Genomic DNA, 71,813 nt, shown 5'->3' with positions numbered 1-71,813 from the left:
CTTGAGCCACAGCATCACTTCCAGCCTTTTCTGAGTAGTTTATTAGAGATAAGAGTTTCATGGATTTTTCTGCCTATGCTGGCTTCAAACCAGATCCTCAGATCTCAGCCTCCTGAGTAGCTAGGTTTACAGGCGTGAGCCACTAGCACCTGGATGATCTAAGGATCACTGGTCATATTGGATTAGATCTATCCTGAGAAGGACTTCAACTCCATTATAACTACAAAGACTACAGATGTTAGAGCTGGAATCATGGCTCAGCCATAAAGCAACTGTCTAACAATCACAAAGCCCTGTGTTCAAACTTGAGTACCGGTTTAAAAAAAAGCTATATGTATATATATATAATTTCATGGACTTTATTCTGGGCTGGCTTTGCACTGTGATCCTCAGATCTCAGCCTCCTGAGTAGCTAGGATTACAGGCGTGAGCCACTGGTGCCTGGCTTCCTCCTGAAAATTCTGACACAGTACCACTGCACAGGAAGTGCGGTTTCTTCAGTGACCATGGGGCTGGACTGATTGGTTGCTGAGCTCATTGCCATTGCTGGCATTAGAGATGTGCTGGCACCAGGCTTCACTAGCTGGAGCGAAGATCAACACTGAACTCCTGAAATGCATCTCCTGCCTGAACGTGGATCATTTTCATATCATCATAAAGCTAAAACAGCAAGCCAAATAATCATATGCTGAACACAGTCTTACTCATAGGGTCCAGGAGCCAGGATTTCATCTGTTTTTGGTTGGCAGGTAGAATTCAACTCAAACAAAAGGATTTCTGGGAACCTTTAATGTGTACCAGCCCTGGTTCCACCTTCCATCCTGGCTCTGCCTTCGCCTTTGCATCTTGCCATTCCCAGGAGTGAAAAAGCCAATCAGAGCTAGTGTTTCTTTGTACTGTCAAGAGAGTTCTAATTAATATGCTAGGCATAATCTAACACGATTATTGTTTATTCTTATCACATGTGAGTCATGATGCAGCTTTTACAGTTTTTCACCAAATGAAAGCAAGGACAGAGAAAAAATAAACTATGAAAACAATGTAACAAGATGCAGGCTTCTGGCTGTTCTGCTTGGGTCGGTTTAATGGTACCTGTTCTACTGGCTCTGGTTTTTGTTGTTGTTGGTGGTGGTTGTGGGGCTTGAACTTTGAGCCTTGGTACTGTCTCGGAGCTCTTCAGCTCAAGGCTAGTACTCTAACACTTGAGCCACAGCACCACTTCTGGTTTTCTGGTGGTTAATTGGAGATAAGAGTCTCATGGACTTTGCTGCCCAGGCTAGCTTTGAACCGTGATCCTCAGATCTCAGCCTCCTGGGTAGCTAGGGTTACAGGTGTTAGCCGTGGGCACCAGGCTGCTGTGGTCTTTTAACACAGCATTTCCTAACCTGTATGGTGTAAAATAGCATGTCATAAAGAAAAAAAATTGTTCCAGAGAGATTAATAAATTTTAAATCTATTTTTCATAAAATATATTATGGATAAGGAAATTGAGAACTGGAGAGGCTCAATTTGTCCAATGGGCTCAAGAACAGCCAGCTTGAACCAGCTACCAGAGCTTCACGTCTATAATAATAGCTACTCAGGAGGCAGAAATCAGAGGCTTAAAGTGTGAAGCCAGCCTAAGCAGACAAACCCAAGAGACTGTCATCTCTGATTAACCAGCAAAAAATCAGGAAGTGGTAGAGCACTAGCCTTCAGCAAAAAAGCCAAGTGAGAGGGGCTAGGAAGGTGGCTCAGTGGTAGAGCGCTTGTCTTGCATGCATGAGGCCCTGGGTTCAATTCCTCAGCACCACGTAAGCAAAAAGAAAAAGCTGGAAGTGGTGCTGTAGCTCAAGTGGTAGAGCGCTAGCCTTGAGCTGAAGAGCTGAGGGACAGCACCCAGGCCCAGAGTTCAGGCCCCACAACCGGACCCAAAAAAAAAAAAAAGCCAAGTGAGACCAGGAGTATCTAAGACCAAGCTCCAGTACTGCCCCCCCCCATGCATGTGTGTGCACACACACATACACATAGGCACACACACACATGTGTGAGCTTGCGCATGCTCAGATACACATTAAACCTGAGATTGGAAAGAAATGCTCTTCATCTCAATTTACCATTAACCACACACCATGACTAAATTCTGACAATCATAGTCACTGAGATAAAATATTGATATACTACTTTAGAATATCTACTGATGAAATTATCTGGAGTTTTTTTTTGGGGGGGCGGGTGAAAGGGTCAGTCATGGGGCTTGAACTCAGGGCCTGGGCACTGTCCTTAAGCTTTTTTTTCTTCTTTTTCTTTTTCTTTTTCTCAAGGCTAGTGCTCTACCACTTTGAGCCACAGCTCCACTTCTAGTTTTCTGGTGGTTAATTGGAGATAAGAGTCTTATGGACTTTCTTACCCAGGCTGGCTTTGAACTGTGATCCTCAGATCTCAGCCTCCTGAGTTGCTAGGATTACAGGCATGAGCCACCCACTGTGGCTTTATGCTAGGCTCTGTTTCATAAGAGTTTGACTATTTTTTCCATTTGTATTTGAAAGTGTTTATTGCAAATTTTAAAAAAAGTGTCAGTAAAAGGCCAGTAGTAATTGCCATGTGATAACACGTTTTAATCTTGTGATAATGTAAACTGAAACATTCTCTTCCCATTACACCATTCCAAGTGAGCACTCCCATTGCTCTTAGGACATAGTCTTTTTTTTTTTTTTTTTTTTTCTGTCGGTCATGGGGCTTGAATTCTGGGCCTGAGTGCTGTCCCTCAGCATTTCAGCCTAAGGCTAGTATGCTACCACATGAACTACAGCGCCACTTCCGGTCTTCACAGACTTTCCTGCCTGGGCTGGCTTTGAACCATGATCCTTAGATCTCAGCCTCCTGAGTAGCTAGGATTACAGGCGTGAGCCACCGGTGCCTGGCAGAACATAGTCTTATTTGTTAGTCTAGAAAGTGAATCCCAGACATGATGTCATTTTGCATCTTCATCTTTCAAAATGGTTTATTCCCAGTATTTGGGGATTAGGAGTTGCTGGACTGACATGAGGTGATCAGTACAAGAAGTATAAAGGCTATAGAGAAAAGCCACCATGTTGCAGCTTGTTTTGTTTCTCTGTGATAGTAGTAGGGATTGAACCTAGATCTTGAAGCTTGCTGGGCTTGCTTCTCACTCACTTGGTGCTCTATCTCTGGAGCCACACCTCCATCTCTGCTTTTTCCTGGTTGTTTTGGAGATGAAGTCTTGCTGTCTTTTCTGTCTAGGCTGGCTTTGAACCTTGATCCTCTAGGTCTTAGGCTTCTGAGTAGCTAAGATTACAGATATTAGCCATCAATGTCTGCTCTATTTTGACTCTTTACCTCCACTTTCTTCATGGGGAGCAGACAATGTTTCTCTCTTTTCTCCATTTTTTCCTACCTTTTCCTGTTGTACTAAAATAAATGCTCATTAAAACTTTACCACGATTGTTTGCCCAAATCAATAACAAAACGAAAAGTACTCGCTTTATAGAGCTATCATCCAGAGACTGGAGGGTAATAAGATAACAAAGGAATAGACACAAACTTATCAGGCAGCAAGAAGTGCTAATAAGATAGATAAAGTTTGGTAAAGGGACTGTGAATGATAGAACAGGGTGCTAATTTACAGTCTTGTGTGTGATGGTAAAATTTTATGTAGAAACTTGAATGGGCCAAGGGTGCCCAGATGTTTAGTCAGACATTTTTCTGGGGATTTCTGTGAGAGCATTTTTTTTTGCCAGTCGTGGGGCCTGAACTCTGGGCCTGGGTGCTGTCCCTCAGCTCTTCAGCTCAAGGCTAGCACTCTACCACAGAGCCACAGCGCTACTTCTGGCTTTTTCTGCTTATGTGGTGCTGAGGAATTGAACCCAGGGCCTCATGCATGCAAGGCAAGCACTCTACCACTGAGCCACCTTCCAAGCCCCGAGCATTTTTTTTGTTTGTTTGACTTTAATACTGAAATTCATAGTCTGAGTCAAGCAGGGTGATGGCCAAATAGAAGAGACTGGCTCTCCCTCAATGAGAGAGAGAGCCTTCTCCTGCCAGCCTGCACGCTGGGACCTTGGCTTTTTTCTACCTTCAGATTCAAAGGGAAACATCAGCTCTCCTGAGACTCTAGCCTCCTAGCCTTTATCCTACAGGATGCCATTAATCCTCCTGGGTCGCTAGCTTACCACTCACCCTGCAGATACTGAGCCTGGAAATAGCCATAATAGTGTGAACCAGTTTCTAACTATTGTCCTTTTTCTCTCTCCACCTCCTGTTGGCTGTTTCTCTGGAGAAGACTGACTACCACAAAGGCGAAGAAACCCTTCTGTGATACAGCGTTGTCAGGGCAGAGATCTGAACATGAAGGAACAAAGCAAGTGGCTGCCTGAAATATCTCACACTGAGAAAATGCCACGTGTTCCCAAGACTGGAGAGGGGAGTACCCCTCATGGGGCACTCTTGTTTCTAGGCGACTCAGGATGCAATAAAAATGTCTGCACTTAGGCAGGAATTTGGCTCAGTGGTAGAGTGCTTACCTAGCATGCATGAAGCCCTGGGTTTGATTCCTCAGTACCACATAAACAGAAAAAGTCTGAAGTGGTGCTGTGGGTCAAGTGGTAGAGTGCTAGCTTTGAGCAAAAGAAGCTCAGAGACAGTGGCCAGGCCCTGTTCAAGCTCCATGACAGGATAAATAAATAAGTAAATAAAATGTCTGCATTTTACTGGGTGCTAGTGGCTTATACCTAAAATCCAACTACTCAGGAGACTGAGACTTGAGGACTGTAGTTTCAAACCTGACCTTGCAGGAAATCCTGTGGGACTCTTATCTCTAATAAGCTAGGCCCCCCCCCCAAAAGCCAGAAGTCGTGCTGTGGCTCAAGTAGTAGAACACTAACCTTGAGCAAAAGGAGCTCAGGGACAGCACCTAGGCCCAGAGTTCAAGCTCCAGGACCTGGGGAAAACAAAATCTGCCTTCATGACACTAACTTCCACAGCTGTGTGCCTTACCATACCTAATTAAAACAAATCAAACAAATCCAAGGTACCTTTTCATGTTTTAGTTTGTTTTTGTCAGTCCCAGGCTTGAACTCAGGTCTGGACACTGTCCCTGAACTCCTTTTGCTCAAGGCTAGCACCCTACCACTTCCAGGTTTTTCTGTGTATGTGGTACTGAGGAATTGAACCCAGGGCTTCATGCATGCGAAGCAAATACTCTACCACTGAGCCACATTCCCAGCTCCCAAGGTACATTTTTAAACACTGTTTCCTCCCAGCGCCCGGGCTCACACCTGTAATCCTAGCTGAGATCTGAGAATCTCAGTTCAAAGCCAGCCCAAGCAGGAAAGTCCATGAGACTCTTATCTCCAATAAACCACTAGAAAACCGGAAGTGGCACTGTGGCTCAAGCGGTAGACTGTTAGCCTTGAGCTGAAGAGCTGAGGGACAGCGCCCAAGCGCAGAGTTCAAGCCCCACGACCAAAAACCAAAAAAAAAATTTCTTCTTCTTGTTTTGGGCCAGTGTTCTAAACTGTCACCATCATTTGCAACTCTTACATCATACTCCATTCTTTCTATTCTGTTCTCTTCTGCTTTATTTATTCTTCTGCTCGATTGTGTTCCATTCCTTGCCATTCTGTTACTCTATTCTATTCTTCGGTTCCACTTATTACCATTCTATTCCATTTCATTCCATTCCATTCTTTTATTTCTTTCTGCCATTTTATTCTATTCCATTCCATTGTCTGTTCTTCTATTCGATTCTATTCTTCTGTTCCATTTTATTCTGTGCTAGTTTATTTCATTCCACTCTCTTCCATTTTATTCTTTTTTTTTTTTTTGGTCAGTCATGGGACTTGAACTCTGGGCCTGGGCGCTGTCCCTCAGCTTTTCAGCTCAAGGCGAGCGCTCTACCACTTGAGCTACAGCGCCACTTCCGGTTTTCTGGTGGTTTATTGGAGATAGGAGTCTCACGGTCTCTCCTGCCCGGGCTGGCTTTGAACCACGATCCTCAGATCTCAGCCTCCTGAGTAGCTAGGATTACAGGCGTGAGCCACCAGCGTCCAGCTGCTATTTTTCTGTTTTATTTTATTCCACTCTATTCTGTCTGTTCTTCTAATCTGTTCTGTTCCATTCCACCCCATTTTGTTCCCATCCATTCATTCCATTCCATTCTACCCAATTCTATCCATATCCACAGAACTTCTCCCTCTCTCCTCTGTGTGACCTGCACAGTTGACCGTGTTCCAGTCCGTCTCCCTTCACCCACTATGGAGGAGTCATGGGAGTCCTGTGACTCCCCCAGAGGTCTCCACAATTAATGTACCATTGTATAACCCAGTGGGCCAATTTACTTCAACTTCTCTATAATCTCCTCATTACAATCTTCACAATCTCCTCTTTATCTCTCTCTCTCTTTCTGTCTCTGTCTCTGTCTCTCTCTGTCTCTGTTTCTGTCTCTGTCTGTCTCTCTGTCTCTCTGTCTCTCTCTGTCTCTGTCTCTCTGTCTCTGTCTCTCTCTCTCTCTGTCTCTGTCTCTCTCTGCCTCTCTGTCTCTGTCTCTCTCTCTCTCTCTGTCTCTCTCACGCACTAGGGTTTGAATTCAGGGCTCCTCGCTCTCACTGGGCTTGCTTGGCTGCTGCTGTCCCACTTGAGCCATGCCTCCAGTCTAGCATTTTGCTGGTTAATTGGAGGTGGAGTCTATTGGAATTTTCTACCTGGTCTGGCTTTGAACCATAGTCCTCCTTTGTCAGCCTTTGGGGTAGTTGGGATTACAGGAATGAATCACCAGTGTGTGACACAGTCTTTTGTCTTTTCTAAAAAAAATGATGATGATGATGATGATTATAAAGGAGAGGTACAGAGGGTTGTAGTACCTAAATCAGGTAAAGAGTGCATTTCTTTTTGGACAGTGTCACGCCTTCCCTTGCTCTTTCAATCCTTTGTCTTATAACATGAAAAATAATGTCATTTGCCTGGTGTAGTCGGGAACAATGGACCTCATCTCACCTACCATCACCAGAAGTCACGTTAATGGGATCAGTTTGGTATGACATGAGGGGACAATCCAAATGGCCTGTGGTTAGTGTTTTCTAAATGCTGTAAGGAGCATTGGCTGGTGAATGCATCTATAGGTTTTAGAATGTCACCTTATTCCTTGTTAAAGAAATGCGATTTGGGGGGCTGGGAAGGTGGCTCAGTGGTAGAGTGCTTTCCTAGCACACATGAAACCCCGGGTTTGATTCCTCAGTACCACGTGAACAGAAAAGGCAGGAAGTGATGCTGTGGCTCAAGTGGTAGAGTGCTAGCCTTGAGCAAAAGAAGCTCAGGACCAGTGCCCAGGCCCTGACTTCAAGCCCCAGGACTGGCACAAAAAAAAGAAATGCAGGGGCTGGGAAGGTGGCTCAGTGGTAGAGCGCTTGCCTTGCATGACTGAGGCCCTGGGTTCGATTCCTCAGCACCACATAAGCAAAAAGAAAAAAGCCAGAAGTGGCGTTGTGGCTCAAGTGGTAGAGCACTAGCCTTGAGCTGAAGAGCTGAGGGACAGCGCCCAGGCCCAGAGTTCAGGCCCCACAACCAGACCCCCCCCCCAAAAAAAAGAAATGCAATTTACTGATTTACTGTGTATAGATTCTTCACTAGTTTGCTCCTTGAGTCTCAAATGTTACCCATTAATGTGGGAGAAGAGAGGGTTGATGAAGAAACCTAGAGGCTGGGGCTGGGAAGGTGGCTCAGTGGTAGAGCGCTTGCCTTGCATGCATGAGGCCCTGGGTTCGATTCCTCAGCACCACATAAGCAAAAAAGAAAAAAGCCGGAAGTGGAGCTGTGGCTCAAGTGGTAGAGTGCTAGCCTTGAGCTGAAGAGGTGAAGGACAGTGCCCAGGCTGAGTTGAGGCCCCACAACCGGACCCCCCCCCCAAAAAAAAGAAACCTAGAGGTGTAATTATTGATAAATCATGATGTAACATTGTCGGTGTCAAACATTGGGGTCTGTGTACTTACTAGCTCAAATCATGAGGACTGCCTATATTTTAGAGAACTTGAAAGGGGAAAAAAGCCTCTTAGAATTGAATCTTTATCTTGTTAAATGAAAATATAAAAATAGTATCAAAACTATTTTGAAAAGGTTTTGTTTTTTCAGCTTCTACTCCCACTTTAATTGAAGTGGAATATTTTAACATTTTCCATGTTTCTTAAATTAGAATATGAAAGTGTTAAAGCATGCTTTTATGAAATCAATGAATGTTACATTTAAAAATAAAATTAGTCTCTAAAATAATTTGAGAAGTTGGGCTTGGTGGGGCACTACTATAATCCTAGTACTTGGGAAAGAGGCTGAGGTAGGAAGATTGCAAATTCTAGGCTAGCTGGAGCTACATGGTAACACTTTGTTTCAAAAATCAATAAATGAGCCCTGGTAGCTCATGCCTGTAATCCTAGCTACTCAGGAGGCTGAGATCTGAGGATCGTGGTTCAAAGCCAGCCCAGGCAGGAAAATCTGTGAGACTCTTATCTCCAATTAACCACCAGAAAACTGGAAGTGGCACTGTGGCTCAAGTGGTAGCATGTTGGCCTTGAGCTGAAGAGCTTAGGCATAGCACCCAGACCCAGAGTTCAAGCCCCTCAACTGACAAAACGAGTAGGAGGAGCAGGAGGAGGAGGAGGAAGAGGAAGAGGAGGAGGAGGAAGAAGAGGAGGAGGAGGAGGAGGAGCAGGAGGAGGAGCTTTATACATCAGGCACTGGTGGCTCATGATAGTAATCCTAGCTACTAAAGAAGCTAAGGTCTGAGGATCACAGTTTGAAGCCAGTCCTGGCAAAAAAAGTGCATGAGACTCATATCTCCTATTAGACATCTGAAAGCAGAAAGTGGGGATGTGGTTCAAGTGGTAGAGTGCCAGCCTTGAGTGGAAAAGACAATCAATAGTGAGTTCTTCAGTTCAAGTCCCAGTATACACATACATACAAGCAGACACACACAGATACATATAGACACACACACAGATTTATGTTATGGCTATTCCAGCTTTTATGTATCCTAGGATGATCTTTTTATGTTTTCTCAGCACAAAAAAGAAACATCAAAATGTATCACTGAAGCTGGGCAGTGCTGACTCACGTCTGTAATCCTAGCTATTCAGGAGGCTGAGATCTGAGAATTGCAGTTCAAAGCCAGCCCAGGCAGGAAAGACTGTGAAACTCTTATCTCCAATAAGCTACTTGAAAAACAAAAACAAAAAACAACACACACACACACACACACACACACACACACACACACACACACAAAGCCCAGAAGCACACCTTGGCTCAAGTAGTAGAGTGCTAGCCTCAGCCAAAAAATAAATAAAAAATAAAAAAAATAGTCTTTAAAGATTTGCTATTCCGGTGCCCTGCATCTTATATATACATTTTTCTAATTTGGGGAGGAGAAGGGTCTCTGTGGCTGAAGTGGTAGAGCACTAGCCTTGAGCTGAAGAGCTGAGGGACAGTTCCCAGGCCCAGAATTCAAGCCTCACGACCAACAACAACAAAAAAGATTTGTTAACAGCCATGTGTCGGTGGCTCACACCTGTCATCCTAACTACTCAGGAGGTTGAGATCTGAGGATCGCAGTTCAAAGCCAGCCTAGGCAGGAAAGGCCATGAGACTTATCTCCAATTAGCCATCAGAAGTGGTATGTGGCTCAAGTGGTAGAGCACAAGCTTTGAGCTGAAGAGCTCAGGGATAGCGCCCAGGCCCAGAGTTCAAGCCCCACTGACCAAAAAGATAGATAGATACATACATACATACATAGATACATAGCTACATAGAGTTGTTAGCTCAGGAAGAAAAATGAAATTAGCAATTTCTTTTTCTATTTGGATCTTGTGTTCCTTACCTCGCTGTTCTAAAACAAGGAAACTGCAGACTCAGTGAGGACAGAAGCCAGAGGGACTTCAAGTGCCATTTCAATAGCAGTCACTTAGAGGAGGGCTGCCACTGGCCCAGAGAGAAAGACAGCTCACAAACACTAACTAGGGCAACGGCATCCGCGCAAGAACACCAAGAACAAAAATCAGCCCCCAAAACACAAATACTGACCTAATTCCAGGGCAAGTTGATCATAAAAACCAGAGAAAACCAGATTGATATTCAGATGAGTCACAATGAAAACAATGGCTATTTTTTAAGGAGAAAAGGACATTAAATATTTAAAAACCACATGATTTAGGAACAGATGGATTCTGTTGTGGGAAATGCATATTTACTTGTTTGTGGAGGCTGGTGGGATTCTCACCAAGCTAGATTTTTTTTGTTTTGTTTGTTCTAAGTGACTTATTTATTTATTTTGTTGGTCATGGGGTTTGAACTCAGGGCCTGGGCACTGTTCCTGAGCTCTTTTTCACTCAAGGTTAGTGTTCTACCACTTTGAGCCACACAGCCACTTCTGGTTTTCTGGTGGTTAATTGGAGATTAACAGGGACTTTTCTGCCTTGGCTGGATCCTCAGATTTCAGCCCCCTGAGTAGCTAGGATTACAGGTGTGAGCCACCAGTGTCTAGCTCTAATCTAACATGTACTACTTTGAGCTACAGCTCCACTGACAGTTTTCTGATAGTTGGAGTTAAGAGTCACAAAGACCACCCTGCCCAGGTTGGCTTTGAATTGGGATCCTCAGATCCCAGTCTACTGAGTAGCTAGGATTACAGGTATAAGCCACTGGCACCTGGCCATTTCATTTTCAAAGACAGCAAATTTCCAACATACACAGACATTAACAGGATAATATAATTACACTCTCTCGGCCAACTTCAGTACTTACCAACTCTTTTGATGGTTCTGCTTCTATCGCACACATCTCTTTCCACGTACACACAATTGGTATTATTTTGAATAAGGTCCTAGCTATTGCATAGTTACATCACATGACTCAGTTTGGGGATTTAGTCACAGTGTCATTGTTTTTTTCTCCTTTTTTTTTTTTTTTTGCCGGTCATGGAGCCCGAACTCTGGGCTTGGGCGCTGTCCCTCAGCTCTTCAGCTCAAGGCTAGCGCTCTACCACTTGAGCCACAGCACCACTTCCGGCTTTTTCTGTTTATGTGGTGCTGAGGAATCGAACCCAGGGCCTCATGCTTACAAGGCATGCACTCTACCACTGAGCTACCTTCCCAGCCCCCACAGTGTCATTGTTTTAACTAGAAAACATACTCAGTTCTCTTCCAAGGTGTCATATTGTGGACAGCTGGTTTGTTTAAAGCAGGATCCAAACCAAGGCCGGACATTGCCCTTCATTGATGTATCTCTTGTGTCTTTTTCTTTTTTTCTTGGTGCCAGTTCTGGAGCTTGAACTCAGGGCACTGTCCCTGAGCTTTTTTTTCTTTTCTTTTCTTTTTATTGGTCATAGAGCTTGAACTCTGGGCCTGGGCGCTGTCCCTCAGCTCTTCAGCTCAAGGTGAGCACTCTACCACTTGAGCCATAGCACCACTTCCAGTTTTCTGGTGGTTAATTGGAGATAAGAGTCTCAAGGATTTTCCTGCCTGGGCTGGCTTTGAACCGTGATCCTCAGATCTCAGCCTCCTGAGTAGCTAGGATTATAGGCGTAAGCCCTTGGTGCCTGACTGTCCCTGAGCTTTTTTGCTCAAGACTAGTACTTTACCCCTTAAACCATTCCACCACTCCTGGATATTTTGGGCAGTTGATTGGAGATTAACTAGGATTATAGGCCTGAGCCACCAGCTCTGGACTTGTTCTTTCTGTCATTCAGATGACACCTCTGTCCCTTCGGTGGGGTGCTGGCTCTGCATTTGGATGTAGAACTGGGCCTGCCCCAGACCTTAGTGTGTGCATGCACGTACACATACACACACACAGACACATATACACAGACACACAGACACACAGAGCATGCTTCTCGCCATCCAGCTTCCCTCCCTGGGGACTCAGAAGGATACAGGTGACAGCCTCTGCCCCCAGCACACTGACATCTTGTTGCCCTTGCCCAGAAAGGGAAGGTCTATCTTCTAAAAGGGAAGGTCTACCTTCTAAGCAGACTGTGGTTCCCCCCTGTACGCTTGCCCCCTCCACTCCCCCCCATACCTCATAGTCTCAAGGAGACACAGGACAAGCTGGAAAAGAAACCAGAAAGCATCTGAAATTGAAGCCAGAGTAGTGAATTAAGATTAAATCACTAGCCAGGTGTCAGTGGCTCATGCCTGTAAGCCTAGCTACTCAGGAGGCTGAGATCTGAGGATCACGGTTCAAAGCCAGCCCAGGCAGGAAAATCCGTGAGATGCTTATCTCCAATTAACCACCAGAAAACCGGAAGTGGTGCTGTGGCTCAAGTGGTAGAGCACTAGCCTTGAGCTGAAGAGCTGAGGGACAGTGCCCAGGCCCAGAGTTCAAGCCCCACGACCAACAACAACAAAAAAGATGAAAATCACTAAAAGAAACAAATATTTAAGAAGGGGGCAGAGGGGAGAATGCAGGCAAGAATTCATTGTCTATCCCTCGAAATCAAGACATTTGAGGGAAGGGGTGGATGGGAAGGGATGGGATTGTGGCAGGGGTAACACAGATCCACAGGAATTGTCTTCCTATACCACTTTGTGAAATGGCAACTCCTCTGGACAACTACTTAAAGAGAATTTTTGTTTAATTACAAAAAAGAACCTAAAAAAAGGAAATAAGTAGTGTGTGTGTGTGTGTGTGTGTGTGTGTGTGTGTGTGTGTGTGTGTGTAAGAATATCCCAGATTAACAGCGGTGCTCCCTTGGGAGTTGTCCTTGGCAGTGGGACTCTTTCTTCCCCTTCCCTTGAAGAGAAACCACACCTAGTGACTAAAATAATCTTTTAGAATGGCAAAAGTTAACATTAATCCTTTCCAGCAAGTCCAGGCATCCAGCACTCCCTGTTCTTTAGATGTGAGGCCGGTTTCCCGTCCTTGATTGGAGTCTGGCTCAGTAATCCTTTGACCTGGAGAGGAATGCTGGGGGTCACAGGGGTCACCAGATTCCTAGATTGGCAAGTCAGGCCTGGCCAGGTCTCTTGGGAAGGGTGATGATATCAGAATAGGAATGTACCCAGTGACCCCTTCTCTGGGGAAAGTTCCAGCTGAACCCTTCCCCCAGGGTAGATGGCCCTCCATTTGAACCTTCAGTTCCACCTTCAGTACCTCAGGGCAGGCTTTCATCTTTTCTTTTTTCTGTAGGTCATAGGGCTTGAACTCCGGCCTGGGTGCCATTCCTGAGCCTCTTTTGCTCAAGGCTGGCATTCTACCACTTGAGCCACAGCACCATTCGCGTTTTTTTTTCTGTGTATGTGGTACTGAGGAATCGAACCCAGAGACTCATGCATGCTAGGCAAGCATTCTACCATTAAACCACCTTCCCAGCCCTTATTTTTTATTTTTTTTTAAGACAGGGTCTTGCTATGTAACTCAGACTGACCTCAAATTTATGACCCTCCTGCCCTCTATTCTATTTCAAAATATTTCATTTTTTTTTATGATGAAGTTTTTCTTTTTGCAGTGACATGGGGTAATACTGCTAGGGTGAGCAGAACTCCTCCCCAAAATTCCAGGGCTCACTCACTTTCAGAGAAATCCTTAGGAGCTGAGAGTTTATTTTATTACTTATTAACATACATTAGTTGTATAGGGGGTTCACCATAATATTTCCACACATGCTACCAATATATATATATATATATATATATATAGGTATATATATATCAATCTTTCCATCTCACCTTCCCCTCCAAGGTTTTTTTTTTTTTTATGCCAGTCCTAGGGCTTGAACTCAGGACCTAGATGATGCCCCTGAGCTTTTTTGCTCAAGGCTCATACTCTTCCACTTTGAACCACAACTCCACTTCCTGTCCCTGAGCTTTTGTAATCATAGCTAGTGCTCTACCACTTGAATCTTAACTCCAGTTCTGGCTTTTTTGGATGACTAACGGTTCTCATCGACTTCCCTCAGATCTCTGAACCATGATCCTCAGATCTCAGCCTCTTGAGTAGCTAGGATTACAGGTGTAAGGCAACCATGAAGTCACCTAACAGGCCTTTCTTTCTTTGCTTTTTCTTTCTTTCTTTTCCTTTCTTTCTTAATTTCTTCCTTTCTTCTCTCTGTCTCCCTTCCTTCCTTTTTTTTTTTTTTTTTTTGCGGTTATGGGCCTTGAACTAAGGGCTTAGACACTGTCCCTGAGCAATTTTGCTCAAGGTTAGTGCTCTACCATTTTGAACCACAGCACCCCTTCCAGTTAATTGGAGCTAGTCTCAGGGCCTTTCCTGCCCCAGCTGGCTTTAATGATCCTCAGATCTCAGCCTCCTGAATAGCTAGGATTACAGGCGTGAGCGACTGGCGCCCGGCTGGATTTGTTTTTTGCAAAAGAATCACAAGTATTGTCCAACCTGCAATCAGATCATTGGCAGCAGCAGCAGCAGCAGCAGCAGCAGCAGCAGCAGCAGCAGCAGCAGCAGCAGCAGCAAGCTGTTTCCATGTGCTGGAGACGCCTGGGGAACAGCCCAGGCCACCCTGACTGTAGGGCCGAGCTCAGGCACCATCTTGCCTTGGCTCTCACCCTCCACGATTGCAGTTACACAGCCCAGCCTTTATTAGTAGATCTCTGCCTTTCTCTGCACCCCCCTCCTCCTGTCTCTCTTTCTTCCCCCCCTCCCTCCCTTCCCCCCCTTCAGCTGCTTGGAAATCAGCTTCAGCTGTAAGCAACTTGAATAAACAAAAACATTGGAGGATTTTTTTTTCCTTTTCAACACCTGTGTATGAAACCTGCAACCCTTATTATTAAATAACCTTGTTGTGAGGAAAAGAATGATTTCATTCCAAAGCAGAAAAAGCACCCGAGTTTATTTGCTCCAAGCCAGAGTCTCGGTGTATCAAGATTGCCTGTCTGCACCGCGAATCGTTTTCGTTTTCTGCCCCCGTCTGGCTCAAGCCTGGCCATCGCGTGAGGCCTTGGCCCAGGGTCCTGAAGATTTCAAAGCGCACCTCGACGGCTCCATCCTAAGGCTGCAAGCGAGCCCCTAGCCACAAGAGGGCGCGAGCGAGGAGGAACCCCCACAGGTGGCTGGCTGGTGCGTGGCAGAACGTTCTTCCTGGAAGCGCACCAGAGGCGCAAGACCTAGGCGCAGGGGGGCGCGTGTTTGGAGAGCATCGCCGCGGGTCCAGTGACAGCTCAGAGCTCCGCACCTGGATGGGGATGAGTCCTTCACCCAGGGACGTGCTCAGCCACACAACCACTTTTCTACCCTTGCTGGCTTCAACCTATGATCCTCTGGACTTCAGTCTCCTGAGTTACTAGGATTACAGGTGTGAGCCCTTGGCACCAGTTGAAAACACGATCTGTAGTCCCCAGAAGATGGTTACAGGGAGACCAGAATATGTATGATATCTGTGTGTGTGTGTGTGTGTGTGTGTGCATGCACGCTGGTACTACGGTTTGAATTCAGGACTTGGATGCGGGTCCTCCACTTTTTTACTCAAGGCTGGTGCTCTCCCACTTGAACCACAGCTCTACTTTGTTTTTTGCTGGTTAATTGGAGATAAGAGTTTCATGGACTTGGCTGCCCAGGCTGGCTGCTCAGATCTCGGCTTCCAGAGTAGCTAGGTTCTGATCACCTTGATTTTGTTTTTGACACAAAGTAGTGTCTCCCCCAAAAGCACACACATACAGGTCTACTCCTCGGGGGTCTAGTAAAACACATGCCCTGCACGATCACACCTCATGACCAGCCCCCACACACTCGTGTGACAAGACAGCATGCACACGTGTGTCTATTTGGTCTCCATCATTCCACCAGCATTTTTTTTTTTTCTGGTCCCAAGTCTTGAACTCAGGGCCCGGGCACTGTCCCTGAGCTCTCTTGCTCTACCACTTGAGTCACAGTGACACTTCCAGACTTTTCTGTGATTAATTGAAGAGTCTCACAGATTTTCCTGCCCGGGTTGGCTTCAAACCAAAATCCTCAGATCTCAGCCAGGATTACAGGCGTGAGCCACCAGCACCCGGCTCCACCAGGAAATCTTGTTGGCTTGACTAGCAGCATCTGGGGTGGACCTGAGCTTGGCTGCCATCTCTAGCATCAGGCCTACAGCAGTAGCAGAAGGCACTATCCCCTCCGATCCACCTCCCAGCCTTGCCACTGACTCTTTCTCACTGCAAGTCACCTCTCCTCTGCTGACCCCATGTCAGCCTGAAGCAGCAGATACCTACTACGTGCCCAGGCTTGTCACGCTGACTGGGTCCGTTGATTGAGCACCACCGAGCTCCCATCACCACCCTGCGGTGATGTCCGGCTGGCTCTGTGCTGGACTCTGCTCCGCCTCCTTGCTGCGGATCCATCCTGCTCGCACCTCATGCGACAAGGTGGGGCTGGCACTGTCCCCACAGGACAAAGCTCGAGCTTGGCTCCCGAGGTGCTGTGAGTTAAGTCCTCACGGTGGGATCCTGGAACGGAGTATGAGCCCTTCCTGGACCCAGCCGTTGTATTTTTTGGCAGTAATGGGGTTTGAACTCCAGGACTTGGGCTTACCAGCAGCGCCTCTACCCTGAGCCATACTCCCAGCCCTTTTTGTTGTTTATGCTTGGACCACAATTCTCCTGTTATTTCTTGCATGACTGATGCGTATCATTGTGCCCTCATGAACTTCTTGCTCGGGTTGGCTTTGAACCTGTCTTCCTGATCACTACTCTCCAGGCCTTCATGTCCGCTAGACCCAGAGTTATAAACTTGAACTGGGTCACTGCTTGGTCTCCATGCCTGTGCTGGCGTAGCACAGACCTAGGGTGCTTCTGCCTCAGTGCTCCACCTGCAGAACCTGCATGCATGCATGCATGCTTTCCTTTGTGCGGTAGCACTGGGTCCTGCCTGCATGGACTCCGTTTTCCAGTTCTTTCTAGTGTGCCTTCAGCTGGGGTCCTGGGTTACATCCATTTCACCCTTCATCCAGGGCCTAAGTCGTCAGAACGGGAGGCAGCCTGTGTGGACAGGTGGATGGGGCCGGGTGGCCACAGCTCTGAGTACCGCAGGGTGTGGCAATGGCCCAGGTGGGCCTCACAGGGGCTCGCCCTGCCCCTGGCTCCATTTGCGTGTTCCTGCAGTCCACTGGAGGAGCACACCGGCGTGCTCTGTGCAGGAGGGGAGCAAGTGCATTCAAGTTGGACACCGAGAACAAGGATGGCGGTCAAGTCCAGAGTTGATCGGAAATCCTGTCTTCATCACGAAGGCTCTTTCCATAGACACAGGCACCTGCAGACAGCGTATTCGCCATATGCTATGCGCACTCCTGCTCAAACCGTGTGGAGATGGCTCACATCTTCACTTAGCTCCCTGACTAGTTACTTGTTTCTTCTTCTGGTACTGGGGCTTGAACTCTGGGCTTGGGCACTGTTCCTGAGCTGCTTTTTTGCTAGTGTTCTCCTACTTGAGGCAAAGCTCCATGTCTACCTTTTAAAACAAAGGTGGTTAACTGGAGATGAGTCTCACACTTTCCTGCCCAGTCTGGCTTTGAACTGCAGTCCTCAGATCTCAGCCTCCTGAGTAGCTGGGATTAGTCATGAGCCACCAGCACTTGGCTTGTCTAGCTTTTATTTCTTGGGTTGGTCATGGGGCTTGAACTCTGGGCCTGGGCGTTGCTCCTCAGCTCCAGGTGAGCGCTCTACCACTTGAGCCACAGCGCCACTTCCAGTTTTCTGATCGTTTATTGGAGATTAGAGGTTCATGGACTTTCCTGCCAGGGCTGCCTCTGAACTGTGATCCTCAGATCTCAGCCTCCTGAGTAGCTAGGATTACAGGCATGAGCCACGGGCACCTGGCCTGTCTCTAGCTTTTTAAAGCAGAGATGCTCCTATACTGCCCTCTGAAGGTTCTCATATTTTTCTCTAGAAACAAATATTCAAACTAAAAATACCTCAAATAAACTACTACCCCAAACCTGAAAACCCACATATAAACTACTCAGAAAGCCAGCTGTTGCTCCTTTTTATTAAAACAACAACAAAAAGCACTAGTGCTATTTTCCATATACTTACTGTGGGTTTGGCTATTTACCAATTTTATTATAATTCAAGAATGAAGTCTTAAACATGTAATTAAAATATTTTTCATACAGTTGAAGGTAAAATACCCCCCCCTCCAATTTTTTTTTGTATCATCTCAGCAGAGGCAAGACAGATTTAGTCATTTCCCTTCTGACTCCATGAATGAGGATTTTTGTAGGAGACCACCTGGTGAAGCAGGGGGAGGAATCCAGAGCACAAGGTAACAAACAGGATGGCAGGAAAGCGGAGGGAGGGAGGGAGGGGAGCAGAAGATGCCATCAGGAGGGAACACACAGTCCTAGTGACAGAAGGGATTTCTAGCTGCAAGACAATCCCATGCCTCTTGCAAGACTTAACGCCAGGATAGTGACGGCTCTGTCCTGGGGGCAGCCTCTGGAGAACCCCCAGGGAACAGCAAGTGCTGGAGAGGAGCTGCAGTTGAGACCAACATACTAAGGAGGCCTGAAAACAAAGGACACTCGCAGGCAAGGCAGCTTCAAGACACTTCAAGGTTGGGGGGGTAACAGGAAGCACCTCCTGCAGCGCGCCTGTGTGCAGTGGGCAGATCAAAGCCGCCCTGGTCTAGACTGCCTCTGCCATCAGAAAAAGACATTTAAGACAGCATGAACAGAACATGCGCAGCAGGTGGAACCCCCATCACAAGACCAAACCTGTCATTCACAGGTAGAGGAGGCAACGAGGCATAAGCTCAAGGCACAGGAAACACAATGAAATACTAGGAGAAATCTCGCCTGCAATTCAGGTACAAGCAGCTTTCAGAACACCAAACAGGTAATATCAGAAAACAACACATTATTGTTAAAATACTAAGCATACAGAACAAAGAAAGAATATTGAATACTGCAAGAAAAGTTACAAGTCACATACAAAGGCAAACCTATCAAAACAAATTTATTTTTGGCTGGTCCTGGGGCTTGAGCTCAGGGCCTGAGTTTCCTTTCGCTCAAGGATAGCACTCTACCACTTGAGTCATAGTGCCACTTCCAGTCTTTTCTGAGGAGTTTGCGATGAGTCTCAGACTTTCCTGCCTGGGTTGGCTTCGAACCATGATCCTTAGATCTTAGCTTCCTGAGTAGTGAGGATTATAGGTGTGAGCCACCGAAGCCCAGCTTATGACAGATTTCTCACAGAACTCTAAAAGTGCATGGAATGACATATTCCAAGCCCTCAAATAACTGTACCGGCAAAGCCATTCTTTGTAGTTGGAGTTTATCACCAAACCAGCACTGTAGAAAAGAGGATCCTACACAAGAGAAAGACAGTATGTGCAACCAGAAAAACAGAAGAATCCCGAGATTAGCAAAAGCAGATAGAATAGCAGCAGACTTCCTAAAAATACCAATGACATAAAATACAATATACCTTTCAATATTAACAATGGTAATTCTCCAATCAACAGACATAAAATAGCAAGTTGGACTGAAAAGCACAACCTGCTGAATTCAAATTCCAGTACTGAATTAAGTCCTGGCTGGGCACTGGTGGCTCACGCCTGTCATTCTAGCTGCTCAGGAGGCTGAGATCTGAGGATCACCGTTCAAAGCTAGTCAGAGCAGGAAAGTCTGTGAAACTCATCTCCAATTAATCACCAGAAACCTGGAAGTGGTGCTGTGGCTCAAGTGGTAGAGTGCTTTCCTTGAGCTGAAGAGCTGAGGGACAGCGCTCAGGCCCAGAGTTCAAGCCCCATGACCGACAACACACACACACACACACACACACACACACACACACACACACACACACACACACACAATACAAAACAAGTCCTGACAGTTTGTTGTTCACAGGAAACACATCTCACTGATTGGTTTAGTTGGATAGAAAACATTTTCTGGGCAAAGATGCAGCAGGCATAAAACATTTCTACCAAAATGAGTCAGATGAGACAAAGGCTGCTTCATTTTAATAAGGGGACTATCCATTAAGTGGGGGGACGATCATTAGCATACAGACATCAAATATCGGTGCATCTCATCCTAACACTACAAGACTTCCAAACAGTGAAGATCTCACTATCCTCTCACTAGGAGGTTCTCCAGAGGAAAAAAAAACAAAAAGCAAGAAACTTCATCCAACAAGCTGCAGCACACATTCTCAGGAGCCATAGAACTTTCTCTGAAATAGGTCATACTTTAGGACCAAGAGCTAACTTTCTAGGAAAAATGAAATCAAAGGTGCCAAAGGACATCATCTTTAGTCCTGAGCCTGGATTTCAGGTCACAGCCTTGAACACCAACCTTATACTTGATTTAATGCCACCCCCTAACCCCCTCCATAGTTTGACCCCAGGGCTCTGCATCCCCTTGATCACCTCCCAGATAGCTGGGATTACAGTGTAAGGCACTATGTCCAGCACTGGCTTTTATACTTGCCTTTGAAACCTGCAGTCAATATGGCCGCAGTGCGCCTGTCCGTCCTCTCCCTACAGGAGCATTACTGGGCTGTCCCAGGGGTGGGTGGCATGGAAGCAGGCAGGGTGTGGCTACCAAAGCACGTAGCATGCTGCTGCCGTGTGCCCCAAGTTCCCCACTAAAGCCCCACGTGTTTCAGGTCACATTCCACCCAGCTCAGGACACGGGCTGCTCTCCACGTTTCTTTTCTGCCAGTATCCTCACTGAAAAACCAGGCGATGGGCATGATTTTACTGTTCTATTAAAGAAAGCAAAGGGCCTGCCCGTCACTTTTCCTCTGCCAGAAATACAGGGTTAGAAACTTCCAATACAGCCAAACACTCTAGAAGAGTCACAGGCTCTACTGAAGGCGGCGGGGGGGGGGGGGGGGGGTGGGGGGGGGGTGGGGAGGAAGAGTAAAGTTACTGTTTTCTGCCAGGGAACTTGGCCTGTGGCAAGGAAGAATTGAAGGTATTTTCTAACCACAACTATCTACCTTATATAATGTGTTCTATTCTGTAGTCTCTCTCAGATTTAGTTTAATAAAGTAATACGAATCATTTAAAGAAAAACCTTTAATTCTGATCTATGCATAAAATTCATTTTTATATCACGGTTAAATGTAGTACAAACTATAAAAATGTTAACACTGAAGTTTTCAACAGAAATCTATTTAAGATCCCTTAGAAAAGTTATTTAAAGAAACACCACCAAATCATTTACTGCTGTGAGGTTAACACATAGAAAACATTCACACATTTTACTGAATTTTTCAGTAAATAATTTCAGCCATAATACTTATCACAAAATTAATACTTCCAACAGTGTGTGTGGCTCTATAGCAGTTACAGTTTGCAATGAAAACACTATGCCAGATCTGATGTATTCAGAACACTCTTGAGTTTTAAAACACTACTGGTCAAAAGAAAAATATAAATTGCAATCCCCAAGGATACCAATTGTGAATGGAATAGGTGAGGAATAAATTAACTGGATGACAGTGAAATCTGGATGTTCAAGGTTGCACAAGGTAAATACTAGAGGAAAAACAGAGCCATAGCTATCATCTTAAAAAAATATTAGATCACTCTTATATTAAAAACATTAAAATGAATCAAACCAGACAGTACTGAGTTTTTACACAAGCGTCTTTTGTAGTCAACGTTTATTGAGGAGTGAAATGAGATGACTGTCAGACAAGCCAATGACACGTCACACTCCGGGCGGGTAGCGCAAGCCTCCCGGCCAGTCACTGCGTGAGACGTTTGGGGAAACAGAACCAAAGGAGACATCAACTATGACATCCTCACGCTTGTGGTTTGTATCGGGCTTCTGAACCCACTTGGTTTGCTGGGTGGAAGGCATCTTTCTATCCCACAAAATGACTCACTCCAATTGATAGAACGAACACTTGGGTGGATAGTGATTTAACACACATCTATGCTGATTAATTGATCTTAAAGCTGTTTTTCCTTAAATGTCCTTATGTCTACTGAGAAAAACTAATTTTATTTCTCTCTCCCCTCACATGGGTGGGGGGGAGATAGCAATAGAAAAATACTCTTCAGTGTACTGCAGGGTTTGCAGGCAACTCCCTCAGCGGGCTGCCAGAATCCACTGTAATTCCACTCTGCACAGGGCTGCTCCTGCTCTTGGCTCTCCTCTCCCGAAGAATGGCCTACACACAACACTACCGCTCTCTCCTGCTCAGAAACAAAACAAAGAAACCTAAACAAAAGGGTAAACGTTTATTTGGAGTTAGTTTTCTGGTGGGTGATATTAAGGCCCTTCAAGCAGAGTTCAGGAGCTCTTGTATGGCTGCCTGCTGCTCTGGACTGAGCTGTGCTATGCATTCAGTCCACAATCCTCCAGAAGTCTAGAAGAAAAAAAAACACGGCGCAGTCATTAGACAGGGGGAAGGGATGGCCTGAGGGACTTAAGTCATCATCATGCACAGACTGAAATGTGACAACACGGTTTCCCTGGCTACCTTAATTTCAAGACTATTAGTGCAAAAGCAAGAAATCTGTTCCTCTCTTCAAAGTTTGCATAGTTTATAGAAAAATCTCTTTCCCTTTGCACTGATAAAGCTACACTAGCTATTGACATCTTAAAGTAACCAAAACAACATATGCATTCAGGAAGTGATGAATGCTGCGCTTTTTGTTTGCTTGTTGGCTATGGGGCTTGAGATCAGGGCCTGGGCACTGTGCTCGAGCTCTTTTGCCCAAGGCTACTGTTCCTACCACTTTGAGCCACAGTGCCACTTTCAGTTTCTGGTAGTTAACTGAAGAGAAGAGTCTTTCCTACCCAGGCTGGCTTTGAACCGTGATTCTAGATCTTAGCCCCCTGAGTAGCTAGGATTATAGGCATGAACCACTAGTGCTTGGGCTCCACTTGCTACTCCCCCCCCCCTTAGGTGGTATTAGAGTGCCTTGTGCTTCCTAAGGCAGTTTTTCTACTCCTTGAGCCACACTTCTAGTCCTTCTTGCTTTTGTTTCTGATCAGGGTTTACTCAGCATTGCCAGGCTGGCTGGAACTGTGATTCTATTTATGTTCCCCACACAGCTTACATGACAGTCACATGCCACCACGGCCGCTTTTTTATTGGATAAGAGTGTAGTCTCCTGAACTTTTTGCCTAGGCTAGTCTAGAACCACAGACCTTCTCATTTCAGCTTCCTGAGTAGTTATAATCACAGGCATGAGCAACCACAACAAGCTAACAACTATTACATCTTATCTTTCTTTCCCTGCAGATAAACAAAACAACTACATGATGAATATATGCCATGCACACACTGAGAGGCTTAAAAGGTCCCAAATTTAAGAAGAAAATTTTACTTCTAGCAAAATGGGGTCATATGGATAATCCAATTGAGATAAGATAAAATGCCCTTTTCTCAATTTCTAACACAGAGTAGGATGGGCGGGACCCTGAGAAAGAAGTCTACTTCAGTCTTCCTAATTCAACCAAATTAGCTTACCTGTACTTGGCGAACGACATTGGCCAGACGTTTGGCACAAGGGTCTTCATGTTTAATGGCCTCGTGCATTTCTCCTTCGGCGATTATGCTGAAGATTTTGGGCAGATTGGAGTTGTTTGGGCCAAGAACGATTGGGTGGTTACTGGCAAAAGAAAAATCACCTTCACAAATGGAACTTATAAAATATGCTAAGAGCTTTATAAATAATTAAATGCATTAACAAAAGAAAAGGTAGTTTTACTACTTTTTGGACATCAACTAAGATAAATCTGAAGTTCAAAGAGATATGAAGAAGGCTGGGTAGATGGCTTAATGGTAGAGTGCTTGCCGCTTGCCTACCATGCATGAAGCCCTGAGTTCGATTCCTCAGTATCACATACACAGAAAAGGCCACAAATGGTGCTGTGGCTTAAGTACTAGCCTTGAGCAAAAGCAGCTCAGAAACAGGGCCCAGGCCCTGAATTCAGACCCCAGGACTGGCAAAAAAAACAAAAACAAAAACCAAAAAACAAAAACAAAACCAGAAAAAGAGTATTTCAAGAGTAAATGGGGAAATAAATTCCAGGTAGCGGCAAAGGAAAAACACAGGTAAATGTAAGTGGAATTGTAGTCTTTGTCACTGAGGGTAACAGTAGTCACTTCTAAGATGACCCAACAGCCTGGAGAACGGGTTTCAGGTGGAGGCCAGCTATCCTATTCTGCACAGTGTCTACCTGCCAGAGGAGGCACTAGCACAGCACTTGTGCATCATGAAGGGGAATATAGGCCTGCTGCAAGTCCAGTGGTTTTGCTGGGTTTATTCATGCTAAAAACAATAACAACAGTGATTGATAGAGCCAAGAGTGAACTAGTAACAGGGGAATGCAGACTTAGAAAACAGACACAAACAATACGGGTTTGATCTCAGAAGCTCCTATAGTTCAGTCTCTGTTGCTCACCTCTGATATACTCAGGGGCCTAAAACAGGATAAATACCACCACAGCTGGAAGTCAGATTCGTGATGGCCTGCTGATGTACTTTTTGAATAAAAAGCCCCGAAATTCTAGAGGGTCAAATAATGTCATTAACAATGTATTTGGTAACTTTAGGACATTTTCTACAGTACCCTCAACTATTAAATTTAATTCCATCATACACAACTCAGCAGTACAAATTACTGGGCTGCTTACTTTTCAATCAAGTCGCACAGGTAACTGAAAGTCTGAACAGCTTCTTCCTTATCTTCATGTAGAGGCAGCCAAGACAACCAGTGTGGCAGGACTTCTTCAACGTTTACGCAGTCGGGCTTGAACTTCATCATTTTGCCTACTGCTGAGATGCAGTTCTCTGTGGCATTGACATTTTCTTTGGTCTTAGAATCCGCAGACTGAATAACTCTCACAAGCAGCGGAAGCGCTTCTGAAAGCAGCATTGCGAGAAAGGCCAGTTAAAACTCCCATTTTTATACAAATGAATATGAATAACTATATTTGGGATCTGCTTATTATTTAAGGATAGAGAAATGTGAAAGGAAGTTCTGTGCTCAGAATGGGAGCAAGGGGGATACCAGGCTTCGTCAGGGGTGCTAGTACCTCATAGGGGCCCAGCGACAACACTGCTCATCACCCAAGGGGACTCAAGTTTTAAGACCTCTATTCCCTAGAGTGTAAAAAGTCCTCTGCTAAGGCCACGGGCCAAATTCCAAATGAGATACTGCCAGGAAAGGCCACAGTAGAGGAGGCTTTGATTCTACTTGGGTTTCATTTCCATTTCTACAAGGCCTTGAGCTCTCAGCTTTTTTGCTTATGACTGGTGCTTTACTGCTTGAGCCACACCTCCCACCTCTGGCTTTTTTTGTGGCTATTTGGAGGTTAAAAACTGAATTTCTTGTCTACCCAGGCATGCTCCAAATTGCAATTTTCAGATCTCAGCTTTCCAAGTAGCTGGGATTGTTAAGTATGAACCACTGGTGCCTGGTTAAAAACTCCAATTTTTTTTTGTTGGTGTGGGGCTTGAACTCTGGGCCTGTGCGCTGTCCCTGGGCTCTTCAGCCCAAGGCGAGCGTCTACCACTTGAGTCACAGTACCACTTCTGGTTTTCTGGTGGTTAACTGGAGATGATCTTATGGACTTTCCTGCCAGGGTTGGCTTTGAACTGTGATCCTCACATCTCAGCTTCCTGAGTAGCTACCATTACAGGCGTGAGCCATCCACATCTGGGTTTTTTTCTTTTCCCCTTTTGTGCTAGTCCTAGGGTGTGAACTCAGGGCGTGGGTACTATCCCTGAGCTTTTGTGCTCAAGGCTCATGTTCTACAGCCAAGAGTCACCTCTCTACTTCTGGTGTTAATTGGAGATAAGAGTCTCATGGAATTTCATACCTGGGCTGACTTTGAACTGCAATCCTCACATTGGAGTTATCAACACCCAGCTCAAGAATAAACTCTTAAGCACTATAAAGGAGGTATTTGAAGAGGCGAATATTTAGGGCTATGACAAAGGAAACCAAGCAGGCGCAAGAAGCATGTCTGCAATGAAATGCATGCAGGAGGATAAACAAAAGTACCTGTACAGAAAGGGCGATAGTTATCTCCACCGTACTGTGCCATGACTCCCAGGCCATATGCTGCTGCCTGTCTGACCTCTGGGCTGTTATCACATACGTACTGGAGCATTGGCCGTAAGAAATATTCTGCATACTTAAATGAGGCTGGACTACAGTGTTCTATGACATCATCAAAGATGCACAAGCCCCATTGTCTGTCTGGCCAGGGTCTATGTGGACACTACAAAAAAAGAAATTGTTTTACCTGTTGACTGGTATACGTTAGGAATGGCAAGAAATATTCACTACTTACATAGATGTAACTGACACAGGCAAAGGCAAACAGTGACGTAAACAAATCTACTTTGTAGGGAAGTCAAAGTAGGCAGGTGCAGTGTGGGACTCCATGCCTTTCTTACCCAACAGGATGGATTAAAGCCAGGCCTGGACAATATGGTGAAGCTATTTTGCCACCCCACACTCTCTAGAAGACAAGCATAATCCTAAATAATAAAATATAGCAATATAAAAAAGGGGGGGAGATATTCAATAAGCTAGGTTATGTGTGGCTATTCCTTTCTAAATACATTCCAGGTATGTGATGATGGCTTAATTATTCATTTTTTAAAAATTTTGTTTTTGCTGGTCCTGGGGCTTAAACTCAGGGCCAGGGGACTGTCCCTGAGCATCTTTGTACCCAAGGCTAGTACTGTACCACTTAAGCCACAGCACCATTTCTAGCTCTTTCCTGAGTGGTTTACTGGAGATAAGAGTCTCATGAACTTTTCTGCCCAGGCTGGCTTTGAGCCAGGATCCTCAGATCTCAGCCTCTAGAGTAGCTAGGATGATAGGTGTGAGCAGCAGCCCTCAGGCTCATGCCTGTCATCCTAGCTACTCTGGGGGCTGAGATCTGAAGATCGAGGTTCAAAGTCAGCCTGGGCAGAAAGTCCGTAAGACTCATCTCCAATTAACCACCAGAAAAACAGGACGTGTGGCACTGTGTCTGAAATGGTAGAGTGCTAGCCTTGAGCTGAAGAGCTGAGGGAAAGTGCCCAGACCCAGAGTTCAAGCCCCACCACTGACAAAAATACAAAACTGAAAACATAAAGGCATTCTATCACGACTTGTCAGCACAAGCTCATCATGTGACACAGTGCACCACTTTGGGGGCGGATGCTAACGGGGAGCCAAGTGCTGTGGGGAAGAAGGATCTGTATGTTCTGCTTACTTTGATGATGAACCTGACATCGTTTCCAAATAAAGTCCACAAAACAAAAGTCAAACATAGAAGCTATTTATCCATAATCTGTGACAATCAGGAATTTTCTATGGTACACTAAAAAAATGTAGTCATTCTGTGTCTGTTCATTTAAAAGGGCATACTAGTCTGAAGTAATGAAAAATCACTTGTATGTCTTTAGAATGTACTGTAACTGCTCCATGGAAAACGTAATTAGCAATTTTCAAGACTCTATTATACAAGACAATACATTATAGTTTAAAAAGTCTCAGGAAGGGGGAAGGAGTTGGAGGAAGGCAAAGTAGGAGAAAAATGAGGGAGGGGGTAACAATGTTCGACAAGAAATGTACTCATTATCTATTACCTTACTTATTTAGCTGTAGCCCCTCTGTACATCACCTTTAGAACAAAATGAAAGTAAAAAAAAAAAAGTCTCAGGTAGACAGGGTAGTACTTACTATTAGGTTGACAATTAATGGAAGCAGCTGCTCAAACCATGGCAACACCTTTTCCTTGTAGCTACTGAATATTGAGTGTAAAATGTCTGACACTTTGGTCAGAATATAAACATCATTATCATCCTAAAAGAGAAATACAATTCACCCTCAGATGAATTAAAAATGTCATGTCTAGTACCAGTACCAACAGTTATTAAAAAAAAAAATTTCTTTCCTGTTTTAAGAGCATATTATCAAGAATCTAGAGACTAGGGGCTAGGAAGCTGGCTCAGTGGTAGAGTGCTTGCCTTGTATGCATGAGGTCCTGGGTTCAATTCCTCAGTACCACATAAGCAGAAAAGGCCAGAAGTGGCACTGTGGCTCAAGTGGTTGAGCATTAGCCTTGAGCTTAAGAGCTGAGGGACAGCGCTCCAAACCCAGAGTGCAGGCCCCACAACCAACAACAACAACAAAAAAATCTAGGGACTAAATTTTAGAGATAAAAATAATCTTGAAGATTGTCATATCAATTAAAAAAAAGGATATAACAAACATCACACTATTGCAAAGATTGTCCTGGAATATACTTAGTGGAGGATGGTTAAGCATGGATCTGATTGTCTGTTTTTGGTTTTTGACACTGCTCCTTCACTCTGGAGTAGGTTTGGTGGGGAGCTTAGGGACTTGAGCCTAGCAGCAGCGGCATCGGGCAAGGGAGGCACCCGAACAGCGAGTGCTGGCCCAGCAGAGGGCCACAGATGTTGCAACCACAGAGTTGAAATTGGATGAAAAGAGAACTGACTTAACACTGCAAGAAAGCTTCAGACTGTCAACACTTGTTGGTGTGTGAGGTGATTCATAGTTCTATATTTCATTTTAATATAGCCCTGGGCTTTGAATTCAAGGGCCTCATGCTTGTGAGGCAAGAACTACCAGCTGAGTGTGCCAACTGAGGCCACTAATATTGAACATGACGAGAGCAGTACCAAACCCAACAGCTGATGTGAGCAACACATGTGAAGAAAGCCCTGCACTGTGGGGCATGAGGCACTGAATAAAGCGTACACACATAGCACCCAAGACCAGTTCATTTCAAATCACTTATTCTATCAATACATGAAATTCCCCCACCTTCTGCCAAAGACTACCAAATGTCAGAATGCAAGTAGGAGGAACCAGAAACAAACGCATTTAAAACTTGTATGCAAATGATGGTAAATGAAGTGCAGGAGTAATTACCTCATCTTGTAGTGACTCTTCAACCTGTTCATCATAGTCTTCATCTTGTCTTTTAACTAAAACAACACCCAAACAAATGTTTATAAATGGTCACTAAGGATATCAAGGATTTCTCAGAAATAAAAGCACGACAAACTTACCCTGCCGTAATTCTTGATTTTTAAAATGTTCTTCAAGCTTTGCCTTCAATATGCCCCCGAGTTCTTCGAAGTGCTCGTTGTTAAGGCATCCGTCTCCCATGACTTCAATGCACTAATGGGTCCAAGACAGAGAGCACCCATAAGAGGCAAGGGATTGTAACTGAAAGTTTCCTTGCATTAAGGCACAAGACTGGGAAATAGGGATGCAGTTGAATATCCTAGAAGATGACTGGTTAAGTAAATAGATACGTAGTTACAGAAGAGCCTTTTTTATTGATTGGTCGTGGGGCTTGAACTCCGGGCATGGGCACTGTCCCTGAGCTCTTCAGCTCAAGACAAGTGCTCTACCACTTGAGTCACGGTGCCACTTCTGGTTTTCTGGTGGTTAATTGGAAATAAGAGTCTCATGGACTTTCTTGCCCAGGCTGGCTTTGAACCATGATCCTTAGATCTCAGCTTCCTGAGTAGCTAGGATTATAGGTGTGAGCCACCATACCTGGCATGAGGAGAGCTTTTTGAAGAGAGGTTAGAAACATCCCTTTCAAATGTGTACCAGGAACATTATCCTGTTTCTCGAGCATTCCAAGGTGGAGAAGACAAAGCCAGCTCCCAAAGAGCAAGATTCCTATGCCCTCAACCCAGTGCAAACATGAACTGAACAGAGGGTAACAAGTGTCCGAAAGGGTAGGGCAGGTGTGTGGGGTGGAGGCAAGTGGTTTGGGAGGAGTCATGAAGGCATTCACTGGAAGGGAAGAAACTGAACTGCAGGAATATAAATGATGACAAAGGGAAGAACCCTTACAGCCTTGGAGCATGCTAGAGAACTGTGTATGTGGATGAGTAGGGAAAGGACGCAATAGCTACAAAGAAGGAAATAGGAGGAAAAGAAGAGGGATTTCCAAGTTGCTCATGGTAGCATGTACCTGTAATCCAGATTGGGAGACACTGACATAGGAGAATCAAGCTTGGCCTGGGCCACATAGTAAGACCCAACCCCCAAAAGAAGTTCTGCAGTAGACTAACTGAAGCTATTGACAGCACAAACCAGGCAACCAGGGCCAGTGAATGGGATAGAAAGTAGCCTGAATTGCCAGTAGTGTTCAGATGGGTACAGTAGTGGGACTGAATACACTGGAATTTGTTTTGTTTCCAAGGAATGCACTCACAGTGCCTCCGACCCTCTGCGGTTATGACCTTCCAGGGCAGACTTACCACTTCTCCAATGCACACTCCTAAACAAACAAAACATTAACATATCTTCAGTGGACTGAACGTTCAATAAAGCAATTACTTACATTATACCATACTTAAAAATCCCTGGCTTCCATTTAGTTTCTTAAGTAAAACTAGTATTAATCACTACCTTACCAATGTTAGGGGAAAATATTGTAAGAAAAATGTATTCCCACCTTTGCGAAAGAATGCATGATTTCGGAGAGGACGTCCGAGTCTGGTTCAGTGCCGATGGCCTTGATCAGAGCATCACACATGAAATGCCACATCTGTGTGAGGTACTCAGGACCACGGACTCTGGCACATTCCAGAAGAAGAGGCATGGACTCTGCCGCCGCCACTCGAACACGTTTTGGTGTTAAGGAAATACAATCACTAAATGACTCCCAAAGGCACCACCTCTGGCCTTTTCTGTTTATGTGGTACTAAGGAATGGAACCCAGGGCTTTACGCATGCTAGCCACATTCCCAGCCCCATTTCACATTTCTTTTCTCATGATTTTTGTCACAAGGTGAAAGGAATAAAAATACATGCAGAGAACGAGTATATTATCCCTGCACCTACAGCTACTGTAAACACAAACAATATGGTGATGTATGCTTCAGGTCACACAAAGTAACAAGTTAATTATACCCAATCTAGCCATGTTTTGCAGTCCATGGTCAAAGGATATCATCATGGAAATAAAATTTCAGTAAAGGAACCATCAGTTTGACCACCTGCTCAGTGTATTCCACAAAACCTTCCTTTAATTCCTTCGCATAGCAAACCTGAGAACCAAAACATTGGAAAAGCAATCAAGATCCATTTATAGCCTTTTATTATCCCTTCAGTGCCAGAGGTCAAACACAGCTCTTACAGGTACAGGCAGGCACACCAGCACTGAGTGATATCCCCAGCTCTTGTTAACAAGGGCCCCATCACATTCCAACTCCACTGGAGTACAACTATATTTAAAGCAGCAAGTAGGACATTCAAGTAAGCCTCAATTTTAAAATCAATATAGATATCCTGGAATCACCTGTTGGGAATGCTCTTTTTAGTGTGATAAAGGGAGCAACTAGAATAAGGTATAAACGTGTGGAGATTTAACTAACAATGAAATCTCCTCCTGTGTAACTAAGCCAATTTAAAAATGCAATTAAAGCTAGAGGTGTGGTTCAGATAGTAGGGTACCTGTCAATAAGCACTGGCATCAGATAATGAGTTTGAGTCCTACAAAAAAAAAAAAAAAACAACAACAAAAAAAAACAAAGGCTGGAATACATTGTATTCATAAACTGCTTTGCTGACTGAATTGTAAATCCTTTGTACAACTACTAGAAGATACTTAAAAAAAAAAAAAAGCTGGAATAGAACTTGTATTTCTCATTGTATTTCTCTCCTAATTATTACCTAATATATTCTAAAAACAGAAAAAAAAAAAGCTGGAATAGGTACTACCCGTGAGATATTTAGAAAAGTTTCAATGGGGGGAGGGGTGGGAGATGGGAAGGGGGAAACAAAGGAGGAGGCAACAATGCTTGGTAAGAAATGTACTCATTACCTTGCCCATGTAATTGTAACCCCTCTGTATGGTATTTTCACAATAAAAAAAAAGAAAAAGAAAAAAAAAAAGGAAAAGTTTCAATAGTTTAAAATCTATTTAAAACAAAAAATGTCGGTTTTTGGGCTGGGAAGGTGGCTCAGTGGTCGAGTGCTTGCCTTGCATGCATGAGGCCCTGGGTTCGATTCCTCAGCACCACATAAGCAAAAAGAAAAAAGCCGGAAGTGGCGCTGTGGCTCAAGTGGTAGAGCGCTAGCCTTGAGCTGAAGAGTTGAGGGACAGCGCCCAGGCCCAGAGTTCAGGCCCCACGACCGGACCCCCCCAAAAAAAAAATAAATAAAAATAAATAAATAAAAAAAAATGTCGGTTTTAAGAGCACAAAACCTGAAAACTGCTGGGTACTGGTAGCTCTTGCCTATATCCTAACCCTACTCGGAGGCTTAGATCTGAGGACTGAAGTTCAAAGCCAGCCTGGGCAGGAAAGTCTGTGAGACTCTTCATCTCCAATTAATCACCAGAAAACTGGAAGTGGTGTTGTGGCTCAGCGGGTAGAACATTAGCCTTGAGCAAAAACCCGCAGGGACAGCACCCAGGACTGACACAAATAAAAAACATCAACAACAACAAAGAAACAAAAAAACCTGACAACTTAGGTAACTGTAGTATATTACTTACTTTGCAAATCTTGTAAATATTTTGTACTATTGTTTTAGAGATTTCCCAGACTGGCTACTTACTACTTGGCTTATTGTGCTTCAGACTACTGAGTAGCTGAAACTATATGAGTGAACCACAGTGCTTGGCTTATGTATGTATGTCTGTATGTCATGGTGCTTGAACTCATAGCCAGGGTGCTGTCCCAGAGCTCTTTTGCACAAGGATAGTGAGTGGCTCTACCACTTGGAGACATGGTACCACTTGGGTTTTTTTTTTTTGGTGGTTAATTGGAGATAAGTTTCACAGACTTTTCAGAGCTAGGTGTGTAATCCTAGCACTTTGGAAGCTGAGACAGAAAGATCAAGAATTAGAGGCCATCCGGGTCAAATAAGAATCCTTGTTCTGATCCTTTTCTAGTTCATGAGCTGGGTTCTCACACGCTTGCGTGATATATGCCTCCCCCTTTTAACCTTGTTACGACGTGGGCACATTACCTGATGAGAAAAAAAAAAAAAAAAAGAACCCTTGTTCTCGAACAATGTTAGCAAATCGTTAGAAAAAATCATGTCAATAGTGAACAGAACAAAAAGGAGAGCTTTGCAATCTATCAAAAGAGAATTAAACAATTCTTAAAAGCACTTTGGTTATTAAGACTAAAGATAGTAGGGTGCTGGTGGCTCATGCCTGTAATCCTAACTATTCAGGAGGCTGAGATCATGCATGGTTCAAAGCCAGCCCCGGCAGGAAAGTCCGTGACTCTTACCTCCAATAAATCACCAGAAAACTGGAAGTGACATTGTGGCTCAAGTGGTAGAGTGCTCACCTTGAGCTGAAGAGCTCAGGGATAGTGCCTAGGCCTAGAATTCAAGCCCCAAAACTGACCAAAAAAACCAAAACAAAACAAAACACCACACACACACCAAACCAAAAAAAGATAATGAAGGGTTTAGTCCATATTTTTTTCTTTTGTATTTATACTGAGACTTCAACTCAGAGTCTAACTAAGCTAGTCTGCTCAGCTGGCATCCTACTACTTGAGCCACACACACCTCCAGCCTGGCATTTTGCTGGTTACTCGGACATCTAGTCTCTCAGACATTTCTGCCTAGGCTGGCTTGAAACAAGATCCTCCAGGTCTCCGCCTCTTGATTATCTAGGATTACAGGCATTTTCTTTTTAAAGGAATATCCTTACAGCTTTATAAATTAATTTATCTTGTAGTTATTTTTTTAGTAACATTTCTAAAATGTATATAAAGGAGAGGACATGAAAGGTAATAAAGGTTTTTTTTTTTACCAGCATCTGGCATGCAGTTGATTTTTCTTCTAGTCCTGCAGTTTTAATACCAAAACTTTGCTGGTCTCCAAGGTTCACAAATTCCCAACCATCGTCATCACTCATATTCTCCATGTCTTGGGCTAGTAACAGAGAAAACAAATAAATGCATATAAGAACTGCAGAGCCAAATACTATAACTCTGTTACCGGTCCTTACAAAGACACCTACTGTCTAAAAGGGCCACTTCAGGCTTAATTGAAGCTGTCTTCATCAAAGGGCCCATAACCACCGGAAGGTACTGCTGAAATTCTTTTCCAAGGATTTTGCACATTCTGGCCCATGCTGAGATCATGTAAGAGATCTGGGAAAAGAATTAAAACACATTTAAAAACAATCAGTAAGGAAGATAATCAAAGTCATTCCCTGTCATTGAAATAATGTTTGTTTTTTTTTGGGTCCAGGTCATGGGGCCTGAACTCGGGGCCTGGGCGCTGTCCCTCAGCTCTTCAGCTCAAGGCTAGCGCTCTACCACTTAAGCCACAATGCCACTTCCGGCTTTTTTCCTTTTGCTTATGTAGTGCTGAGGAATCGAACCCAGGGCCTCAGGCATGCAAGGCAAGCGCTCTACCACTAAGCCACCTTCCCAGCCCCTGAAATAATGTTAGTGTTATGTTCATCAGCTTTAATAAATGCATTTCTAAAGATCACATACTAATGTATTCCAATCAGTAATGAAATCCTACACACTCTTATCCATTGGGACAGGACCAGCAAGTAACGTGAATCATTTCAAGAAATTGTAACTACTTTCCTTACTGCCTGGTATCCCACTTATAAATGTCAATAAAACCTAACAAACACAATTCCCACCTCTTGCTTTAAAGGAAGTCTTAATTAAGCCAGTGCTGGTGGCTCACGCCTGTAATCCTAGCTACTCAGGAGACTGGCACAAAGAAAAAAAAAGTTTTAATTGCAAATGTTCATTCATTCAACAAATATACATGGCTATTTTCCAGGTGCAAGGCATTCTACTACTGGCTGATGCAAAGGGAACAGCCACTGTCCTCTCCACCTTCCTCACAGTGTACAGCAGGTCCTGTCCTCTCCCCCTACCATTCTACCCCACCCTCCCCACTCAGCACTGGACCCCCACTGACCTGTTATAGCAAGTACATGTATAGTTTCATATTCACATACTGCCTAGGAAAGAAGCAAGCACCTAAAGGAATGTGCTTCCTTAGCAAAATGATTAAGATGAAAGTAGAGCTGTGGCTCAAGTGGTAGAGTGCCAACCGTGAGCAAAAGCAGCTCAGGGCCAGTGCTTAGGCCCTTTGTTCAAGGCTAGGACAAAGAAAAAAGCAAAATGATGTTTCCCTATTTTAACTACTGGGAAACAGCATGGTAACACTAGTAAGTACCTTGTTATATGTCAGGCATTAGAAATACCTTTAAGATTATGACATAAGGGCTGGAAAGGTGGCTCAGTGGTAGAGCACTTGCCTTGCATGGACGAAGCTCTGGGTTCAATTCCTCAGTACCACATAAGCAAAAAGAAAAAAGCCGGAAGTGGCACTGTGGCTCAAGTGGTAGAGTGCTAGCCTTGAGCTGAAGAGCTGAGGGACAGCGCCCAGGCCCAGAGTTCAGGCCCTACGACTGGACCCCCCCCCCCCCAAAAAAAAAAGATTATGACATAAGACTGAACTAATCAGGAGACTCATACTGAGAAATGTATTTAGCCAGGTGTGTGTGTGTGTGTGTGTGTAGTTCCTAATTGATGAAATGTACACCTGCTCACAGGCAGAGAGAGCATTACAGGTTTTGAGTTTCTGCATTTCTCTTCTGACACATCATGTGGTACTCAAAGAGCTGACAGACAGCTGAGTGGAGATATTCAGTAAGTGGTTGATAAATGAACCTTGGAAGATTTACACAGTACACACAGGAAGTCTGTAGCCATGACTGAATGTCACTGGTTTTGGGAGTGTGCATAGGACAAAGCTCAAGAGCGACACAACTTGACAGAAAGAGAAAGCAGGAGACACTGACAATACACTGAGAGAATTCAGCTCAAAAAGCAGGAGTGAATAGTAGTGTATAAACAAAGCAGTCACACTGGGTTGGGAGTGTGGCTTAGTAGTAGAGTGTTTGCCTGCCTAGCATGCATGAAAGCCTTGGGTTTGATTCTTCAGTACCACATAAATAGAAAAGGCTGTAAGTGGTGCTGTGGCTCAAAAGTGGTTAAGTGCTAGCCTGGAGACAAAGAAGCTCAAGGACAGCAGCTAGACCTTTAGTTCAAGTCCCAAGACTGGAAAAAAGTCTGTGCTATTCACAGACCAAAGCTAATGCAGCTAGCTTCGCCTGCTTACCTGAGGGTCATCATCTTCCATATCATTGAAGTCTGTCTGGGTCTTCAGCAACAGCTGCATCACATCTGATGCATCCTGCATGAACTAGACAACATATGGACAGAGCAGTGTTACCAGTGTGCAGCACATCACAGAGGCACTTCCTCACACTTCATTTTGTTTTTTGTGTTAAACAAAGCTACAAAAACAAAATCTATACTTTTGCCAGGCGCTGGTGGCTCCTGTCTGTAATTCTAGCTGGAATGTAAGGATCACGGTTCAAAGCCAGCCCTGGGAGGAAAGTCTATGAGACTCTCAGCTCCAATTAACCACCAGAAAACAATACAGAGGGGAGAATGTACTTTTCCCACAAGTCAAGCCCCATCATTAAAATTATTATAGCAAGAAATTCTTATTCTTGAAGCTAACTTAATTCTTATTCTAGGAAAATATACTTCATGTTTCTAATGGCATATATGTTTCAAGCAGTAAACAATTCAAATCTATCCAAAATTTTTTTAATTGCTCTACAGAATTAAGAGCATGAAGATTTTATGTATTTTACGTTCAACTGACTGTGTAGTTCTGGCAATCTTCATTTATAATCAAGTGAAAAGCCAGATGTGGAGACATGTGCATGTCTGAATATAGTCTGAGTATCTCACAGAACTGAATCTGGAAATTGCTTTGGACAGACTACACAGAGAAATTCCATGTTGACAGTGACAAGGGGCAGGTGGAAAAGTTCAATGCGAAGTTCTTTCGGATCAGCTCGAACTACTCTGAGGTGTTTGGCTGAGAACCACAGACCTGCCAATGGCTCTTGATGTTCATCACTTCCCTCCCAGGACACTTGATGCCTTTGGATTTACCAGGAAAGCAAGTACATACACATGGAGACCAAACTCTATGTGCCTCTTGGGAAAGATAGACTGAATGGTAGATGGGAAAGAAAAAGGTAGTTATGAGCATAACTGAGGTGTGTTTTTTTTGGGGGGATACAGGTGGGGGTAGAGGCGAAGGAGCAGGTTGTGGGGCTTGAACTCAGAGCCTGAGCACTCTCCTTGACCTCTTTTGCTCAAGGCTAGCACTCCACCACTTCCAGCCACGTCTGATATCCTGGTGATTAACTGGAGATAAGTGTCTCATGGACTTTCCTGCGCAGGATGGCTATGAAGCACAATCCTCAGATCTCAGCCTCCTGATTGCTTAGGACTATAGGTGTGAACCACTGGCACCTATAACTGAGTTTTGAGAAATGCAGATAATTACTTATATGTAAAACAGGAGTAATCTGAGAAGGAAAAATACCCTTGCTTACTACCAGAAGGCAAAACATCTCCATTATCTTCAATGCCCCATGGGCAGACAAAATAAACTTAACACATGACTATAAATCACTTACTTTTTCCTTCCCAACAGCCAGACCAATAAGGCTGATGCATTCGATAGTTTTTCCTCTCAGAAGTCTAAGTTCCTTCTGCACTGCATTCTCAACAATGTGCTTCAGGGATGGCATAAATAAATCATAATAAGGGACAAATTTCTCTTCTGCAGTATCTGCAACTGACGCAATGGATGTCACAACTTGTTCCAAAACTAACTTGGTGCCTTTCTGTATCAGCTATGAGAAAAGATGCACAAAATAAATGGAATGAAAAACTGGAAGAAATATTTAAGTTGCCACTACCCCCCCCCCCCCCCATGTTCTTGTTTTTCTAAACTGCAAGAAGCTTTCTAGAAGCTAAAAATGCAGAAACTACAGTATATTCTCATAAAAACTAAATTATGATGAACCATTTATGTAGTTCCCGCTCCTCCCCCTAACCTAGTACCCATTACTTGTTTGTTTTTTGGTCTTATTTAAAAGCACAGCTGTTTCTAGAGTACAAATCTTGGTCTTACTCATCTTTCTTGCATTCACAAAGCATTATCTCTTATATTTCTTCATTTTTTAAAATAATTGGTTGGTTGTAGGGCTTGGTTTGAACTCAGGGCCGGGGTGCTATCCCTGAGCTCTTTTGCTCTAGGCTAGCATTCTACCACTTTGAGCTACAGGTTCCACCTATGCTTTTCAAAGTGGTTAATCTGACTTTTCTGACTGGGCAGAAAAAAGACCCTCAGATCTCAGCCTCAGTAGAATATTATCAGTGCCTGGATGATAATATTATTAATCTGCTGTGTGAGTTGACACTTAATACTTGGGAATTTGTTTCAAACTTCTATTGCTTTGGCTATCTCCTCCCTGTCCTTTTTTCTTTTTCTTTTGCCAGTCATGGGGCCTGAACTCTGGGCCTGGGCGCTGTCCCTGAACTCTTCAGCTCAAGGCTAGTGCTCTACATACACACTTGAACCACAGTGCCACTTCTGGCTTTTTCTGCTTCTGTGGTGCTGAGGAACTGAACTCAGGGCCTCATGCATGCAAGGCAAGCACTAACACTGGAGTCATCTTCCCAGCCGCTCCTCCCTATCCTTTGACCAGTCAAGTGCTATGGACTACGGTTTTTGTAGCAATAACAAAGACTAAGTATTAGTTAACTCTCATAGCAATTAATAGGAAGCTCATGCCTGGGGAATCTAATACCAACAGCCTATAGAGTGAAGTTTTTATTTTCTATATCCTTAGTCTTCACTTCATCTTTACAGCACTAATCCACTCTCTTTGTATTTAACAAACTGGGCCTCAATTTTTGCTTTTCTCATCCACATCTCTCACACATTTAGAGTAGAATGTTCACACACAGCTGTACTAACACTGCTCAATTGTTGTCAAGTTGCATCCTTGTATATAACCTGTAATAAAACACTACTTGGAGAGCCAGTCTGATTATTTAAACAAAATGGGATATCATTGCCACATATTCTTGATTTCTGTCCCTGTGGTTAGAAGAAATGTTTGACATTTCTTCCTTGCTTCTGGAGAACCCCACCTTTTAAATTAAAATTGGCAGAAAGAATTTAGAGCTTCACGTGATCAATCTTTTTCTCCTTTGGTAGTGGTGTTTGAACTCCACAAATGGTCTTGAGAATCATCTCTTGCTTGAACAGCTCCCTAGCAATGGGTGTAATCCTGCTTCCAAATCTTCTGTTTTTCACATTCATCTCCCGAAGCACATACAAGCAGGAAAGGTGGGAGGAATGGCACAAATGACAGCCCATCTGCCTAGCAAGTATAAGGACCCAGCTCAAACTCCAATATTGAAAATAAAGAAGGAAACTAAACAAAAACATAGGCTGGCTCATCCTCAAATTCAGATAATTCCTTGCCTTATTTTCCAGGCAACCTATATATTAATTTACTAAACTGTGATACTATGTTGTTCAGGATTCTATTAGCCTATGCTCAGATTGAGCCTGATTTCTTGTACAGGAAATAGCTTTGCCTGCCTTAAACCTCTTGTCCTGATTGTCTTGCTGAAAAGTCTCTTTTACCAGGTCTTCTCCATCTAATAAACCTAATCTTAGAGCTTAAGGATCTCAAAACTCACCTCTTGAAGTTTAAGTACCATTATGGAGTGCAGATGTTTTACCAAGTTATCTAAGTAGGGAATAAGCAGCGACTTGGGACAGTCCTCAGTGAAGTTAATGAGGGCGGCTGCTGCATGGGCCTGCACCCGTTGGTTGCCTTGGTCTTCCATGGTCTGCAGCAGAGCTGCAATCACCTAGGAGTAGAAGCACATGGGTGTGCGTTTGAAATGCTTACCCCTCTCTTCTGACACTGACAAGAGTTATGTGAGGACATGTCATTTACCTTCTCATGAAATTTCTTTTGGAAACCGGGTGCAAAATCTGTAGCCATCTGTCCAACAGCATTGCAGGCTGCATACCGCACTCTTGGATGCTGTAATAAAAATGTCCCTTTGCATTAGTAAGGGAAAGAAATTACTGTTTGTGTAGTAGGAGTAACAATTATGAACCAAAAGAGCTACTGGTACTTACAGGATCCTGAAGGAAAAGCAATACAAAATTTACTATCTCATTTAGAATTCCTTCCATTTGCTGGTGGCACCCTTCCCCAATGGCAGACAAGGCCATCAGTCCTGCATGCCGGTATTTCCAGTCAGCTGTGGAAAAAGAGTTACGTTCACAAGACTAGTAGTAATTTGGACATGACCAATGTCATGCTTGTAGAAAAATTAAAAATTATTCTGATTTGGAAAAGAACAAAACTTCCTACATACTGAACAACTAGAAAAATGGACAGAAGTGTCTGTTAGACTCCTTGGAGACTGAACTCAAGGCCTTGTGCTTCCTAGACAAATGCTCTACCACCCGAGCCACCACCCCTAGCCCCTTTTCTTTACAAGATAAAACAGTATTGAAGGGAGACTATATGAGTCAAACACTAATATTTCATGCACATTCAAATAAACTAATTTGTTGAACTGAAACCCCTTTGTACAACTAGTTAAATAAAAATAACTCTTATTCAAATCTTTAAGGTTTCTGCCTAAAGTTTGAGTAAATCTGCATATTTTCTTTAGAATAATTTTTCCCTATACGATGATGCCAATTCTGTGGAGGGAAAAATTAAATAATGGTTCCAAAAATGATGTAGAATTTCAGTCAAATGTGTCAGGCTAAACATTATAAATAGGCAAAGTTTGATTTTTAAAAACAGCATTTGCTAACTTAGCATTTGCTAAGTGTTTAAGATTTAGAGAGCCACATTCTGCTCTCGTAGAACATGAAGAAGCACAGCTTACGATTCTGAAGCATCTGCATGATGTGTTCCTTGATCATCGGCAGTACAAGCTTCCCACCAAGGCCACAGGCCATCCGGTCTAATGCGCTCTCCCCTGCAACTGCGTTGCTAAACACAAACAAACCCATGCAGTCAACACCCAGAATCCACTGAAAACAGCACTTGGTACTGGCTAAATCTCTAAGCACAAGAGGAAGTGTACTCATAACCTCACTCATGTAACTGTGACCCTCTGTATAGTAGCTTTACAATAAAAAAATAAAATTAAAAAAAAAAAAAAAAATCTCTAAGCACATATTAAAATAAGACTGAGAAATAGTGTAAGCATGTTTTTGTATGGTATTGAAGGTGTGGGTTAAAAAAAAAAAAAAAAGAAAAAACAGGCTAGTCGATGGTGGCTCATGCCTATACTTCTAGTATTTAGGAAGTTGAGATCTAAGGATAGAGATTCAAAGCCAGCCTGGACAGGAAAGTCTGTCATAGAAAAAGCTGCAAGTGGTGCTATGGCTCAAGTGATAGAGCGCTAGCCTTGAGCACAGAGAGGTCCAGGGACAGTGCTCAAACCCAGAATTCAAGCCGCATGATTGGCAAAAAAACAAAACCATCATATAGAAAGAAAAGGGTTAGGTTGTAGATGGCTCACACTTTTAGTTATAGCTATTTAGGAGGAGAGAGATGAGATAAGAATGAGGTTCGAAGCCAGCCTGGGCAAGGGCAAGAAGAGAGTCTTTAAGACTCTTTGTCTCCAATTAAAGGTGGAAATAGAGCTGGGCTCAAGCGGTAGAGCACTAGCCTTGAGCAAAGGGACAGCATCAACCCTGAGTTCAAGGCTGCAGGACTGGTACAAAAACAAGGGGAAAGGGCTTTCAATAAAACCTTTAGTCTTTGCTGAGATTACAGAAATAATATTCCAACACACACAGTGAATTTTTGTTTTTGGTACTGGTCCTGGAGCTTGAACTCAGTGCTTGACTGTTGTCCCTGAGGTATTTTGCTCAAGGTGAACACTCTCCCACTGGGGCCATAACTCCATTTGACTTTGCTGGCTAACTGGAGCTAAGAATCTCATAGACCTAGACTTTCATGCCTGGGCTGGCTTGGAACCTTGGTGCCTTGCTTCTAAAGTTTTTAGAATAGACAGATTGTTTTTTTTGTTGCAATTATCTTTCATTACAAAATAGTTTCATGTACTATTTACTATTTAAAATACTAGAAATGCTGGGTGCGGTGGCTCATGCCTGTAATCGTGGCTACTCAGGAGGCTGAGATCTGAGGATCACGATTCAAAGCCAGCCTGGGCAGGAAAGTCTGTGAGACTAAACTCCAATTAACCACACCAGAAAACTGGAAGTGGCGCTGTGGCTCAAGTGGCCTTGAGCTGAAGAGCTGAGAGACAGTGCCCAGGTCCAGAGTTTAAGCCCCAAAACCACCGACATTAAAACCCAAAACTAGAAAATATGTTTTATAAGCTTTCAGTGAACACATGAAACTTACTCAAATTATACACCAAAAAATAGTGATGTGAGACAGAAATGAAAACAATAGAAAGGCAAAGTGTTTCATATTCCAAGTTGAAAAGTTTAACTTCCAGCTCTATAGAGAACACAGCAGTAGAGAGCTGGGCACAGTCCTATCCAGCCACCTTTACCCAGTCAAGTGTGCATTACCTGTCAAAATCATCATCTTCTAGTTCATCAGCATTTGCCCAGTCCTCATCCTCTTCCAGATCAACCATCATAGCTAACATCTGAGGAACTAAAGCAAATAATCAGTTCACACCAGAGGACTGTGCCTGTTTTGTTAGACCAATTAAAAATAAGAACAAGCCCAGTGCTGGTGGCTCACGCCTGTAATCCTAGCTCTTCAGGAGGCTAAGATCTGAGGATCCCGGTTCAAAGCCAGCCTGGGCAGGAAAGTCCAGGAAAGTCCGTGAGACTCTTATCTCTAATAAACCATCAGAAAACCGGAAGTGGCGCTGTAGCTCAAGTGGTAGAGCGCTCGCCTTGAGCTGAAGAGCTGAGGGACAGCGCTCAGGCCCAGAGTTCAAGCCCCACGACTGACCAAAAAAAAAAAAAAAAAAAAAGAACAAGATTTGCTTTGCCTCTCAAACAGGGTGACAGAACATTAGCTCACCTTTTAGTCTTAGGTTCCTCATCAACCTCGGGTCAAAATCACTTTTGTGACAACTGCTTTAGTGTTTTTTTTAAAGTATCAGACTATGTTGGGCTGTTTTGTTTGGGAATTCTGATCAACCTCCAAAATCCCACTGCATCCTCTACCCCTCCTCTCACTAGTGTGAGTGCCAATCATTAATCCATTGTTTTATTATTTCTACTTAAAATACAGGTAAACTATATACAATTGCATAGCACTATTTAAAGATTTATGTTACAATGTATATGCCTTGTCAATTTTTGAATTTTTCAATAATCCAGTGTTCAATTACACAATCACACTGTCCAGTGGCTGATGAGCATTTTGAGTGCTTCTACTTTTCCCCCTCCTCAATTTGATGAAATTTTACATCTCCTTTACAAGTATAAGACTGCATAGGGCTGGGAAGGTGGCTCAGTGGTAGAGCGCTTGCCTTGCATGCATGAGGCCCTGGGTTCGATTCCTCAGCACCACAAACAGAAAAAGCCGGAAGTGGCGCTGTGGCTCAAGTGGTAGAGTGCTAGCCTTGAGCTGAAAAGCTGAGGGACAGTGCCCAGGCCCAGAGTTCAGGACCCACGACTGGACCCAAAAAACAACAACAAAAGACTGCATAGGTAATTCTTAAAAGTATCTTCAGTATTACTAAAAATCACCAAAAGGCTCTTTACAGCTGTTGCAGTGGACAGGGGATGCCTAGAAGCCAAGTATTGAGATCCTCTCTACACTTTCCACCATCCTGAGACTGTCAAATGTTCTGACACCACTCACACCTGCAACTGTTTGCAAGAATCCATAGTGTTCCTCAGCTCTTCTGTTTATCAGTCTTGTTTACTTTCTAGACACCAAGCTTCAGTGACTGAGCATTGCAGTCATTTACAGCTCGTGACTTCATTTTAAATTTCATATTTACTTGGCCAAGAGATATGGATTTAGTATTTGCAAATAAACTTATTTGTGTCTACTGTTAATCCCCACTTGTAAAATATATTCATAATATACCTGTAAATAACCTCAAAAATAATTATTTTCATTATACTTAATATTTTCCTGGGTTGGAGGCTTGACCTCAAAATGCTTGCTTGCTCATTGCTGGTACTCTATCACTTGAGCCATGCCTTTGCTTGGCCTTTGCTGGTTGTTTTATTTGAAGATAGAATCTCAATGTCTTTTCAGCCTGGGCTGGCTTGGATCCTCTGATCTCTGCTTTCTGAGTTGCTAGGATTACAAGTGTGAGCCACCAGTGCTTGACTTCCAAATTACCATTGTATTCTTTTTGTAAGTCATGGGGCTTGAACTTGGGGCCTGGGCCCTGACCCTGAGCTCTACTGCTCAAGGTTAGCACTCTACCACTTTGAGCCACAGTACCACTTCCAGGTTTCTAGTGGCTAACTGGAAATAAAGAGTCTCACCCATTTTCCTGTTTGGGCTGGCTTTGAACCACAACCCTCAGATATCAGCTTCCTGAATAGTTAGGATTAAGGTGTGAGCCTCCCAAGCCTGGCTCCAAACTATTTTTAACTAAGATAACTGGGGTTGTCTCTGCTTCCCCCACCTCCCCACATCCTCATTCCCCACAACCATCCTGCTTTAAAATCAAACAGCTTATTCCAACAACCTCTGATGAGTTACCTTCTAGGTGTGCTCTTTTGATCTTACTCCTCCTATTCTGTTCATACCACTGTCTACATCTATATCATAGATCAGTTTCAAATCTTCAGATCTGAGAGCAAGCATTCGCGGTCAGAATCTCCCTAGCTTCTCCAGTACTTATACTCTTTGTAAGAATTTTAGAACCGGTGGCTCACACCTGTAATCCTAGCTACTCAGGAGGCTGAGGTCTGAGGATTGTGGTTCAAAGCCAGTCAGGGCAGGAAAGTCCGTGAGACTCTTATCTCCAATAAACCACTAGAAAACTGGAAGTGGCGCTGTGGTGCAACTGGTAGAGCACTCGCCTTGGGCTGAAGAGCGCAGGGACAGCGCCCAAGCCCAGAGATCAAGCCCCATGATTCACCAAAAAAAATTTTTAGAACCTATTATGACCATGAATTAGGATTTGACTAAAATTACATTGAATTTAATCTGTGTATGTGTGTGTCCTTGAACTTGGGGCCTTACTTGCTAGGAACTCTACTGCTGAGACCCCCACTACCCCCAGCCTATGAAACTATAGATCTATAGGCTGATGTGAAAAGAAGATGTTTACTTCTTCTGTTAGTCTTTAAATACGCTATCTGATTTATTCTTAGGTATTCTAAGTCAGGTCTGATATTACAAGATCTTTTATCTTCCTAGTAAATTTTCCTAAGTGATAATTTTTTGGCATGTAGGCATTCTTTACCTTTTTTTGCCAGTCCTGGGGCCTGGGTGCCGTCCCTGAGCTGTTGTGGCTAAATGCTAGCACTCTACCACAATGCCATTTCTAGCATTTTCTGTATATGTGATACTGAGGAATTGAACCCAGGGCTTCATGCATGCCAGGCTAGCATTATACCACTAAGCCACCTTCCCAGCCCAGGATAGTTTTTTTGGGGGGAGGGTCTGGTCATGGGGCCTGAACTCTGGGCCTGGGCGCTGTCCCTCAGCTCTTCAGCTCAAGGCTAGTGCTCTACCACTTGAGCCACAGCACCATTTCCGGCTTTTTTCTTTTTGCTTATGTGGTGTTGGGGAATCGAACCCAGGGCCTCAGGCATGCAAGGCCAAGAGTTCTACCACTGAGCCACCTTCCTAGCCCCAATTCTTTTCATTTCTTGCACCACTACTATGGCTTAAACTCAGGGCCCCAGGCTCTTTTTTTTTTTCTCCTTTGGCAGACATATAACCAACCAATGAGCAATATTTGTTTCCAATTCTATTTGTCATTATAACAAAAAGTGAGTGTCTTCAGTTGGAAAGTCCTAAAATTCTAACCACTATTGCAGTGTAAGATAAATAAAAAGTAGGTGCCACTATAACGTGACCATGTGGTAAGGTATGCTTATCATTTTCTGTGATCAGATATCACAAACCCATGAAGAAATGACTAGGAGAAAACCATTAGGTTAGTGTGGTTAGTCCTAAATGCTTATCCTAGCAAAACTAAACTGTACAGCAGCTATTTCCAGAGTACAATCATCATGGAAGTTTTACTGAGACTCTGGAGTAAAGCACTATAAAACAAGGCGAGCGGTGGTTAATGTCATTATCAGTGCTCTGAGCCTACCTTCATGGGTAAGTACTATTACTATCTATGTTTTCAGCTTTGCTCCTTACTACTACAGGTATAGCCCCTCTTGCATTATTTTAATCTATTGCCTAATATTTATGCATATATGCATTTCCCCAGATTTATCTAACTTTCAAAGGACATTCATATTGTCAATGAATCTGAGAAATCACATTGATTCTCAGCAAGTGCATCCAATAACTTCACTACATTACATATAAGCACTGAAGAGCTTTGACTTACTCGTCTGTGCAACAATATTAGTATGCTTTCGTAACATAGCAGCGGCGGTCTCTGAGAGGGTCACGATCACTTCAAGGGCAAGCTGGCGCTGCATATTATTGAGGCTGGTATCTCCACACAACTACAAAGAAGGCAGATTTGTGTGCATTTATTACTTAAGATTATCACCTGTACTTAAGGGGCAGACCTATACTCAAGTATCAACCTACCTTTAGACTTAGCTGCAGAGTTGCTTCCAAGTGAGGACGCAGATACTTTGGGACAGTATCTGCTATCTCAACCAGGGATTTTAGGACTGAATCATCATTCTGGTAGCACGAGTCATTAACAGCCTAGAAGATATAAAACAGGAAAAACTCAGCAACCAAAATGTTCCTATGAAGTGGTTAAAAAAGAATACTTTTCAATTGTCATACCAAAAACCACATCCATACCTTAATGTTCATGTGACACATAAGTATTGTATGATCTTATTATGGGGCACATATTCAAAGGAATTAAAATCATGTAAACCAGACATGTTTATTTTAGCACTGTTAATAACATGATAACATATGAAGTAGAAAATGTGATATGCATGTATATACACAATGGACTATTATTCAACTTTAAAAATGAATGGGATTCGGTAATTACAGTAACATGGAAGTGAAACTTCTAATTGACGTGGAGTTTTCTGCCTGAGCTGGCTTTGAACTGGGGTCCTGAGATCTCAGCCTCCTTAGTAGCCAACAAGTGTGAGTCCCTGGCGCCTGGCTGTGGTTCTAATTTTTTGAAATAGGATCTCAATTTTTGCAGGATCCTATTTACCCTTCTTGCATCTCAAGTGTTCACACATGCCAGGTTGGAAAATCAAACGAAATGAACCTAGAACCTAAGCCACAAACTCGTTTTTGCCTTTTTAAAACCTATAGTTGGCCTTCAGAATATTGGAGGGCTGGGAATGTGGCTTAGTGGTAAGAGTGCTTGCCTAGCATGCATAAAGCCCTGGGTTTGATTCCTCAGTACCACTAACAGAAAAGGCTGGAAATGGCACTGTGGCTTAAGCGGTAGGTGCTAACCTTGAACAAAAGAAGCTCAGGGACAGTGCCCAAGGTCGAGTTAAAGGGCCAGGACTGCCTCCCCCCCAAATAAGTTGGGAGGCGGGGAACTGTCTATACTGAACAAGACTATGTCAGATTCTTACTCTCCAACACTATATCATAACAACTATTTGCATTAAAGTGTATGACAGGATAAGTCGATATGTCGGAAAAATGAACTTTACAACTTTGGTGGGGGGGATGGGAGGGGGAAGGATACGAAGGGATGGGAAGGGGAGACAAAGGAGGAGGCTACAATACTTGATAAGAAATGTGCTCATTATCTTACCCATGTAATTGTAACCCCTCTGTACAGTATTTTCACAAAAAAATAAAATAAATGACTCTAACATCCAGGGATTTTGGTATTTGATCAGTTAGGATGCTAGATGACTACTCAACAATCATCATACTTAAACAGAATACTGCGTAGTCAAGGAAGACCACACATTGTTTCCAGAACTTCACAATCTCAGATCTTTCCAACAGGAACACCAACACTAATGATGTTTGTTTTGCCAAGGAAACTGCCATTATCAGTCCAGTGCTTAGCCACCGCAAATCATGTAGTTTACCATGGCCACCAGTATAGTCACACCTCAGCTTTAACTGGATATACAAGACATTTAAGCATGCATTTTTAAAATGTTTTTCTGAGGTTTAGTCGTATTTAGATATTAAAAACATGCATAATATCTAACAGTTATATATGCATTCATTTTAGGAAGGCCTAAACATTTTCTCAAAAACCAGATTTATAGTCTGGTGAGAATGAGAATCACTACAGTAACGTCTTCATTCTTATTTTTCTAACCTTAAAACATGATCTTATCCTTAGGAACTAATGTGGGCCTGGCAGTGACCCTGAGCCTCTTTGTGCCCAAGGCTAGCATTTTACCACACTTGAGCCTCAGCGCCACTTCTGCCTTTTTCTGAGTAGTTTATTGGAGATAACAGTCTCATGGACTTTCCTGTCCAGGCTGGCTTTGAACTGTGATCTTCAGATCTCAGCCTCCTGAATTTGTAGATTATAGGCATGAGCTAGTAGCATACAGCTAAATTCTGATTTTTCTACTTACCCAAACTATGAACTTGGAAAAGTATTTTGTTCTTTTTTCCTTAGTTTTTCCTTTTATAAAACTGGCCTTAAACCTTATTTATAGGTTATTTCATAAATTTAATATGAAACACCTACATGATTATGCATTAATAAGTACTTTCTAAACAATCTGAAAAAGATGGGCTAGGATTGTGGTTCAAGTGTCAGTGTGCTAGCTGTGCCAGCCAGGTACTGAGTTCAAACCCCAAGTAACAAAATAAAAAGTCAATGGCACAGAAATATACTATATGTAAATGGACACAGATCTACCTGCTGTTTTCATTGCAGATAAAAGGTTAAAAAATTACCTATTAAAAAAAAGCAATTAAAAAAAAAAAAAACAAAAACATGCATGTTGGAAGTGATGCTGTGGCTCAAGCAGCAGAGCACTCGCCTTGAGCTGAAGAGCACAGAGACAGCGCCCAAGCTCAGAGTTCAGGCCCCACGACCGACCAAAAAAAAAAACAAAAAAACAAAAAAAAGCATACACTATATATATAACTAATGAGAATTTAGACTAATGAAAACAGCAACATAATTATGATTAGTTTTATACTGTTTTCTTACCTGTAGGAATCCAGGTAACAAGTCTGCAAAATGTTTGAAGAGAGCAACATTATGTTCATTTGCAAGTATAAATGCAGCTGTAGCTCTAGCAGATAATGTCCTGATCTACAACAAAGAGAATAAAAGATGTCACAAATATGACACTGGATAGATTCACCTTTTCATATTCAAGATGAAATTATTCTTCACCTTGAAGTAGCATTTATTTTATCATATTCTAACCCCCATAAAGTTCTTTCACAAATTAGATGGAATCAGATATTAAAATCAGTGGAATTTAAATTATTTACCGATGGATGTTCCTGATCTTGCATACACTGAACTAACATCCGTTTGATGACGTCTAAATAGTGCTGCTGTTGGTTTCCAAAAATTCCAGGAAAGTTCCTAGAAAATGATCCAATAACATTCTTTAAAAGCTATATTATATATCTCTGTAAAGTGTGAGAATCTCTAATGACCAGTTTACCTAATTACTTCAAAACTTGCATCAATCCTTATGTTGAACATCATCCTCACATGCTCTAAAACAAGTTCTCTTTCTGGATGGGGCGAATGGAAACAAACACATAGCCATTCAGACTGGTTATGGAGGCTCTGCCCTGCTCCTTACTATATCCTTTATTACCCACTCTCTGCTTCTCAGCTGACTTGCAATGCATGATGGAAAGGGAAGCACAAGGTTGTGAGAGGCAGTGGTACTAATCATGCCTTCTGCCCATCCATTCCCAGTCTTGGTGTCCAAGGGAAGACTGTTTCTGCTTTGCAAATGTGGACTAATCAACTGGGCAAAAAGTAAGCTCCGTTGGAAAATAAATACAGCAGAAAAGATTGGAGGCAAAGCTCAACGAGTAAAAATGACTAAGTACAAGGCTCCATCAAAAACAAGTGGGGGCTGGGAAAGTGGCTCAGTGGTAGGTAGAGCGCTTGCCTTGCATGCCAGAGGCCCTGGGTTCGATTCCTCAGCCAGAAGTGGCGCTGTGGCTCAAGTGGTAGAGCACTAGCCTTGAGCTGAAGAGCTGAGGGACAGCACCCAGGCCCAGAGTAAAAGCCCCACAACCAGACCCCCCTGCCCTGTCCCCCCCCCCCCCGCAAAAAAAAACAAAAAAACAAAAACCAAGTAATTTAAAAAAATTGGTAAACAGAATGCTTTCACTTAATTCTGCATCCTGGATTATTGAAACAAACAAGATTCACTTGACAAAGTAGAAAAAGATGTAAAATCTGAAAAGTGTATGTAGTGTAACTGGAAAAGTTGTGAATCACATATATTAATAATATAAGCACCACCTAATTCTAATCCTAAACCATTTGTTCATAAATATACAGAAGTCTGTTGAAAAAGATAAAGTACACTCACAGAAAAAAAAAAAGACTACAAAAAAATAGACTCACTCCCATTCTGTTCTTTTTCACAATTATTATTATTTTTGCCAGTCCTGGGGCTTGAAGTCAAGGCCTGGGCACTGTCCCTGAGATTCTTTTGCTCAGGGATGGCACTCTACTACTTGATCCACAGCACCACTTCCAGCTTTATCTGTGTATGTGGTACTGAGGAATTGAACACCAGGACTTCATGCACACTAGGCAAGCACTCTTCCATTAAGCCACATTCCCAGCCCTTTTCACACTTATAGTGGTTGTCTAAAAGCTACATTGTTACTCTTCAAATAAAGGCATGGAGACTAAGAAAAATTTCAGGACAAAAGGAAAACTGTAGCATGTAAAACAATCCCTACCCCCTTTTTACCAAATTTGCTTTTAACATAAATGCAAAGTATATCGGGACAGTCCCAAAAGCCAAAATTGGGCTAATACAATCAATTTTAGAGCTCCAAGATATGAATATTTTTTTCTTTTGAACAGGATCAGGACATGTACCAGAATATGTGAAGGGCGGCTTCCCGCAGACCCATGTTCTGAGAGCTGACTGAGTCAAAGAGGAACTTCAAACCTTCAGGCCACTGGTTGTTGCCGTCCTCGTCTGCAAGCAAAGAAATCTAGGCATGAGGAGTGCCAATCCAACCCCAAAATATTAGGGATAAACCCTTCTAATGTCCTAAGTCCCACTGAAATTGTACCACAGTACAAGTGTCATTTGCTCTATAAGTTTTAGAAATTCCAATACAATGAAGTCTTTTAACCATGAAAACAGTATCACAATCTTAAAAAAAAAAGATTTCATGTACATTTGGGTTTACATAAGCAAGGATATTAGGGGTGGTCATTTATTTTTTCCAGTCCTGGTATTTGAACTCAGGGCCACAGTCCCTGAGCTTCATTTGCTAAAGGCTAGCACTGTACCCACTTGAACCACAGTGCACCACTTCCAGCCTTTTCTGTTTATATGGTACTGAGGAATCGAACCCAGGGCTTCATGCATGCTGGGCAAGCACTCTACCACTAAGCTACATTCCCATCCTCAAATTGTTCTTGTATCTGGTTCCCAAGGACTGGGATCACTGATGTGTGCTAGCAAGCCTGGCACAAACTTTATAGTTGTTGTTTTTCTTTTTTGTCACTTGTGGGGCTTGAACGCTGGACCTAGGCGCTTTCCCTTAGCTCTTCAGCTCAAGGCTAACCCTCTACCACTTGAGCCACAGAATCACTTTTGGATTTTCTGGTGGTTCACTGGAGACAAGAGTCTCATAAAGCCGGGCGCTGGTGGCTCACGCCTGTAATCCTAGCTACTCAGGAGGCTGAGATCTGAGGATGGCGGTTCAAAGCCAGCCTGGGCATGAGAGACCATGAGACTCCTATCTCCAATAAACCACCAGAAAACCGGAAGTGGCACTGTAGTTCAAGTGGTAGAGCGCTCGCCTTGAGCTGAAGAGCTGAGGGACAACACCCAGGCCCAGAGTTCAAGCCCCACGACCGACAAAAAAAAAAAAAAAGTCTCATAGACTTTACTGCCTGGGCTGGTTTTGAACTGCTATCCTCAGATCTCAGCCTCTGAGTAGTTAAGATTATAGGCCTGAGACACCAGTTCCTGGCTTGTTCTTTTCTTATGCTGGTACTGGGGCTTGCTCAGGTTCTGGACAATGTCCCTGAGCTTTCTCAAGGTTAGCGTTGTGCCACTTGTGCAACAGGTTCTACTTACAGGTTTTTTGGTGGCTCATTGGAGACAAGAAACTCATGAACTTTCCTGCCTGGGCTGACTCCAAGCTGTGTTCCTCAGATCTGTTTCCTGATTAGCTATAGCTAGGATTACAGGAGTGAGCCACCTGTGCACAGTTACTTTATAACTTTAAGTATATAAAATGTTACTTTAACAAGACTTTAAAATGTAGATTTTTAAATGATACTATTGCTCTAGTTAAGATACTCACTGATGTCCTATGTCACAAAAACCTGAAGTCCAGAAGTGTGAGGCAGACTAAGCAATAGGCTGTTTCTTTTCAAAAGTAAAATAAGTAGCCAGGTATCCTAGCTCATGTCTGTAATCCTAACTACTCAGGAAGCTGAGATCTGAGGATCAAGGTTCAAAGCCAGCTGGAACAGGAATGTCTGTGAGACTCTGGCATTGTACCTCAAAGTGACAGAGTGCTAGCCTTGAGCACAAAAGCACAGGAAGGACGTCTAGGCACTGAGTTCAAGACCCATGACTGAGAAAAAAAACAAAAAATGAAAAATTGTGGCCAGGTGCTGGTGGCTCATGTCCGTAATACTAGCTAATCTGGCAGTTGAGATATGAGGATCATGGTTCAAAGCCAGCCTGGGCAGGAAAAGCCATGAAACTCTTGTCTCCGATAAACCTCCAGAAAACTGGAAATGGTGCTGTGGCCCAGGTGGTAGAGCACTAGCCTTGAGCTGAAGAGCCGAGGGACACTGCCCAGTCCCAGAGTTCAAGCACCACCACCACCACCAACAACAACAAAAAAAATAAATAAATAGTCATGCTTGCCTGTATATGAAAATAAAACAGAGGAAAACAGGCTGGGAAGGGGGCTCAGTGGTAGAGTGCTTGCCTTGCATGCATGAGGTATGAGGTTTGATTCCTCAGTACAACATAAGCCAGAATATGCTGGAAGTGGAGGTGTGGCTCAAGTGGTAGAGCGCTAGCCTTGAGCTGAAGAGATGAGGGACAGTGCCCAGGCTGAGTTCAAGCCCAATGAACTGACAAAAAAAACAAAAAAACCAGAAGTGGTGCTGTGGCTCAAGTGGTAGAGTACTCGTCTTGAGCTGAAGAGCTAAGGGTCAGGCACCCAGGCCCAGAGTTCAAGCCCCATGACTGACCAAAAAAAAAAAAAGTTACCTATAAAATTCAAAAACATAATTTTCGAATCTATTTTAGGATATTCAAAATTAAGTGTTCCAGTAGACTTTGAACTTATTAATCTAAACTATAAAAACATGTCATACAGGGGCTGGGAAGGTGGATCAGTGGTAGAGCGCATGTCTTGCATGCCAGAGGTCCGGGGTTCGATTCCTCAGCACCACATAAGCAAAAAGAAAAAAGCCAGAAGAGGTGCTGTGGCTCAAGTGGTAGGGCGCTAGCCTTGAGCTGAAGAGCTGAGGGACAGCACCCAGGCCCAGAGTTCAGGCCCCATGACCGGACCCAAAAAAACAAACAAACAAAAAAACATGTCATACAAGTCTCTAAGAATTAGTTCATAGAAAAATTTACACTCCAGTTGGGAAGATGGCTCAGTGGTAGAGCGCTTGCCTTGCGTGCCTGAGGCCCTGGGTTTGATCCTCAGCACCACAGAAGCAAAAATAATGAAAAAAAAAAAAAGCCGATAGTGGCGCTATAGCTCAAGTGGTAGAGTGCTAGCCTTGAGCTGAAGAGCTGAGGGACAGCGCCCAGGCCCTGAGTTCAGGCCCCACAACTGGACTCCACCCCACCCCCACCCCCCCAAAAAAAGAAAAATTTACACTCGATTGGCTGAATTTAAAGACTTGAAGTCTGGGCTTGGGCCCTGTCCCTCAGCTCCAGCTCAAAGGGAGTGCTCTACCACTTGAGCCACAGTGCCACTTCTGGTTTTCCAGTGATTTATTGGAGATAAGAGTCTCACGGACTTTCCTGCCCTGCCCAGCAGGGGCTGGCCTCCTGAGTAGCTAGGATTACAGGCATGAGCCTCCAGGACCCAGCTACTATTTAAAAAATGTAATTTTAAAGTTTTCTTTTTACCTAATTTTAAAACATCTTTTGGCATTTTTTTTTTTTTTTTGGCCAGTCATGGGACCTGAGCTCTGGGCCTGGGCACTGTCCCTCAGTTCTTCAGCTCAAGGCTAGTGCTCTACCACTTGAGCCACAGCGCCACTTCTGGCTTTTTCTGCTTATGTGGTGCTGAGGAATCGAACCCAGGGCCTCATGCATGCAAGGCAAGCACTCTACCACTGAGCCACCTTCCCAGCCCCTTTTGGCATTTTTTTGTTGTTGTTGTTTATGGGGTCAGTCATGGGCCTGAACTCTGGGCCTGGGCGCTGTCCCTCAGCTCTTCACCTAAAGGCTAGCACTCTACCACTTGAGCCACAGCGCCACTTCCGGCGCTTTTTTTTCTGCTTATGTGATGCTGAGGAATCAAACCCAGGGTCTCATGCATGCAAGGCAAGTGCTCTACCACTGAGCCATCTTCCCAGTCCCTCTTTTGGCATTTTATAAAGTATGTAGTATAGCAATTTAGCAGCCAAATATATGCTTTATCAGTATATATACATACATGGCCACTACTGCACATGGAGTCCACTGCTTTCTACCTCAATTGGCAAGCTGAACTATAAAGAAGGATCTACCATTAGTTAGCCTGTGCTTGTAAAACTTTATAGATGAAAAGAGGAAATATAGCTAAAAACCTTGAAGCAAATTGTAAGATTATTTTTACGTATGGGCATTTTGAATAGTAATTTTGGTAAGTATTATGGCTGGATTCTATAAATAGCTGTAACTTTTGGCTCTGAATGCAGAATCCATAATCACATTCATTTTAGATCAAATAAACACTACTGTGATACTCGTGAATTATCCTCCAAAAGATTCTATTTAAAAAAAAAAAAAAAAACAAAACTACGGCCAGGTTCCAATGGCTCTCGCCTGTAATCCTATTGTAGGAGGCTGAGATATGAGGATCCTGGTTCAAAGCCAGCCTGGACAGGAAAGTCTGTGAGGCTCTTATCTCCAATGAACCACCAGAAAACCCAGAAGTGTTTCTGTGGCTCAAGTGGTAGAGAGCTTGCCTTGAGCTACCTAGAGGACAGGGCCCAGGCCCAGAGTTCAAGCCCCATTAGCAACAAAAAAAAAAACAAAAGGGCCAGGCATTGTGATACATGCCCATTACCCTAGCATTTGGGTAGACTGAAGCTATAAGACAGTGTGTAGCTCAGACGTGGACACAGAGGAGAGACAATCTCACTAAACCAAAGGAATATATGATAACAAAAAAAAAAACATATACAACAGCCTTTCCCTGTGACCTAATAATAAATTTATCTATACACATACCTATTAAGTTCCTGGCCAATTCTGCAGCAATATCACAAATTTTTTTCCTCATGCTAGATTGTGTTTCCATCTGAATAATCATTAGCAGTTCACTCTTGATGGCAGTCTGAACATCCGATGGAAGAGTGGGATAGACTTCATCAAATGCAGAGGACAAAAGACGTCTCAGGAGGACGGCAGCCATTTGTCTAGCCTACAGACAGACACCATTAATACCTTCACCTCTTACTAGAGAAAACATTTCCCATCATTATGTCACTGCTTGCATTTTAACAATTTGTCTCAAAAGCACCTTTTAGCTGCCCTAAAAAATGTAATTAGCATTTTTTATATATTACATTTCTATGAAAGACATTCATGTAAATTTGTGGTTTCTGTGCAATATGATTATCAAAAGGATCACGGTTATCTAATTCAAATTCGGTTATCTAATTCCTAAACTGATCTAAGATGTTAAGTGCAGAGATGGTTATAAGCATGGGTTAAGCAATAGTGTTTGCCAAGGAAACACAAAGCCCTGTGTAAATCTATTTTAATAAGTGAAAAAAATATTGATTTCTTCTATGAGCTCACAGAAAACAAAATGGTCAGTCCACATGGGAAGAAGTCAGGTGACCTCTATAGAAATTAAGCTTGGCTTCATTTCCATCAAATACTACCATAAGCACCAGCCTACACTGTGAGTATTAACAGGTGTCACTGTATGACTCATAAATGTTTTATAGTTTTCTAGACTTGAATATTTCACTATCTTTTCTAAAGTAAACATTCTCAAGGACACATAATACTTAAATCCAGGCACATATGCCTGTTTTATCATCAGGATCAAGGAATCTTAAAATTTAAGCAACTCTGAATTTGGCATACTAGGCAATTCATTAAAAATCACAACTTTCAAAAAGTGTCTTAGTTTCTAAGTATATCTTCTTTTTGTTTTTTGGGTCGGGTCATAGGGCCTGAACTCTGGGCCTGGGCGCTTTCCCTCAGCTCTTCAGCTCAAGGCTAGTGCTCTACCACTTGAGCCACAGTGCCACTTCCAGCTTTTTTCTTTTTGCTTATGTGGTATTGAGGAATTGAACCCAGGGCCTCAGTCATGCAAGGCAAGCACTCTACCACTGAGCCACCTTCCCAGCCCCTCTAAGTATATTTTCATCTAGAGAGGATTATACACACAAATCTGTGTAGATGAAATATTAGTTCAAAATATTTGGCAATATGAAAATACTAAATGAGGGGCTGGGAAGGTGGCTTAGTGGTAATGTGCTTGCCTTGCATGCATGAGGCCCTGGGTTCAATTCCTCAGCACCACATAAGCAAAAAGAAAAAAAAAAAGAAAATACTAAATGATCTAATTTTTGTAAGGTCTGGCCTGGGCCACGCAGTCCCTGGCTTCCCCAGCTCCTGGCTAAGTCTCTGCCTAGTAACTAGGTAACTGGCACACCTGGAGGCAGGTACCTCCTCTCCTCCAAGGTCACATTCTGCCCTGGGTCACTCCTCCCATCAGACAGGGAAGATCCCAGACCCTGGGGTAGCAATCCAGATGTGGCATGGCCCCACCTCTTCCTGTTCTGGGCCTGGGGATGAGTCCGCCCCTTTTGGCAAGCCTCTCCACCAAGCATGGTGTGGGGTAGGCAGTTCAGAATAAACTCTCTCCTCTCTGACCTTAAGTGCTCTCTTTATTGGCTACCTCATTAAATCTATTTAATTTACCTAGCAATTTTCTCCTTTCTTTAATAGAGTACTTCAAAAGATACCTTAACACCTATATTAGGTTATGTGTACCAGAAGAAGTATCCCTCCCCACTTCCTTTTGTGACCAGGTGGTTCAGGAAATGACCTCAGTGGATGAGGAAGTGACCTCAGAGCCTGGGAACCTTTGCTGACTCACAGTCATGTGATTGATAGTCAGGTGATTACTGGTTTTAGTCAGGTAAAGTAGAAAGGGGAGGGGCTGTTCTCCTGGGCCGACCTAACTTATTCCTATACCAAGTCAAGTTCTAGAAACATCTACACCGTAAATAACTCATCATCTACTCTGACCATAATGCAACAACACCCTAATTCCTTTTGTAAGAATGTGATATTCGTAAGAAGAATTAAATTAATGTTACCTCCTCAGCAGCTGTTGTATTTCTGATAGCTTGCAAGAGGAATGTGATCTTTGATTGGCCTGGGATATTCTCATAGGTTTCCTACATGGAGAAGAAAATTACAAGTTAGGATGTCATTAGAAAACCTCATGAATAAGTGAGTGAAGGGAATAGCAGAGTAAAAAGTAGAGGAGGAGCACTGTACAGAAGCAGTCCCGGTCTAGGGTTAACATTTCCTTCTATGATGTAAACTATACTCAGGTTAGCAAAAAGAGATGTCCAAGGAGTTACTTGGTTCTTTTCTACTCATGCTTTTTAAATCTGTTTCTCAATTTATATTCCCTGGTTTATAAAATTCATGGCCTACAAAGGCTAAAAAATGGTCAAATATGACTTGGCTTATGTGCTTCAAAAAAAGTGCTCACTTAGTATCACTTTATATTCTGGAAAACTACTTAAGACCATGTAGAACTGCTCAAATCACCACTACTTCCAAACACCAGATATATCCCTCACATTAAATGAAACAGTGAAGTATTCAAATTCTTCATGCTACATTATCTTTCAAGCAAGGATTATATACATAAACAAATGACTGTACTCAAGAGAAAGTTAGCCACGAGACTTTAATATCATTGCCTGGCATGTTAGTAAAGAACTAGACTCAGAACACATATCTGTTAATGATGTAAAATCAGAACAAACTTGTTTGCAGTAAAAAGTTAACCTCAATTAAAAGCAGACTGTCAGCATGGATCCTACAGTACGTTCAAATAGATGCTTGTGCACATGTAAAAATTCTCACTGTAGAAAATAAATCAACTTAAGTACACACACATGGATTTTTTTTTCCCCTCTGGAAAGAGCAGACCCTCAACTTCTCCATTAACACAGGTAATTTCTTACTATAAACTCAAAGGGCGTGCCCACTCGCTCACTGTACGGCATCTCTATAATAATCTCTGGACAAAAAAGGGAGGAAAGAAATGAGGCTACTTAAGAACTCAGGGATCTTCAAAGTACGCCAGGAGATATTGACATCCTTGAGATATAGTCAGAAAAGAAAGGTTTAAAATGGCCAGCCAAGATCAAAGATAAGGAAGACAGAATTCTGTTGTAAGGCTTTGTCCTATCTCTAGCATTTGTTAGTTCTGGGTTTCAGCCCTGAGGGCTTCCTCCACTGCAAGAGTGGGGAACCTTTTTACTGCCAAGGGCTATTTGGATATATTTATAACTGCCAGGCAGACCTCACAAAATTATCAATCGAAGAGGACAGCCTCCGGCATTGCACTAAGAAACTGTCAAATTATTTCCTAAGGTGGCCCCACCCCTGCCAATATCAAAGTTCCTTTTATGCAGGGGCACACAATATTCAAACATTTCAGCCCAGGGAAGAACATTTTTTAGGGGAAAGATTTTAAGATCTTCTAAAAACCTCCAGTTTCTTGCTACTAAAAAGCTTATAGGACCTTAATAATGCTTTAAAAAAAAACAATAAAACAACAACAAAAACTCTGAGCATTCACAGCAAAGGGGAGGTTGGTCTAAATTCAAAAAATGAAGTAACAGGGGGCTGGGAAGGTGGCTCAGTGGTAGAGCGCTTGCCTTGCATGCCTGAGGCCCTGGGTTTGATTCCTCAGCACCACATAAGCAAAAAGAAAAAAGCCGGAAGAGCTGAGGGACAGTGCCCAGGCCCAGAGTTCAGGCCCCATGACCGGACCAAAAAAACAAAACAAAACAAAAAAATGAGGTAACGGGATGGGAAGGTGGCTCAGTGGTAGAGTGCTTGCCTTGCATGCATGCATGAAGCCCTGGGTTCGATTCCTAAGAACCACATAAGCAGAAAAAGCCAGAAGTGGCACTGTGGTTCAAGTGATAGAGCACTAGCCTTGAGCTGAAGAGCTGAGGGATAGTGCCCAAGCCCAGAGTTCAGGCCCCAGGACTGGCAAAAAAAAAAAAAGAGAGAGAGAGAGACAAAGATATTCCCAAACTGAGTGCAAATATGTGCCTTGAAGTTCCTCATTTTTTTTTAAACCAAAGCAACTGGAAAATTAAAAAAAAACAGCAAAACCTTTTCACTTAAAAAAAAAAAAAAAAGAAAGTCTGGGGACTGGAAAGGTGGCTCAGTGGTAGAGCGCTTGCCTTGCATGCATGAGGCTCTGGGTTTGATTCCTCAGCACCACATAAGAAAAAAGCTGGAAGTGGCACTGTGGCTCAAGTCGTAGAGCGCTAGCCTAGAGCTGAGGGACAGCGCCCAGGCCCAGAGTTCAGGCCCCACGACTGGATCCAAGAAAAAAAAAGGGAAAAATAAGTCTGGGCAGAAATGTCTGCATTAGACTCCTAAGTAACCACTCAAAACCAGAAGTGGTGCTGTGGCTCCAAGTGGTAAAGCATTAGCCTTGAGCAAAAGAGCTCAGGCCCTGAGTTCAAGCCCCACAATCAAATAAATATATAAAACTATATAAATCTCCTGGGTTGGGACTGTAGTTAGTTTATGGTAGAGGGAAGCCCATGCACAACATCTGAGGTTTCATCTCACAGTGTATTAACAGTATCATATCCTTTAATTTCTTGCCTATGGCATATCAGATACCTTGTGGATGCTATAAAGGATTAAAATTTAAACCAAGTATTTTTTGCTTTGTTTTAAACTTTCACCAGGCTGGCTGGGCACAGTGGCTCATACCTGTAACCCCAGCTACTTAGGAGGCTGAGATCTAAGGATTGTGGTTCAGAGCCAGCCTGGACAGGAAAGTCCGTGGGACTTTCATGTCTAATGAACCCCCAGAAAACGGGAAGTGGCCCTGTGGCTCAAGTAGTAGAGTGTTTGCCTTGAGCTAGAGCTCAGGGGCAGTGCCCAGGCCTAGAGTTCAAGCCTCACAACTGACAAAAAACAAAAACAAAAAACAAAAAACCCCTCACCCGGCTATCACTCTCAAAAACTGATGATCACTTTTGAGGATCTCTACCTTTGCTCAAGTAGGACTACTGATGTTGATGTGATGGTGCTAATTTATAGTAGAGACTTAAAAATAGTAAACATTCCATAATGAATTAGAAGTCAGTGATGGGAACATTTATGCCTGAGAGGACCTTCAATACAGTAATGAAATTGCATTATGGCCAAAGGCAGTAGCTCACGCTTTTATTCCTGGCTCTTAAGAAGCTGAGATCTGGGGATCACAGTTTAAAACCAGCTGTTCCAGTGAGACTTTTTAAAAAATGGTCCAAGACAGGCACTAGAACTTAGTATCTGACATATTTTCAATTATTGGCTTGCACTCTACCAACTGAGGTACAACTGCAGCTCCTCCCCTCCCCCCAACTAATCTCCACCAAAAATAGTAGTACTATGGCCCAAGTACTACTGCCTTGAGCAGTAAACGCTCAGGGACAGCACTGAGGCCCTGAGTACAAGCCCTAGGAACAGCCCGCATTGGGGGGGTGGGGGGGGGTAGGGGGTGAAGCATGATGACATCCATATAAAAAACAGCCAAATGTAATGGTTTGGAAATGTGTTATCTTTTTCTTGGTTTCAACAGATGTTTAGAAAAGTTCTACAATGGCAGGGATGGCATTTCTTCATCCTGGCATTCCAAGTACCTAGTCACTGGAACCCAGTAGATACTGTAGAGAATTTGTAAACCTATTCGTAACAGATAGGTGCAGTTAATGTTCCCAGCATTGTGGCAGTGCTTCTATTCCACTGGATTCTACCACATGTAATCATGCTGTGTCAGGATTTTGCCTCCTCTTCCCTGCCCACAAAGGCAAAATGCTAATGAGTACCCTTCTCACTCATTCCATAAATATGTATGCAGAGCCTATCCTTGTATCAGAAGATGCAAGAGGGGACAAGCAACCTTCTCAACACCCTGGCCTGTGTGCAATTAGATACATTTTCCAGTATGCTACCCCCACCTTTAATTCAAATCTCAACAATGAAGTTCTGTATTAGGATCAATGAAGTACCAGTCTACATGAAGAATCTTAAGTATATAACATCTATGCATATGATTAATAAAACACTTGTGTATTACATGCAGGTTCAATTCTAAAGGACTTGTCAATTAATTGCCTATTTATACATTGTATTGAGATTTTAAGGGCATTTAAGAATTTCTTCAAACACTGGAAACATTTTTGGCATATGTTCAAAACTTTCAAGACTTTGAAAACTACTAAAAAAAAACAAGACTGTTAAAAGCTTCTAAATACAAATAAGTAGTTTATACAATGGAACAAGTTTTATTTTTTATTTATTTATTTTTTTACAATGGAACAAGTTTTAAAACTGAGGCTTCAAGCCCTTTTGTGATTTTTCAACAAGATGTAAAAGTCATATTGTACTTATCTCCCTACTCAATTGGTATTTTGACTGAGTAAGTTACAAAGATATTTACTGAGTCCTTGCTAATTGTTTAGTTTAGGAAATACTGCTATATTTTAATTTCTAAGAAAAAAAGTGTACATGTGTGTAGAATATTGAGCTATTTATATGCAGTCACTTCTCAAATACTTTCCTAAAAAGCTTTATACACAAATCAACTGTGTCAAAATAAGAAAATTCTGTATCAGTGGTTAATTTACATTAAAATATATTCTGAGGATATACAAAGAAAGACATGTAGTATCTGAATATTTTCACTAAGAATAAAGAGATTAAAAGAATAACAGTACTTATTTCCAATTGTTCTTTATGAGAAAATGTGCTGAATGCTGCTAAATATCCCCTAAAGTGTTGGGATAAAAGATTTACTGCAGGCACCAATTGGAACTCAAGCTCAACTAGACACTGGTATTTAGTTCAATGGAAGAGATGCCCCACCAGGCTTGACAATAGAGACTTAAGCAACTGGAGGGAAGAGGGAGCATTAAACTAGCTTACTAATTACAATGCTGTCCTGCTTTGTAACACATGAATATTTCTGAGTTAGGATTAAGAACTTTGGTTAAAAAGAAATTATCTACAGGGAGCAGAAAGCATCAGAATGTTGCTTAGTATCATCATAATCCTGAGTGCAAATTCAGGATACAACACAAATACAAATGGCTTCTAAATACAAATGGCTTTTTACCCTACCAATAATGTCACAAAGCTTGGCAATGTACAATAATATTTTACCTCAATTATCCATTCATAGGGGGCTGCTTATATAAAAAAGTATTTTTAACAATATGATCGTCTTTAGCTGTTCTAGATTATGTGGCAATGTGAAATACACTAAGTTGCAAAATAATGTGTACATAAACTCATTCATATAAAAATGGGAGACCTACTGTGCATGCTTGTACAGATACCTTTTGAGGAAGACTCGTGAGACACAAATGGTTACTTTTGGAGAGTGGGCTAAAAAACTGTACTGTATGAATTCTTACCACGAATATTACATGTTTAAGAATATATGAACAAGGAATTTAAAAAAACTATCAGAATAACGTAGTAGTTTCATGAGCTTGTTCCCACAGATCTGAAGTTCCAGAATACTTAACTTCCCTCATTCATTCATGGATCATTAGGTGTGAGTAGCACTTAATTCAAAGCACAGAATAACGCCACTGACTTAAAAGGCAACTCTACAGCCCACCGGAGCCAAAAGTGGACCTGTCAATTTCATTAGCTGCTCTGTCCCAACATCTCGCAGTGAATTTCAGTTACATGGTTGCTAGGAACTCCAAGTAACAGGTTTGAGGGTCGACTGGAAAGTTTCTCCCTTTTCTGGAAGTATCTATCTCCCACAGTGGTCTCAATATTGATGGGCAAGGTAACAGTTCTACCAAGTCGAAGTCATGTGTGGAAGAGAGAAGGGAATGAGATGTAGAGGGTGAGAGGATCGGGAGACCCATTTTGATGTAAGGATACTGAAGTCTTAAACGGGTGGTGTTGGCCCACAGACACAACGGAAGTGCCAGGATATCCCACGAGAGACCGCAAGTCTCTAGGGATCAAAGGGAATCTGGTCGGAGGAAGGTGGAAGCTGCTCGGGAAGAGACCTTAAAGGCAACTTCACCCAACTGGGGCTGGGGAAGGGGGGTGAGCGCGGCTTCCGATCTTCAGAACCAAGCAAGAGAAAAGAGGGCTACATGGAGGAAAAAAGGGGAAAAAAAGCACGCGAGTGACGGGAGGGGACAGGCGGGGCTGGGGTGGGGGGAATCGGGGTGCCAGGATGGGGCGAGCGGACAGGGAGGACCGAGGGGGGCCCCCGTGGAGAGAGAGAGCGGGAAGGAGGTCGGGGGGGAGGTAGCCGGGGCCCGCCGAGCCCGGGCGGGGCGGCGGCGTGTCAGGCGCGGCCGCACGTGTGCGCGGGGCCAAGTGGAGGCAACCGGCGCCGCGGCTGCAGGGCCGGAAGGGCCGGGCGGGAGCCGCGGGCCGCTCCGCACACGTGGGCTGCGGGCCGCCGCCCGCCGGGCTCGGCCTGCGCCGCGCCGTGGAGAGGCCGAGGCCCCGCGTCGGGGCCCGGCCGGCGCGGCGGTCCGGGGCGCGGGGACCCCGGGACAACGAGCTCGCTTACCTCCGCCTGTTTCCGGACCACATTGTCGGGGCTGAGCAGGTTTCCCAGGAGCAGGTAGAACTGTTGCTGCTCCGCCGCGGCCGCCGCCATTGCGCTAGGCGTGAGAGAGAGAGAGAGTGGGGAGGGGGGGGGGAGAGACAGAGAGACGGAGGAGAGGGAGGGGTGGGAGCCGTGAGGCGCGCTGGCGGCCGGCGGGAGGAGCGGGGCGGGCCCAGCGCGGGGACCGGCACCAGCGGCGGCGCGGGGCTGGGGGGCCGGGCGGGAAAGGGCGGGGCAAAGGGGACAGGGGAGGACGGGGCGGGGCTCCGTGTCCTCTCACCCCGGTCGCGGCCGCCGGCGCCAGCGCCTCATTGGTCCATGGCGAGGGGCGTGGCTTAGGCCTCTCCTCTAGGGCCGAGCGGATTGGCCACGCACCCCGCCGTACCGTCACTGGCCGCGCGCGGCGGATCGCCGGGCTGGGCCCGAGGGGTTCGCGGCCGGACTCTGGGCTGGGGCCTAGGCGGTACATCGCCTGACGTTCGGGATCAGGCCGGGGTGGCTGGCTGTGGCCTGGGGGCACGGGGCCCAGTAGGGGTTGGGGGCGGGGGGGTGGAGGAAGAGCTGGAGGAGCGGGTCGCTGAGCGCGGGAAATTCCCGCGCCGCTGGCTGGCCGATTCCCCGCCCCGTACTTGTGGCCTAGAAGCGGGTCCCACCCCGCCGACCTCCGGGCCGGGCCCCTGGTGTCCCTTAAGGAGAGGGGGTGGGGTGCCTAGAAGCTCGTCTTCCTACTTGAACACCATCCCTACCCCTCACCGACCCCCTCATCAGCTCCCTCCCCGGGCGGTGCCCTCGGGCCACCCCTTCCTCCCGCCGCGCTCACTGGTGACTCACTCCCGAAGCCGGCCCGGAAGAGGGGTTGTGGGCCCTGGGCTTGCCCGCTCTCCCCGCCCCCCCCCCACTCCCTCCTCCCGGCCTATCCCCATACCACCTGTGCTCCCACCCCAGCGTCCGGACTGTTCTGTTTGGGGACCATTACCCTCTCCGACTGGGAGAAGTCAGGGAACACACTCCCCTCCCTGGAGGTACACTGGTTTGTGGGGCTCGTCGCTCAGTGGTCAGTGATGTCCACCAGTACCCCGGTTATAGCATGGATGGTACTGGCATCGTCTGCCTTGGCCGCGTGCAGGTCAGAGGGCACTTCAAACTAAGGCCCTAATGTGTCCATTGTTCCTTGGGCCAAGAGTGACGGTGATGAAAATTCATTCTCTCTTCCATGAAGAATATAGGCCCGGCGCAGGTAGTTGTATACCTCGGGCAGCTGATTGTATTTAACTTAGAGAATTTAATTTCCTGCTGGCTATTCTGCTCTTTGGAAGTCTTACTAAACATTGACTCAGATTTTTTTTTTTTTAAACGTTGGCCTGACATCAACAAGATCTATCTACCGTGTGGTGTGCAGAATTGAGCTGAAGCCCTGGAATCCACATGTACTGTGATGGCCAGCCAAGACTTATTTCTTTTTCAGCCAAGATTTTTTAAAGGAATTAAACTGATTCACAACGAAAATTTCAGTTGAAGGTAGACGAGTGATAGAACATCTTCCTAGCAACTCCGAGACCCTGAGAGTTCAAAGTTAGTACCAACAAAATACTTTTTTTTTTTTTTTGCCAGTCCTGGGACTTGAACTCAGGGCCTGGGCACTGTCCCTGAGCTGCTTTGTTTCAAGGCTAGCACTCTTACCACTTGAGCCACAGCACACTACTTCTGGCTTTTTCTGTTATGTGGTACTGAGGAATTGAACCCAGCACTTCATGAGAGTTAGGCAAGCACTCTACCACTAAGCCACCTTCTCAGCTACAAAATACTTTTTGTACATGGTGAGCATGCCAAGATTTGTCAGTGGTTTCTTCTTCACCCAAGATTCTTAAAAAATTTTAAACTATATAAGAAAGCAACAATTTTTAAATAACGAAAGCCAGATGTGGTGGTGCCATGCTTGTAATCCCTGTACACTGGGGGCTGAGATAGGAAGTCCCTGGGTTTGCCACCCTAGTCTACAGAGCAATTTTAAGACTGGGTTGTAAGGATTTCCTGTTTCAAAAAGAAACAACTACAAAAAAATATCAAACTAAAGCAAAACTATAACAGTTGAATAAGATAAACTGCTGGAGGCTTGCTCAAGTAGGGCCTGCTTTCTAGTTAGTGTTTAATACCTGTTGTGGTAATCGTTTTATTGGTAATTTGATCTGTAGCTTATATACATTTCACTTAGTAACTCAACTAGTGGACATTTCCAACATAAGTTTATAGGTATAGGTATGTCAAAACTTTTTTCTTTTTGAGAAAAGGTCTCACTAAGTTATCTCAGACTGGCCTTGAACTTATGATCTTTCTCCCTTCACCTCACCAGCTTGCAACAGCACAAGCAAATGGGAATTTGTTTGCTGATGGAAAGCCTAATTGTTTCAAAAGAGAAACAATTTTGCAGCAGTAGTGACCTCAACTATTCAAACATAAAATCACAGCCCAGCCTTAGTATTGTTAATATTCTAATCAAGGAAGCAAGGCCTTCAAATTTATGCAATTCCAGTAAATTGGAGTGGATTGTAGACATTCTGAAAGTACAGATCCTTATATCCAGAAAACCTAAAAGGTGGGGACTGCTTTCAGCATCAGTTTGCAATGCTCGCCTTGGCCTATTTATGATGCCCAACAATATTTTCCTCTTAGCTTAAATACCATCTAAAGGCAGAATGAGGAGATCAGATGATATGAGGTTAAGAGCCTTGGACCTGACTTTAATGGGATCTTGGCTCGGTAGTCTGTTATTAGTTATATGATTTTTAACTGAAGCCTCAATTTCATCTATAAAATGGGCATTATAAGAAGTACTATACTATTCAAAAAAGTTCAGTATTAAGTTGCAATTAGAAATGCAAAACTTCCAAGTCCATGCTCAGAAGAGATCTTTTACAGTCAGATCACCCAAGACCAGGGGCAAGTGGAACCCTAATATTTCTGAAGGACACCCACAGTAGGCCCCTCAACAAATTATGCTGAACTGAACACAGGCAGAGGAAACTGACTCAGTTAACTACCATTTTTTTTTTTCTCCATCTCTGTCTGTCTCTCATCTAGTTTTATATTTTAAATTCACTGAATGTGGGTGGGTGGAATTTTTGGGGAGAGGCAGATGGGTTTGGAGGCTAGGAGCAGAGGCATCAAGGCCAGGTATGAAGAGTTCAAATGAGGGCTTCACCACTCACACGGTGCATGAGCTTGCCCAAATTCAGTCCCCTTTCTCAATCCCAGTCCCCTCTTCTATGAAATGGAAATGACAGAAACATGTTTACTACTTGCTTAATTGATAGGACACTTTAACTGTTTATGAATCTGTATTCAAGTACTATAATTCTTAAGCTTAATTCCAATGGCCTATCTAAAAATGTTTTTAAATGTTATTTGATCATCCCAGAGCATTTGAAAGTCCATTTCCAGCTATGAGTCTTGTAGATGCACTGTCTGCTGCTGTGGTAGCCCATAAGCATTATTAGCTAGTTGATCTCTTGAAATATGGCTAGTTTGCAATGAGATGTGCGTTATTGTAAAATTGTATGCTCTAAATTTTAAAGACAACAGGAACTTAAAAATATTTGTAGAGGGCTGGGAAGTTGGCTCAGTGGTAGAGCGCTTGCCTTGCATGCTCGAGGCCCTGGGTTCGATTCCTCAGCACCACATAAGCAAAAAGAAAAAAGCCGGAAGTGGCGCTATGGCTCAAGTGGTAGAGTGCTAGCCTTGAGCTGAAGAGCTGAGGGACAGCGCCCAGGCCCAGAGTTCAGGCCCCACGACCGGACCCAAAAAAAAAAAAAAAAAAAAAAAATTTGTAGACTGATCACATGTAGGAATGATAATATATTGGGTTATATTAAATATATTAATATTTGTTTAATTTTGATCATCTTAAAACCTGTCTATTCAAAATCTTGAAATTCCATATGTGATTTGTGTTTGTGGCTCACACTTTCAGTTAGACACTGCTTTGCTAGAGAATAAAATAACTTGTTATACAGGGTGTCCTGCCTATTTGGCACATTTAGGTTAAAGAAGTGTTTTTTTTTTTCAACAAATGAAGTCAGTTACCTTTACAGTGTTTTCTGTTGCTTCCAGTTTTCTTGATTCTCAGGGATTTGGAGACATGATAGAATACTTTCTGAGCAGTGTTCCTGCTTAGGAATTTCCTTCCCCTGCTGGTATGACATAAATAGAATTGTGGACCTTTAGAAGGTAATTAGATCAGCTCAAATTTGATCTTGTAGAACAAATCTTTTTAAGTTAAATCAAGGACTCATCAAGAGTTGAAAAACAATAATAGCTTTTATGTTCTCAATGTTGTTTTCATTTACATGTGGTAAATAGATTTAAAAGCTATCATTTGTTTCCTTTCGAAACTTGAAATATGACTAAACTTAACAGATGTATTTTATTTGAGTATTTTGCCTTGGAATGCAAATAGGGTGAATGGCAAAGAAGGGGAAAATTCATAGTGTAAAAGGGTGTCTACAATAGCAGAAATGGCTACAAAATAGATTTCAAGAAAAAATGCATTATTAGAAATGGCATTTTTAGCCAGGCACTGGTGGCTCATGCCTGTAATCCTAGGTATTTAGGGGAATAAGATCTGAGGATCACAGTTCAAAACCAGCCCAGGCAGGAAAGTCTGTGAGATTCTTATATCCAATTAACCACCAGAAAGCCAGATGTGGCACCATGGCTCAAAGTGGTAGAGCCTTGAGCTGAAGAGCTCAGGGATAGCACCTAGGTCCAGAGTTTAAGCCCCATGATATACCAAAAAAAAAAAAAAAAAAGCAGTTTTATGGTAATAGGTCAATTAATCAAAAACAACAACAACAACAACAATTTTAGGCAGATACACATAACAGAGCCCCAAAATACTTGAGGTTAACCTGATAGAATTAGGGGAGAAATAGCCAATTCACTAAAAATAGCTTGAGACTTTAGTCTCCACCTATAATAATTGGTAAGATGAAGTAGGCAGATTATTAAGAAACAGAAGACATGAAGAAGTCATTAAGCATTATGTAAACCAATTTTATGACCGATTATCACATTTTATGACTTATTATCAGAAAAATGTCATTTCTGGGCTGAGATGTAACACAGTGTGAAAGTGCTTGCTCAGCAATTGCAACAGTCCTGGGTTTGATCCCCAGTACCAAAAAAGAAAAGACAAAAAAGAAAAGTTAAAAAAAAAAAGTAATTTCTTGGGCTGGGAAGGTGGCTCAGTGGTAGAGCGCTTGCCTTGCATACATGAGGCCCTGGGTTCGATTCCTCAGCACCACATAAGCAAAGAGAAAAAAGCCAGAAGTGGCGCTGTGGATCAAGTGGTAGAGCGCTAGCCTTGAGCTGAAGAGCTGAGGGACAGTGCCCAGACCCAGAGTTCAGGCCCCACGACCGGACCCCCCCAAAAAAGAAAAAAGTGATTTCTGAAAACACTTATTTTCCCTTGAAATGTAGTATAGACCTAACTCCCTGCCAATGAAAAAAGGAATACATTATAACATAAACCACTGAGGATCTAAAAAGGTTGAAATCATACAAAATATGTTTTCTAACCAAAATAGAATGAAATTAGAAATAGAGAACTAGGGAAATTTGACAAGTTCATGCCTATAAACAGTCCCATCCTAAATAGCAAATATGCTATTACAAATATTAGAAAACATCTTGAAGGTGTTTGAAAAGGAAGACATAAGATACCCAAACTTATGGGACACAGTGAAAGAATTGCTCATGAAAGATGAAAGATCCCAAGGCCATAATGAAATGACAAACATTAGAGAGAAACTGAGCTAAGAAGGAATTTTAAAAATAAGAAGAGAAAAAGAACACCAAATTCTGCCTTTGAGAAGATCAACAAAATTGAGAAACCTTTGCTTATATTGACTAAGGAAAAAAGAGAAAAGATTCACAAATACTAAAATCAAGAGTGAACCTGGTAAGCCTAGCATTGGGGGATCACACCTATAATCCCAGCACTCACAGTATGAGGCAGAATTGTGTTTGAAGCCAGGCACATTGTAAGACCCTGTTTCAAAAAAGAAAAACTTGGGCTGGGAAGGTGGCTCAGTGGTAGAGCACTTGCCTTGCATGCATGAGCCCCTGGGTTCGATTCCTCAGCACCATATAAGCAGAAAAAAGCTGGAAGTGGCGCTGTGGCTCAAGTGGTAGAGTGCTAGCCTTGAGCTGAAGAGCTGAGGGACAGTGCCCAGGCCCAGAGTTCAGGCCCCAGGACCGGACCCCCCCCCCCCCCCAAAAAAAGAAAAACTTAAAAAAATAACAAAGGAGAAAAATTACTAATTGGCTTTCAGAGATATAAAGGCTTATAAGGAAATGTGATAAATGTTTATATTCTAACAAATTCTGTAATGTAGATGAAATAGATAAATTCCTAGAAAGACACACATTTTCAAAACTGAAGAAACAGAAAACAGACCTACAATGAGTAAACAGATTAAATGAATAGTAATTATTGTTAAAAATTCTCCACAAAAAAGTTAGGATCACATAGCTTCACTGCTGAACTCTACCTAAATATTTAAAGAATCAACACCAATCTTTCACAAACTGACAAAAAATGGCAGAGTGAACATATATTAAATCATATTAGAGGGCCAGTATGACACTGATACTGAAATGAGACAAAGATATCACAAGAAACTTATAGCTCACTATCCCTTAGGAACACTGACACAAAATTCTAAACAAATACTAGCTGACTAACAACATAAGATTTAAAACTTAAGTAGAGCTGGGCACCTGGTGGCTCACACCTGTAATCCTAGCTACTTAGGAGGGAGGCTAAGATCTGATGATCATGGTTCAAAGACAGCATGGGCAAGAAAAGTCTGTGAGACTATTATCTCCAATAAACCACTCAGAAACCAGAAGTGGCACTGTGGCTCAAGTGGTAGAGCGCTTGCCTGGAGCTGAAGAGCTGAGGGACAGAGCCAGGCCCAGAGTTCAAGCCTCATGACCAGAAAAAAAAAATTATAGGTGTAAGCCACTGTGCCCTACACCATTTGATTCTTTGACAAGGTTAATTTTTTTTGGGGGGGGGAGGAAAGAGGGGTGCCAATTCTGGGGCTTGAACTCGGGGCCTGGGTGCTGCCTCAGAGCTTTTATGCTCAAGGCTAGCTCTCTAATACGTGAGCCACAGCTCCACTTTTGGCTTTTTGGTGGTTAATTGGAGATAAGAGTCTTATAGACTTTCCCCTTTAGCTCATAGCTTTCTGAGTAGCTTGCTTGATTATAGGAATGAGTCACAGAGCCCTGCAAGGTTCTTTTTTTTTTGGGGGGGGGGGGTCCGGTCATGGGACCTGAACTCTGGGCCTGGGCGCTGTCCCTCAACTCTTCAGCTCAAGGCTAGCGCTCTACCACTTGAGCCACAGCGCCACTTCCGGCTTTTTTCTTTTTGTGTATGCTGAGGAATTGAACCCAGGCCTCAGGCATGCAAGGCAAGTGCTCTGCCACTGAGCCACCTTCCCAGCCCGCAAGGTTCATTTTTATGTTTCAACTTGGCTAGTTGTGGTGCCTAGCTGTTTGGTCAAGCAATATAGATATTGCTGTGAAAGTTATTTGTGGATGTGATTTACCATCTATAAA

At 43.4% G+C, this 71,813-nt stretch overlaps 1 protein-coding gene and 1 non-coding gene across 2 annotated transcripts; one reads left to right on the top strand and one right to left on the bottom strand.

Annotated features, from left to right (window-relative positions):
• Window positions 1–21,561: 21,561 nt before the first annotated feature.
• Window positions 21,562–64,368, bottom strand: Ipo5 (importin 5). The gene is made up of 26 exons (XM_042682636.1): window positions 64,152–64,368; window positions 57,661–57,741; window positions 55,550–55,742; window positions 50,989–51,091; window positions 49,398–49,494; window positions 49,108–49,212; window positions 46,569–46,691; window positions 46,360–46,480; window positions 42,428–42,515; window positions 40,762–40,868; window positions 39,995–40,119; window positions 39,807–39,896; window positions 39,544–39,717; window positions 37,461–37,679; window positions 36,077–36,160; window positions 33,939–34,071; window positions 33,729–33,850; window positions 30,903–30,999; window positions 30,405–30,577; window positions 28,996–29,107; window positions 28,856–28,911; window positions 27,638–27,760; window positions 25,961–26,180; window positions 24,588–24,816; window positions 23,418–23,559; window positions 21,562–22,307 (listed from the first exon to the last, which is right to left on the bottom strand). The coding sequence occupies exons 1-26, from the start codon at window positions 64,239–64,241 to the stop codon at window positions 22,221–22,223; spliced, it is 3,294 nt and encodes a 1,097-aa protein (XP_042538570.1). The 5' UTR covers window positions 64,242–64,368; the 3' UTR covers window positions 21,562–22,220.
• Window positions 32,838–32,937, top strand: LOC122110192. Its single transcript, XR_006147845.1, has one exon. It is a non-coding gene; the product is annotated as a small nucleolar RNA U13 (small nucleolar RNA).
• Window positions 64,369–71,813: the final 7,445 nt, after the last annotated feature.

Source organism: Dipodomys spectabilis, unplaced genomic scaffold, assembly GCF_019054845.1.
Source record: "Dipodomys spectabilis isolate Male_0828 unplaced genomic scaffold, ASM1905484v1 ptg000075l, whole genome shotgun sequence".
Classification (NCBI taxonomy): domain Eukaryota; kingdom Metazoa; phylum Chordata; class Mammalia; order Rodentia; family Heteromyidae; genus Dipodomys; species Dipodomys spectabilis.
Note: the sequence above shows the minus strand (reverse complement) of the source record. Positions and strands in the feature narration are given on the sequence as shown.

What these genes read in the sequence shown, in the direction of transcription:
- Ipo5 (XM_042682636.1), bottom strand. Translation starts at nt 64,241, where the DNA reads ATGGCGGCGGCCGCGGCGGAGCAGCAACAGTTCTACCTGCTCCTGGGA. An exon ending in TCATGCATTCTTTCGCAAAG is followed by an intron (nt 29,108 to 30,404) that starts GTGGGAATACAT and finishes TGGACCCATTAG; the next exon opens with TGCATTGAAGTCATGGGAGA. An exon ending in CATTAATTGTCAACCTAATA is followed by an intron (nt 26,181 to 27,637) that starts GTAAGTACTACC and finishes CTTTTTTTGTAG; the next exon opens with TGTCCACATAGACCCTGGCC.